At 41.2% G+C, this 71,103-nt stretch overlaps 5 protein-coding genes across 6 annotated transcripts; 3 read left to right on the forward strand and 2 right to left on the reverse strand.

The window, feature by feature from the left end:
- Positions 1-22,950: 22,950 nt before the first annotated feature.
- Positions 22,951-24,880, reverse strand: tmem53 (transmembrane protein 53). Its single transcript, XM_085378221.1, has 3 exons — positions 24,654-24,880; positions 24,323-24,426; positions 22,951-24,176 (listed from the first exon to the last, which is right to left on the reverse strand). Exons 1-3 carry the CDS (start codon positions 24,706-24,708, stop codon positions 23,475-23,477), a joined length of 861 nt encoding a protein of 286 aa, XP_085234347.1. The 5' UTR covers positions 24,709-24,880; the 3' UTR covers positions 22,951-23,474.
- A 1,263-nt stretch (positions 24,881-26,143) lies between these two features.
- toe1 (target of EGR1, exonuclease) lies at positions 26,144-29,981 on the reverse strand. The gene is made up of 8 exons (XM_085378119.1): positions 29,667-29,981; positions 29,509-29,549; positions 29,311-29,407; positions 28,930-29,088; positions 28,473-28,586; positions 27,979-28,127; positions 27,401-27,563; positions 26,144-27,205 (listed from the first exon to the last, which is right to left on the reverse strand). The coding sequence occupies exons 1-8, from the start codon at positions 29,778-29,780 to the stop codon at positions 26,450-26,452; spliced, it is 1,593 nt and encodes a 530-aa protein (XP_085234245.1). The 5' UTR covers positions 29,781-29,981; the 3' UTR covers positions 26,144-26,449.
- Positions 29,982-30,286: 305 nt separating this feature from the next.
- On the forward strand, positions 30,287-33,073 carry LOC146613961 (uncharacterized). The gene is made up of 4 exons (XM_085378294.1): positions 30,287-30,674; positions 30,915-31,074; positions 31,515-31,690; positions 31,875-33,073. The coding sequence occupies exons 1-4, from the start codon at positions 30,525-30,527 to the stop codon at positions 32,256-32,258; spliced, it is 870 nt and encodes a 289-aa protein (XP_085234420.1). The 5' UTR covers positions 30,287-30,524; the 3' UTR covers positions 32,259-33,073.
- A 3,258-nt stretch (positions 33,074-36,331) lies between these two features.
- selenop2 (selenoprotein P2) lies at positions 36,332-40,938 on the forward strand. Of its 2 annotated transcripts, none has more exons than XM_085378754.1 (5): positions 36,332-36,412; positions 37,025-37,283; positions 37,985-38,197; positions 38,516-38,624; positions 39,800-40,937. In XM_085378754.1, exons 2-5 carry the CDS (start codon positions 37,057-37,059, stop codon positions 40,079-40,081), a joined length of 831 nt encoding a protein of 276 aa, XP_085234880.1. In that variant the 5' UTR covers positions 36,332-36,412; positions 37,025-37,056; the 3' UTR covers positions 40,082-40,937. The 2 variants fall into 2 exon arrangements, with proteins under 2 accessions (XP_085234880.1, XP_085234881.1); XM_085378755.1 differs by having other exon boundaries at positions 36,337-36,412; positions 37,029-37,283; positions 39,800-40,938.
- Positions 40,463-48,571, forward strand: elovl8a (ELOVL fatty acid elongase 8a). The gene is made up of 8 exons (XM_085378757.1): positions 40,463-40,475; positions 44,282-44,338; positions 44,436-44,623; positions 45,394-45,474; positions 46,166-46,222; positions 46,312-46,426; positions 46,544-46,671; positions 48,404-48,571. The coding sequence occupies exons 1-8, from the start codon at positions 40,463-40,465 to the stop codon at positions 48,569-48,571; spliced, it is 807 nt and encodes a 268-aa protein (XP_085234883.1).
- Positions 48,572-71,103: the final 22,532 nt, after the last annotated feature.

Below are 71,103 nucleotides of genomic sequence, written 5' to 3' on the forward strand. Positions count from 1 at the left end.
GATTGATGAGGGAAATGGTATTAGTCTGGAAACATTTGCAGCTCATCCTGAGAAGGAGCCATTTTTACAATTGGTTTAGGGGGTTATGAATGTGCACATGTTCTGTTTGAAATAGGCAATATTCATTTTTTATCTGTAATTGTTTCTGTAGGAGGCTTTTAGTGAGAGATGAGTAAAGATTCTATTATAATCCACTATCTGCTTTCTTTCTTTCTCGTGCTCTTTTTCTTTAAAAAAAAAGAACAAGAAAAGCCCAGTTCTTTTTTGCTAATTAACAAGATAAAATAACAAATATATGCATATACAACAAAAAAAAATCCAAATATAATTAAATCAACCACTGAACATAGGGATAATGATGTTTTACATAATAACTGTTGTCTTCGGTAATGCTCATCAGCATCTGGCTTCTTTTATGTTACTCACTGTGCGTAAAAGGCCTTGAAAAGGTTTCCGCTTTGATGTCTGCACGTATCGGTTTCATCTCCATCATCATTCTGTTAGTGGCCCGGAGTGCAACAAATGTCAACCTAAATATATAAACCTTATCTGTTCATTCGTGACACAAACACATGTATTGTGTACCACACACATACATATGTCCAGTTTAAGGTAGGTACAATGTCACGTGAGTGATGATCACCAGGCATGAAGGGATGAGGTATAAGGAACTGTCTTGTGTGATGGATCAAAGGGTTACATGACAACCAGGCAAGGACTTTCTGCTTCACGGGAACATTTTTCAAATGGACATCACGACAAATCAGACATGATGTGTGTGCATGTGAGAGAAACAGATCAGCCCCTAAAATAGACAGAGTCCAGTATCTGGAATGATGTGTTTTCTTCATCTCAGGTCAGTCTGTCTGTCTGTGTCTTCATCACATCTTTCCTTTTGTCTCTAAGTACAAATACACACATGTGTATCCCAGCACATTTGACATGCAAAACTGTCTTTTTGGTATCATTTGAAGGTCCATGTACTTTGCTGGTCAGCTGGACATGTTTTTAACCAGTCACTAATACTGCAAGCCATAAGTAGCCATGTGACAGTTTTATTTAACGGGGAAATTGCAAGTAGTTTGATCTCATGTAAGCCCTACAGTATGTATCATTTTCAAAAAGCTCTGATAAACAATCACAGTGAACATTTTTGTTTTCTAGCTTAACCTCTTAAGCACACACGCACCCAAAGATGGGCGGAAAAAGCGAGGAGATCGTGGAGATCAGAAACCGCTTGGGGCTTAGCAGGTTAAAGGGCGCCGAGTCCTTTTGGACAAATAAAACGATTAAAACCTATCTCTTCAAACCAACCTGATTCAGATGTAGGGGAACATTTTATCACCATTTCTGAAAAAAAAAAATCTGTCCACACTTAAAAATGTATATGAACATTCACACAGTGTGTGTTGGTGTAAATGGCAGTAGAGAATTGGTTGCTTTGTTTTAGAAATTACTTTGAAAGAAGAACAACAATAAAAAGTAAGGCTAGATTTTGACAACCAGATTTTGACAATGTAATTTCATTTCCAGGCCATCAAATACTGTCACTAAGGTGTTCTGTGGCTTTGGCACCATAACTACAATACTGGGTCGGTGGCACAAGATTGTCAACCATGAGGCCACCGTTGATGTCTTGTGTGGGAGCTTTGTTTTAGACATCCCAAAAATTTGATTCACATCATCTGGAGGTTGCATTTCCAGTGGGAGAAATTCATCACTCATCCAACTGACTTCTTTAATCTCAGCTCACTGCAGGTTTCTTCAGTTGGATAACGATCCAAACAGATACCATTTCATAACAATGAGCCAAAAGATCAGTTTCATGATCACTGATATGCAAATTGCCATGACCCATAGTTTGTATGGAAGATACCAACTGGGGAGTGGGGAGTGCAATCACTGTATTGTAAGACATTAAAACTGTTAGACCCTTTCCTCAATTCAGAGATAGCTGTTTCATTTTTGCCTAAATGGACTCCTTGACTCTTCGCACAATCTACCTTTACTCCCAGTCCAAGAGGTGTAGATCCTCATCACTGAAAGAGTGGCCTCTAGGTATAAATAGATGGCAGTCCTGGACAGTTACTTCCTCTATTTTCTCCCATCCACTTAGCCAGAGGTCGTTTGGTTTCCCCAGTTTAAAATTCACAGTAATCCCCTTGACAGTCAACTCTGTACACTATTTTGCTCTGTTTGTGTCAGGACCAGTTTCTAGTGTAGTGGTCACATGCCACATACAGGATTACCAGTGTTTTTTGTTTAGGCAGCGGTTGTCCTTCTTCTCTCCTGGATCATCTGGAGCATTACTTAGGAGTCTTCCCTGCTTTGACAAATGTCCAGCTGGGATAATTACATTTACAGGGCCCCTAAGATGACTGACCGTGCATCGCTTTACTTGCTGTTTTGTTCGTGCTTAGGCACTACAATTAGTTGGTTAAGTTTAGGAAAAGGGTTTGGTTAAAATGTTAACAATGCACATTGAGAAGTGACAGTAAAGAGTGCCATTTGCTTTCAGGTCACATCTAGGCTTTTACAAGGGCCTTTGACCTATTTTGCAAGTCCAACGGACAATCTTAAGACTGAAGAAATTTAAGGCCAAACTACATTTAAGGCGGTTGATTTAAAGGGTAACATTTTATAGTAGAAATTATGCTTATTTAATGTGTTTAATGTGTAAAGTGACAGAAGGTGAAAGCTTCTCATGGTGACAGAAATCCAAGATATCATGAGTCACTTATGAAAGACCAAACCATGAAGCCAACGTGTGTGTCCACACCACCATCTCCGGTTTCTGCCAATACAGGCTAAAATGCGTTCATGTTAAAGGTTTTCCAAAACAGTGTCGGCATCACTTCCACGAGTGTCAGTTTATTATGTCCTTCAATAGGACACCATAATAGGACACAAAATTCTAGCTAAGGTTATGTGTGGAAAAAATGAGTACATATGAAACTGGTCACAGAAGGTGATGTTGTCAGGGTCCTAGGTCCCCTGACCCAGCGTTTTTAGTTCTTTGTGATTTTTGTATTATTGTACTTGTGTGTGATTTATTCTATGGTTTCTAGTTTTGATCCCTTGCCCTTCATGTCTCTCTGTGTCCCCTCTGTTCTGTGTAAGTCTGTGTCTGCATGTTTGAGTTTCCCTCTGTGTCTTTTGGTTCATCGAGTCCTCTGCCTTACTGGTGATGTCTCTGTGTTTCTTAGTTGCTGTCTCCACCGTGTCAAGTTCGCGTCTCTGTGTGATACTTCCTGTTTTACTTTGAAGGTCTGTGTCTTATGTGAATGTGTTCAGTTTACTCTTCCTTGTCTCGTCAGTTCTGATTTCCTCCAGCTGTGCTCTCCTTCTGTGTCTCATGCCCCTCATTACTTCCCAGTGTATTTAAACCCTGTGTTTCTCTGAGTCAGTGTCGCGTCGTCCCTCATGCTGCGTGGATCTCCCTGTATCTTACTGTGAGTTTTAGTTTGTTGTTTCCCAGTTTAGTTTAGTTTAGTTTGTATGTCTTTTCCTGCCAGCAAATAAAGCTGTGATTTTGAGTTCATCCCCTGAGTCTGAGTCCTGCACTTTGAGTCCTCATCTCCTGCCTGCCACACAGCGTTTCATGACAGATGTCCCCAAAATCTCCTTGTGATTGCTTTAGTTGCTAGAAGATTGCCTAGCAGACTGTTCTCTAGACCTGTGCAACTGAGGCCTTAGTATGGTCATAACCTGAAACGATGGCTTCACCGAACCAGTCATCCCTGCAAAATTCAATAAATTACAAGATGCTTGGTTTTTCTCTCTCAGCACTTCACATACAAGTTCTTGAACGATCAGGCCCCATCACATCTTAAAAACCTCATAGGACCATAGAAACCAAATAGAGCATTTTAATGTCAGACTGCTGGCTTACTTGTGGTTCTGAGCATATTAAAAAGTAGAATGGGAGGCAGAGTCTTCAACTTTGTGGTCCCTCTTCTGTGGAACCAACTCCCAGTTTGTAATTCGCAGACAGACACCCTCTACTTTTAAGATTAGACTTAAAACTTTCCTTTTTAATACAGCTCATGGTTAGGGCTGAATCCAGTGACTCTGAATCCTCTCTTAGTTAGTCTGTTTTCTCTATTGTAGGGGCTCTACCTTATATTGAAAAGCACCTAGAGGTGATTGAATTGAATTCAATTGCTTTCAGTTGAATTGAATTGAACATGATCTTTGCTTTGACTAGACCAGTGATTCACAGCCTAGTGCAGGAACAGCAAATGAGGCAGAAAAAGTTTGGCAAAGCACAACAAAACACTCATTAGTCTGTTTCACTCATAAAACCATAATACTCTAACTTGAATTTGAAAAAAGCTCATTTACACATTAAACACTCTACACTTGTTAAGCTTGGACTCTGTTATCATTACAAAGTCCACCACTTAAGCCTACAACATAAATACAACTACAGCGGGCTGTACAGTAGACACTTGAGTGCATATGCCTTCCATCAAAAATTTATTTGAGTAGCTTTGATAATTATACAAGGGCGTAAAATATTTAACAGCGAGTGGTGGGAGAGCTGTTTAGGAGAGCTAGGATGAACATCAACTTCATCCAGAACAATAATAATTACAAACTGCTGACTGCTCTCTCTTAGCCGCTGTGCATCTCACTGTGTCTCACTTATTCAGCTCTGGTTCTCTCGCTCTTTGGTTCTCTGTGGACATGACTCTTTCGGCACCTTTCTATTTGCATCTCCCTCCCGCTCTGCAGCAAAGAGGCGGTGGGTGGGGAAGGGAAGGAGATGATTTAAGGTAATGAGAGGAGTAAAACATCATTAGTGCAAATTAACTTTTGTCAGCTGAGGTGATCTTGGTGGGGGCACTTCTGCCACCGGCGGCAGCTCGGATAATGGCAATTTATGCATTAATGTGTGTTATAGTGTGTGCGCGTATGTGTAGGTGTGTGTGGTGACGGCCACCAAGGACGCTTTCAGTCTTAAAGGGCAAGTCCAATCTTTTCAAAGGCCCTTCTCAGACACCCTAAATGTTTTCACGAGAGTTTCTAATTCTCTAAGTATTTTCCACTCTGTTAGTTCCCATTTTATAATATCAGTATTCCTAAGGGGGCTTTTTTAAGTTTAAATATGTTACCTCCCTTCGTGCTCTCAGCACTAAAATGCCTTGTGAATTATTTATGTTACCTTACAGCACCAGTTACAAGCCAGCTCTTGCATTGCCACATTTTGTGAATATGAATCGTAAGCCGACATGGACTCATGCCTGCAACTTAACTTAAGCCAGCTTTAAGCCAACTATAAAACCAGCTGTAACCTCTGTGGCTAAAATGTGAAGCCAAAAACTGCAGTTCTTCAGTGGCTGCAAAGCAAGCTAATCACCATGGACTCGCATGTTAAAACGTCCAACCTAAGCCAAGCAAATAACATGTTTGCCTCTCTATGACACAGATGGTATACTTTTATACTTCACTTATTTAGATTCTGCTTAAAGTTTAAAGTTTGAGGTGTGGTCACCAGAGACCACTGCAGTGGAATTTTTTGTCATTTAATTTCTTGCTGTGTGGTACAACTTGTCCAAGAAGTTTCAGTGTTGGTAAGTGAAATTTTAGGAGTCTGTTATTTAGCATTTGCATCTTTGTATTATATCCGTTCAGCTTTTAGATGCGGTTTGCCAACTATGTCAGCTGATAGCTTATTACTCCACCCTCTAAATATGATCCTTTCTGCTGCTTCTTTTACGCACTCAGTCTGCACAGTACAGTTGCCTGGAGAGAAAATACCTAAAATCATTATGCACTTCTGATATTCAGAATCAGTTGTTGGCATTTGTATTCCCTCTTTTACTGGAAACGTAACAGGTTCATGTAGTTCTGTAATGTTGCTGCTCTCTCTTGCTCTTGGTCTCCCTTACTCCCTCTATCTCTCTGTCTTCCTGGCTTTGGCAGCACAGGGGAGGCACGGTCATGTTTAATGCATGTAGTTTGTGTTGCACTCAGTGCTGGAGAATGGGCTCCAGTCCATTAATTAGTAACAAACGGCTGTTGGAAACAAGACAGGCCCAGCACAGGTCAACCAGCTCCAAGGTCTGGAAGGATGTGGACACTGATGTCCGCCCTGGGCCATCCACTGTCTGCAGCTGTGCTTCATAGCAACTCCTTAACTCAATAACTTACTGGTGCTGTATTCATTTGCGCATGTTTACACGCAGCGAACGGTTGAAGAGACGATAATCTGCTGTGTGTAAACCGAAAACAATTAAGTAAAATACCAACTAGGCTACACATACACAACATACACATGAAAATGTAGATTAGGTGAAATGGAGGGATGTGATGAAAATGACTTCCATCTACATACAAAGAGCAGGACTGGGGCATACCCATTGCTAATAAAATCAAGTGATCAAACCTCTGCTTAAATATGGTTTATATGCTAATGTAGTCATTTTCGAATTTTTAAAATTTCTTTTCTGTTTCAATTTGAAATGGCCGTTAGGATCTGGGCTGTTACAATTAAAAGCTTTTTCTTTTGGCAAAATCCTTATTCACCCACTTGAATAGAGAAGGGAAAGATTCCTTTATTCAGTATTGTCTACAATAACCGAAACGCAGGGTCAAGATGAGATCATGTGACTGACGTGGACTTTGAAAAACATTTCTTTGTCTTGAGAAACTCTTGGGTTGTTTTTGCAGTATGCTTTGGATCAGTTTTGCAACATTTAGCTAAATTTGAGCAGAATGTAGACTTCAGTATTCATTTGGCTGCTTCTATCTATCAGCAGTCATATCAACAAAACACACTATTCACCTGATTGCGGTGACAGTCACACATGCCTACCATAACACTGCTGCCTCCATATTTCACTATAACACATATTACACATACCGTATTTTTCGGGCCATTAGGCCCACCGGATTATAAGGCGCACTGTCGATGAACCGGTCCATTTTCATACATGAGGCGCAGGCGCATTAACTGAAAAAAAAAACAAAAAACAGTCAGATAAGTCAAACTTTGCTCAACTCATTCTTCTTGCTTCCTCCACTTCTGTACCACTGATTCATTAATGTTGAATTCTCTTGCAGCTGCTCTATTCCCATGTTGTTGCAGTATATTAATGACTAACCTTGTATGGATTATCTCAGTTGTTCTCCTGACTGACATTTGGTCCGTTTACAGCATCCTGCCATGCGATTGCATTTGTCCCTCACCCTTGGGAACCCTCGCGTTAACTTTTATTGTGTGGAAAAAAGTTAGCGTTCATCCTCCAGCTCCACTGTGTTTATGTTATGCTAACATAGCTGTGTCGCTAACGATCACGTAGCACATCATTATATGCCAGCTAGCCCAACTTCAGTAACCTTACAAACGTCACTGCTGTTTAGTTTCCTGACTTCATTTATGTCAGAAGTGATAGCAGAGCTGTACGTTTTAATTTTTTCAGAAATCTCTAAGTCAGAACATGGTATATCATGTTTAGTTGGAAACTAGCGAGCTAACTTCCTGCTAACTTCTCTGTTAAATTTAATAAATTCTGTTTTCATGGATGCCTGGATGTTAAACTTAATTGTTACACCTGGTAAAGCAGCAACGCTGATCATTTTATTAAAAATGAAAGAATTTAGACAGTTTTTAACTCTCAGTGACGCCACAGTGTTCGTTTGACTTTGGGACCTGAAGCGGACAGTTTTGGCCCCAGGTTACTCTGCGAGGCTCCTGACTACAGCAGCCGTAATGCTCCGACAATCCATCAAGAGTAGTTTACCAAAGTCATACTAAGATGTTTTTTGACAGATTTTTGAGCGCTGTGTACCACATAAAATCAATTTGAGGTCAGTAAGCACAACCAGAATTCATACATAAGGCACACCGGAAGCACTGTCAATTTTTGAGTAAATTAAAGGATTTTAAGTGCGCCTTATGGTATATAGTGGCACATTAGATGTTTTCTGGCCTTGGGGTCTACTATTTATTTTGGCCTGTGTAGGCTGACCATCTTTGGCTAAATTAACCTCTGATTGGTTCTTTGATTGAGTCAATGCCTCCGTCTTTTTTAAAAGACCGTTTCTTTTCTTTTAAATTTTTTAATGGCTCAGGTTAAATCACTGAGCTGCCATAAATATCTAAATTACCATATATAACAAAACTTAACGTTCATACATGCAAGCACAGGTCTTAAGTTTTTACCCCAAATTTAACAAACATATCTCTACTCTGGGCTACAGAAAGTGTTTCCTTTATTCTCTACAAAGAACGTGGGTTCATTTACCAGTGAGAATAAATTATTTGTAATTATCACCACAGGAGCATCGTGCCGAGAGAGAAAGAGAGGGAGATAAAATCTTGCGTGTTAATCAAGCCATGATGAATTGTCCATGTTCGTACAAACACAGCCTCTTCATGAGTCCCCTGTGCATTCTTCACACACACACGTAACCAGTACAACAGAGTGGGCGGAGAGGACAGAATTAATTCTATGAAGTGAACTGGCAAAGAGACAGTGTATGTAGATAAGTGGCAGGAGTGTAGACTGCGTGTATACGCTTCTATATGTGTGTTCAAATGCAAAGAAAGTAAGGGATTAACTGAGCTCTGAGTGTGTGTCTGTGTGCGAGTGGGGAGAATGCCAAGCAGAACTGTGGCTGTGGACGATATATTCGGCAATATGTTACGTTCGGTCTGTGACTGTGTGTGTGTCTGAGAACATAAGGAGATGTACTATTGTCATCCTGGTCGCGGTGGCAATGACATATCTTAATCTACTTAGTTAGCGGCCAGGGGTCTTTAGCTAACGGATTATCAGCCAGATTTGAGTAATAGACTCCTCATTTAGCTTTAATGCGTTTTGCATAGAGAGCAACCTTCCCTCATCACTCTTTAAGATGAATCGGCTTCCTGGCTACAAGATTAAGGAAAAAAAAAACTTCTAAAGATATTAGTCTGCCAGCAACTGCATAAATCATAACATTTTGCTAATGCAGACAAAGTTAAAACTCTTACATAGCTTTTGTAGTGTACAAGCAATACAATATGGGAATTTAGGTATTTCCCAACCATAGAGTTCTGCCCTTATATACAGTCTCAAGTTAAATATAGCAGCAATGCTGGTTTTAAACTGTAATCTCTCTCTTAAGCTCTCACTGACCTTCCAGGTGAAAATCTCTCCAGAATCTAGCCTTCACTCCACAACTGTAATTATAAACTCTGAAATGAATAATTTGATATTTTTAGCTATATATATTTTTCCACTTTGATGCTCAGAAGATGCATATTAATTTGATATCTGTACAATTAATATACCGTAGGTCAAGGTTTAGCAGTAAGACTTCACCAAGGAGAAATAGCTAGCCTTACACTATCCTCTGTTTTTCCTTCATAGGAATCTACTGTAACGGAATTTTTTTAATTCTTTTTTTTAAATTGACAGCATTTTGTGCATTGAAAATATAAAATCTTAAGATTAAATGGCACAACTGGCAAAATAGTACTAAGCTAACAGGGGGTTTAATTCTGGCACCTTGTGTTGTGTTTGTCTTTTGAGGGGGATCGCCTGTGTTTCAGGGGAAAAACATGACTATGGCAATATTACACATATTAGAATCAAAGAAAAGAAAAAAAATACAATATTCTTGTAAATGTTGTGATCACATGTTTAACTTTTGAGCTTGTTTAGCTGATGTTTCTGATAAATCTATTAATGATACACAGCAGGAATTCAGGCTTGAGAGCCTGTAGGACGACTCTGGTTCCTGAATTATTCTAAGCAGGGATGCTACAACATAAAATGCACTAATGTAACTCTTGATATGAAAAAGCACTATCAAAACTAGAATAAGAATAAAGAGAAACAGGAACACTACGATTCACTATAGTGAATTGGTCAAATTCATTTCAGTTGATTATCTTAAATAAATAGTCTAATTTTGGAGGATTTTTTTTTCTTCTTTTGATTATGTTTAGTCTTTGTGGGGTTAAACAGTATTTAATACTCCCAACACAAACACACACACACACACAGCTGGACATCCGATAAATGATGAAGATTCCCCATATGACGGCGGTATATATATACATCTATGTCGACTGCCCACAGGAGAGAGGTTTCCTTTTTCTCATGATTTATCATCAGATACTCTTTTAGACTTCAGTAGGAGAGTTTTGAGTTCATACTTTTGCTTTCTTATGTTTTTCAGTTGGGCAAAATTTACAGACTGTAATGTAAGCATTACTGCTTATGTCCCATATGGAAAAAAATATAAATATAAATCTTATAAAGTTTGTATCTGTCTTGTGTGAAACTTGTATGAAAAGCATACAAGAGTGAGAACAGATATAAGATCCCTTGAAAAATTACATAAATGAAACTTGTATGTTTTGGATTCAGATGAGTAAATCGTAAAAGCCTTATATGATATGAAGTAGGCCAAATCTTATGCAAGTCTTTTATCATTTTTTTCTATTTCTTTTCCACATGGGGTATCAAAAATAAACTGCTGGTTATTTATGCAAAACATCATCCTTTAGCAGCCTGAGGTCAAAATGTGTACACGTATTTTACACTCTAGTTTCATAGTATCGTATATATTTTTCTTTTTAGATACATCAGCATCCTCAACCGCAGTAAAGTATGTATGTATTTGTTTACTGCAAACAAGCAAAATATTTATGTAAAAAAAAAAAAAAAAAACTACTGCAAAATCCCAGTCTTTCTTTCTCATGTATATGAACACACACACACACACACACACACACACACACACACAGACTTTCACCCACCACACAGACAAACACAGACAAAGCAGCCCTAGGCCTACCACTGTCATCATACATGGGACTTGGCCTGTCTGTGTGAGACGCACAGTTTGTTTGGTAGTTTTAATTTGACAGGGCTCTGAATAGAGCCTCTGAAACACACACTAACGCTTGCACACACAGACCTACACACACACACCTTTAATTTGACAGCGCTCTAACAAGAGCCTGCTGCTTGTCAAATGTTCTCCAGTGGCAGCAGGGATGCGCAAAGCCGAGGGGTTTCTGTTCAAGGACATCTGTGAAGAAGCACACACACTCCTTCAGTAGCACACACTCGCTTTGAATAGGCTGAGAGAGGCAGCCCGCTGTACGGCGTGATGGGAGAGAGGCTGCACACACGCTGAGGGGTTTCTACACTGCTGTTCCTCTCACTCTCCATCTTCCTCTCCCTCTATGTCTCCCTGTCCTTTTTTTCCCTCTTTATCTAACATTCCATCGTTCTTTTTTTTTTTTTTACTCTTTAGGTCTTAAGTAGAGGGCTGAGGAGCTGAGATAGACCAGGGGAGATTTTGATGACGGCTCCCCGTATGGTCCAACAACCGCTTCCCTTCTTTAACCACACACACGCACTTACACACAGACACACACAATATTCTCTTCATTCTTCAATCCAAACACCATGAGACCTTTTAAAGTTACTCAAAGGCAGATGGGACTTTGGTCCTGATCCTCTGGATTTCATCCTATTGAAGGTGTTTGTTCGCACACATGACGCACTCCTTCTTGCGTGTGCATGTGTGGGAGCTCCCATGCTGTCTCGGACTTGGCGTCCACAGGATGCTTTGCTCATTAGAGGGAAGAGAGGGTGACTTGAGTGACTTCTATTCGGCTCCCCCGCTCAACTTGATCACAAGGCTGGTCCCGCGGAGCGAGAGAGAAAAGCAAGGTTTCAGCACCACATGCGTTACACGGCGAAGACAGCACAACCCAGCGGAGAACGGTGTGAGGAAGATGCAATAATCACTGATCAAATTAATACAAAATCTGGCACAAGCTCCTATTAGTGGAAACATTTAACTTTCTCTTTGTGCTACTTCACTAAAAGGGAACACCACCCCCACCCCAGAGAATAAAAATCACTGTTATCAACTGGAAAGATAGTATGTCAGACGTAAAATCAAAATGTCAAACATTATATAAAATCAGTCCAAATCACCAGAGAGGAAGCCAAAGATTTGCCATTAGATGATATCTCAAACAACGTGTATCTGTGGGTGTACGTGTTCCTGTCAGATAAAATACTGCACATCCCCATCCAATGATCTAGAAAGCGGGTTCACAGGGTTGCATCCAAAATGTCAACATGTACATAAATACAAACATTTCCTTTCGATTCAGAGTGACATTAAACGGATGGGAAATTGTTGCCGAGAATAAACCGAATCACCGAGACAAAGTTCAATGTTTGGCTTTGCATGATAACCAGCAATCCAAAGTGCAGAAGGGAAGCATTCGATTGCATTTTCTGATAAAACCGGCACTAATGTGACTCCATACCGGAGATGCTCGCAGGTTTTTTTCCAATGATGAAAAGCCGCTAGGATTATTTGAATCCTGTAAATCACAGCTAAAAGTCAACGTGTAAAGCCAAGGTCTATGAAACTATCAGCCCAGAATAGAGAACACAGACGATATGTTACCGCATTGCCAAGTGCTACCACTTAATACCATTAATCTTGGTGCTCTCCCCCTCATCTCTCACTTCATTTCTGCGTTGGAGTGCTCGACGTCCTCTAAAAGTATGGATCTTGACCGCAGCCATTTTCCTCGGAAGAAGGAAAGGCTAAAGAGAAAGCGCTGACCCCTCTTCACTGCAATTTTCCCCTCATCAACTTGTGAGACTTCATTAACTTCCTTGGGGTAATTTCGTCTTTCAGTGCGTTTCTGAAAGGGTAGCATGACGTTTTCCTCTCACCCTCTAGCTATTCTCTTTTCTTGCTTTTATCTTCCACCCTTACCACAAGCGATTTCTCTTGAGAGTCAATTGTAATCTCTGAAAAAATTTAGAAAAGAAAGGGGGTAGTAGTGTTTCAGGGATCTGATGTTGCCGTTCACCTGCAGAGGTCATTCCAGCACCAACAGTATCCACTTTTATTCAACTCAAAGCAGTCCCAACATGAACTGAAGTAGCTTCTGAAGATAATGTTCCCCTCAGGAACCAAGAATAATATATCCACTGTACTCTAGTTGGCTTAGTGCAAAATTCAGGCTTTACTGAGAAGCTGCAGCATGGAAATTGTGAGACAATGCTGCCCTCTTCAGGAATATTTGTGTCACTCCATGGAACAAAAGGCCTGCAGGTTTGCCTTATGAATATTGCGAGTTTCCAATTGTCATTAATGCATCATTTACATACTGTTGATATTTTTTTTTGTTAGTTTTTATTTTTATACTAAAACAAATGCTAATCTTAACCTCAGCTAATCAGTATATGCCATGTTTCCTTTTATTAAATTGTTCTACTAATACCAAGCAGTGGTGGTTTATGTTGGTAAATGTCATTTTAAAATTGGTATGAAGATTCTTAACTGCCAATGTGGTGGCTGACAGCAGCTGTGGTTATTCATGTTAGGAAGGTTTAGACTGCTATGATAGCACAGAAGAGTTGGAAATAAAGGCAAATACTCCCTTGGTTTTTTTTTTTTCTTAAACCAAAGGGGGTATAAGCATGCCATGAAAATTATTTTTTCTTATATTTTTATGCCATCCAGTAAGAAGGTTATGTCACAGATGGCTCAAAAAGTTATGAGTGGGTTTGTGGGTTCAATTGTGGATTCTTTACCATTAAAAAACTGGGACATTTTTTAACGTGTCAAGTCATATCCTCACAATTACATAACAGAAAAAAATGGTCCACATTATCCTGACATTCTCAAGAAAGTATCTCAAACTAATCTTATAGTATATTGTTGCTAAATGGCTAAAAAAAAAAAAAGTTTAAAAAAAAGAGTAATAATAAGACAGCATCCTCCTTGCAACTTGTCATCAGAGTAGAGGTTAAGCATGCAAGACCCTCAACCTCAAGCAAGCACTTTCAATTTCCTGGTGAGAGGCCACCTGTTTCCAAACAACTGTGGTTTGACTCCAACTGACTTCAATCACTCTCAGACAGACTCATTTGCAAATACATGCTGTCTAATTTTTGAAGGCAGGCAGATTGCCAATAGGTTGCAATCAGTTTGAGTCAGTCTGCACCACTGAGCGCAACTCATCTGCGCTATGTCTCTTTGTAATATCGGACTCGACTGGTTGTCTTCTATACTTTTATATAAAAGCATTGCTGCTGAGCCCCAGTTTCATTTTGCAGTTAAATTGCTGGCCTGCAGCAACTACATCACTATTTTGGAAGGATTATCTTTTCACATCTATAAGATTTTGGCTGAACGCTGAATGTAAATAGTTCATGTTAATTTTTATCAATGTAGATGTCATTCAATTTGCAGTTTTTGCAGATTTATTATATTTAAATGCTATATTATCACAAACAGATTATAAGTAATGTCCAACTTAACCCAGGTCAGTTGCAAACTGATAGTCGACTAATTGTGTCTTATTGCAGTCTTGATGCATCAAAGTTGTTTAAAGGTGGCGACTGACTGTGAGTGGTTGTGGACCAGGTCTCTGTCTTTAAGACAACCAATTTAAAGGCAACGAGATTGCCAGTTTAATGCACATGGTTGCATTCTTTTTGGAATCGGTACTATCAGAATAGCTCTACCATTCTCAAATCTTCTTGTCAATGTTTCTGAGGTCATAGAAATACAGTCTACGACTGGTGTTGATGTAACTTTGAGAAAGAGAAAGTGAAAATTAAATATCACAGCATTTTGACTCAGAGTTATCGAGGCAGCCATTGCAGGACATCAGAGAGAGACTAACAGCGGATCAGAGCGGCCTGTCTCACAACGTGCACTCCAGTAAGCGATGTTCATCTGTCTGTGCCGATATGTAAACTTTCCTCTTTCTCCCTTTCCTCCAAGCAGTTCTTCATGATACATGAAGTGCCAGAGCCTGGCCTGGCGCAGAGACAAATGCCAGCCACTTGCTCTTTCAAATGTCAAATCTGACATGTCGTAGACATTCAATAACCATCCCTGCCGGACCATTTCAGAGCCGTGCTCTTCAAACAGGCCCTGATGTCTCGTGACAGCAGTGCAGGTGAAATGGTTGGATTGCATCTGATGTCCTCCCTTCAGTAAGCCCTGCTGATAAAGTTTATTAAAGTAGGTTATCTGTTCTTCACCAAGTACAAGAGGTGAAGGAATCTGCAACTGACATAAGACAGCCATCTGAACCACTCAAAGAACAGTTTCTCCAAATTAAAATCCCCTATAATAATCAGTTTTGATAACACTGCGATTAGGATAACATTTTACATGAATAATTCAATCAGAGGATGTGATTTATAGGTGACAGGAAGGACTCATCGAGGGCCTGGGTGCAGACAAAAAAGCCGACCACCTTCCTGTAGAGGACTAAAACACAGAGTGTAAAATGACCACTGACCATGCAGCTGTGGTGTGTGTAGCCATTTCATGTTTCCAGTTAGGGGCCTTGCAGATTCTTTGGATCTCTTTGTTTTATATTCAGCCACTTTTCTTGCCCAGTGCCTTCTCTTTATTCAATGCTTTCCTAAAAAGTGGCCATGCCACAGAGAAGTATTCAGGCTGGTGGTGAATTTCTGTACATTTAAATTGGATTTATATTCCTCAATTTGGGCTGGTGCTCTAGAGGGCCAACATTGAACGTCGTTAACCCATCAGCAGAACCATTATCTGCTCCTTTGTGCAAAGAGGAACTGGATGAGCACTGTCAGAGCTACAAAATGACCTCCAGCAGGACACTGGTGTTAATGTCTCTGACCAAACAATTAGTAACAGTCATGAGGGGGGCCTCAGGGCCCAACATCCTCTAGTAGGCCCTGTGCTCACTGCCCAGATTCAAATTATTGATTCAAATTCAAATTATTATTATAGAAGAGAGAGAGAGAGAGAGAGAGAGTGTGTGTGTGTGTGTGTGTGTGTGTGTGTGTGTGTGTGTGTGTGTGTGTGTGTGTGTGTGTGTGTGTGTGTGTGTGTGTCAAACAGGAAGTCTGAATACAGCTGGTGAGCTGGTGACAGACGTTGCAACATGAAAACAGAGGAATTAGAGACTGAATGTCTTAGAAAGTAACAAAATGATATTAATTACATGTTTTAGTGTGTCAATACAGGTGGACTCTTCTCAACCTAAAAACATGAGTGCAGTGGCAAAAGGATAGATTAACAGAATTGGGAGGAGAAACAGGCCAGGCTTTGGCTTGAAATTTTACAGCTTGACCTCTCGTTCTGTCCTTATCCTGAGAAGAAGCTTAAAGGACAGTCGATCTCCTGATGAAGACAGAAGACAGACAGAACATCGTGGACTTGAAGAGTTGGCAACTGACCTAAAATTTCAATTTCAAATTTTATTTGTCACATACACAGTCATACACAGTACGATATGCAGTGAAATGCTTAGACAACTGCTCGTGACCTAAAGAAAAAAGAAAGGGCTATGAATAAGATAGGAAATAAATATGAAAATTAAAAAGGGTAAATTTAACTAGGAAGGAATAAAATAAAATATAAAAATTAAAGTTAAAAATGAAATAACTGTACAACACAAATTAGAATGAAGGGTAAATTTAACTGGGAAAGAATAAGATAAAATATATAAATTAAAGTTGAAAATAAAATAACTGTACAACAAAATACACAATACACAGTATAGAAATATATAAGAATGTATGAAGAAATATAAATATATATATATACACAATAACAGCAGCTGTACAAGTATTAACTGGAAATGAAGAATACAGTTACCAGTGTTGTGCAATCCACATTATGTCTTGTGCAGTGCAAATATGCTTAAAGTGATTTAAGTGATGAAGTGAAAACAATGTCTAGAATGTCCAGTGTGTGTGTAAGAACTGTATGTGTGGGTCAGTACTGTGTGGTGGTGTGATTGAGAGACCGTATCGCCTGCGGGAAGAAGCTCCTCCTCAGTCTCTCTGTGTTGGTCTTCAGGGAGCGGAATCGCTTTCCTGACCTCAACAGAGAGAACAGTCTGTTGTTGGGATGGCTGAGGTCCTTCACCATCTTCCTGGCCTTGGTCCAGCACCGCCTGCTGTAGATTGAGTGCAGGTCAGGGAGCTCGGAGCGGATGGTGCGCTCAGCTGACCGCACAACCCTCTGTAGAGCTCGTCTGTCCTGCATGGTGATGTTCCCGAACCAGGTTAAGATGTTTCCCGCCAGGATGCTCTCTATGGTGCACGAGTAAAAGTTCCTGAGCACCTTGGAAGGCAGTTGGAAGTCTCTCAAGCGTCTGAGGTGGTAGAGACGCTGTCGGGCCTTTTTCACCATGGTGTTGATGTGACAGGACCATGACAGGTCCTGCGTGATGTGAACTCCGAGGTATTTGAAGCTGTCCACTCTCTCCACTGGGCACTCATTGATGACGGGGGTCTGGTAGTTCCTCTCCTGCTTAGTGCTGAAGTCCACTATCAGCTCCTTTGTCTTACTGACGTTTAGAAGGAGGTTGTTCCTCTGGCACCAGTTCTCCAGATTCCTAATCTCCTTCAGGTAGGCCGTCTCGTTGTTATCAGAGATCAGGCCCACCACGACGGTGTCGTCAGCAAACTTGATGATGGTGGTGGAGCTGGTAGTGGCCACACAGTCATATGTGTACAAAAAGTACAGCAGGGGGCTCAGAACAAACCCCTGGGGGGCTCTAGTGCTGAGAGTGGTGGAGGCTGAGACATGTCCGCACATCCTTACCGCCTGTGGTCTGCCAGTTAGGAAGTTGGAGATCCACTGACACATAGATGAGCTGAGTCCCAGATGCTCCAGCTTGGTGGTGAGTGTGGAGGGAATTATGGTATTAAATGCAGAGCTGTAGTCTATGAAGAGCATTTTAACATAATTCCCCCTTCTAGTGTCCAAGTGAGTAAGTGATGTGTGGAGGAGATGAGAGATGGCATCGTCTGTGGAACGATTTGGACGGTAAGCGAACTGTAGTGGGTCCAGTGTGTCTGGTAGTGAAGAAATGATGAAGTCTCTGACCAGGCGTTCAAAGCACTTCATCACTACTGAGGTGAGGGCTACAGGGCGATAGTCATTGAGAGAAGCAGGGTGGGGTTTCTTCGGGACAGGAACAATGATGGACTCTTTGAAGCATGTGGGGATCACCGACTGAGATAAAGAGATGTTGAATATCTCAGTGAACACAGGAGCTAGCTGGTATGAGCAGTCTCTGAGGATACGACCTGGGATGCCGTCTGGTCCTGCTGCTTTCCTGGTGTTCACTTTCTGAAAATGAGCTTTGAATTACAAGCTGGAAACTTGACGAGTGACATGACTGTTTGAAGGCACTGGACGTGATATTTGCCATGCTGGGAGTTAACCTACAAGAAAAGACTGAAAGATCAACAGAGAAGAAACAGAGAAGAAGAAACAGCTGAGTGGGACTGTGTTTGCTGGAGATTTGAAGGCCACACAGGACACTGTGAGAAGAGGGACAGGGACCAGTGAGAGGTCAAGCCCGGACGAGTTCGAGTGAGAGAGTACAGGATATAATTGGATTGAAAATGGAAGCTGAAATCATGGAGGTTTAGAAATGTCCACCACATCACAACAAAAAAAAAGAAAAGAAAAAAGAAAAGACAGAGAAAAATAAATACATGAATTAACAATTACGTGAATGAATAGAAAACACACATACACAAATTGTTACATGTGAAATTATTTTTGGAAATAATCAGAAGTGAGACAGTTTGAATCCACAGCTCAGTGCAAAGAGGCATGAATTAAACCTGATTAGAAAATACACATGCAATGAAGAAGCAGCTTACACTCGACATTAATATGACCACATAACATAAATGCAATGAAGAACACGCTTACACTTAGGAATGAGAATACTTCTCGGTGCAAAGCAGACCTGGATCAATTTTCCACATGCAGCAGTCGGAAGAAAGTTATAGGTTAACATCACTGGAAACGTTCAGGCAAGTTTCTGGTTGAAGTGTTTACAGCGCAATGTGTCACTAAACCTCACCAGTGAGCTCTAACTCCTGGCTGAACACAGAGGAATGCTGTTATTTAATGTGGGAAATCAAAATTTGGGTTAGCAAATTTGGGAAAGAGAAAACTGACTGTTTAGTCTGAAACACTGCGAAAAGAAACATATACACAATCACACACAAACAGAAAGTGCATTAACCTCATGAAGCTCATGAAGATTAGACAGCATCTTTAGCACGTGAGAAATAAAAATAATTTAATAAGGTGGTAATGTTTAAACATGCATTTCTTTTGACACGGCAACTTCTTGAGAGATGACTTAGTATGCAAAGTAGTTGAATGACTCGGGACAGGAAAAGAAAAAGAGGAACTTGAGTTTCCTGTCTGACTGTAGGCGTGAAGCTTGCACTGGAAGAGACACTGTGACTGTGTGGCGTTTAACAAGATTTTCTGTGTATTGAGCAGGTGAACATGTGGCAGGTGATTTTGTTTTGTGCTTTGATGAGCTAATAATCAGCTCTCTTTTTTCTCATTTTTGTTCTAAGCAGGCCTGCAAGATTGAATTAACAGCGCTGTAAAAATTTCCGGGAGAACAAATATAAGGTGACCTTTTCCAGATTACAACTGGCTGAGGAGAAGGCTACCCGTGGGAACCTGATCAGGTTGTAAGTCCTTGTCTAAAAGGATTGCGGTCAATCCAGTCCAAGAGCATAAAGAACTCTTTTCCTAAAAAACAAAATAAAACAAATGAATGAGCTCATGTTGCTGAGGGTGGAGAATCTGATTATTTGCGCGGGAGTCTCCACTATCAGTAATATCTCGTGTGAATGCGTGTGAGTGAATGTGTGTGACTGGACCAAGGTTAGGATGAATAAATGTGGACAAACAATTTACCATGCCAGCAAGAGAAAGGGGATGCTTTGCTTTGTTTTGCTTTTGCCATGAGGAGTGGAAGACTTAATTCTGGGGATGCTGGTGTTTGCTTTGAGAAAATTTCTGGGGTTAGATTATGGTATTACATTATATTGTTGGGAGAATGCCAAATGCTAAAGGGGAAACATTTTTTGAATATAACTCATGTTACCATTAACTGAAGAAACACATGACTGATAACTGTCCTGTTTTAGGTTTTCTTTCTTATAACACAGATTGGATCATAAGTGGGGAAAACTGAGTATGAAATGTGAAGATCAGGTTAACACACAGGTTTTGTTTCTAGGAAGTTCCAAGGATGCTGGCTCTGGATGGAGCCAGGAGTTCGAAAAGATTTGACATGATGATTAAATTGATTTCATCCCTTAAACACATGTTTGCAGGCCTGGAGCAGATATACCTGAGAGGAGGATCGCTGATGTGTTTAGTCAAATAATATGACTAACCTTTTTTCTTTTAATTTCCTAAGCTCTGGTGAAGCATTTTCAGTTTGTGACACATAAGAGGTGTCAAAAGGGGGGAATTTCAGGTTTAATTTGAAATAATGGGTTTTTATGATTCAGGTGCGGTAAAACTTATGCATAAGTGATTGCTTATATGCTTAAGCTTAACTGATTGAAAATCTCTGACTTGGGTTGGATGTATTTTAGTAGATTAAGCATTTTGTAATCATTGTATACATACATTGCATGATTGTGCTCATTAACAGAGTTGATGTTCAGTCCATTTAAGGTCATAAGCTTCAATGAGCGCGATGTCTCAGTCGATATATTGTGTAAGTGACTTGGAGCATAGAAGGATAAACTGCGTACACGCTTACAAACACACGATTTAAACATAGGCCAGGCCAAAGGCCTGGAATTCATTAAGCTTTTAACTGTACAGCTTTTAACTTGCAGGTATGGCGTGGAGTGTAGTGAATGAATGCATAACAGGCTTACATACACAAACATCACATAGGTTTATTTTCTAGGGTAAAGGTGGAACACATCTTGCTTTGTCTTTGCTTAGCAACTAGTGATGTAGAAGGTGTTAAAGATAAGCATGCCATGAATAAGTCAACAGCAAACGTGTGGGGGTGAGACGGCTGAAACAAAAATGTTGCAGAAACTTGTCTAACTGTCTTAACTGTAACTTTTGCACGTTATGTATCTGCTGGAAGCAAAAAGAGGCGTAAATCCTGATAGACAAAATTTTGGAGTGTGCTTTCTAGCGGAGATTTATGCTGATATGAGGATGGTGTATATTTTACCCTAGGTGTGTTTAATAAAATTAAAAGTGTTGCTCACACACATAAAGAGCATTGAGATTAAGTAAATTAAGATTAAGTAAAGTTAATATAAAGGATAGAGCCCAGAACATGATATTGTGAACCAACTTTGAATAATTAAAGGACCTTAGATGAACACAGTAGATTAGTGAGGTGTAGCAGAGAGAGGCGTTTTGTTTTCTATCCTTTACAGGAGAAGATTTCAGGACCACAGCGACACAGGGGTGGCGAGAATCCTGGAAGCCCGAGACCGAACGGAACCAACCAGAGAAAGGGGAACCCCAAAAAGAAGAACAGAGCACAAAGACACCTAGTTGTTTACATTGCAAAGAAGATCAAAAGCTTGTTAGACACAGGTTATAATGGGAGCATAAAAGTAATGAGAGGGACTCTAGGAATTGTTGCAGGATTTTTATATTATGTAAATTGCCCAAACACAGTGTTCAGGCCGGATAGGTGCTACCCGTTAAAGGGGGCGAAGAAACCAGGCCTAAGTTTAAAGAAGAAACGAGGTAAATTTTTAAAGAGGAAGCAGGTTAACTTTATAGAGGCTGTTTCCAAACCAGTGACGAAAGTAAAGTAGGACCTTTTACCAGAAAAAGCTAATTGTATCTTTTGGAGTTTACAGTGTGCACTGAGGGAAGTCAGGAGTGGTTTTAAACTGGCATTGAAAGAAATTTAAACTGGGATTCTAGTTGAAAAGGGGGACAGCTCACAGCCCGGCGTAAATGCAAGGTGCTGTCTCACACCCTGATTTATTTGTTTGATTTATTAATTGTGGATAGAAGTAATTATGACAAAATAATAAGGAAACATTGAACACATACAACCCGTTGAGGGGACAGATAGGGTTGGGCAATTGAAAGGTTTCATTTTGTTTAGCATAATCACTTATGTTATACCCTAGAGATCCTGCAACTGGCGTTTGGGCTGTGCAGGGGTCTCTCTCTTCCGGAAGATGATTGAATAAAAAGAAATATAAAATGTTTTGACCACTATTAGTCGGGTTTTCTCTGTTCTATCATGGGGACAAATAAATCGGGGCTAATTACCTAATGATGTTCTTGGGGATTGTGGCTGATCCACCACTTTTTCCATCATCATCTCACTCCATGAGAAAAGATCTTGCATGGAGCTCCAGGATGAGGTTAACTGATGGTCATTTTATATTTCTTCCAATTGCACAAGCAATTCTCACCTTCTTGCTGATGATCTCGAGCCCATTCTGGCCTTGTTAGGGTCTACAACTTTATCTCCAACATCCTTTGACATCCTTGGTCCTAAAAATGGATTCTGTGGACAGGTGTGCTTTAGACACAGAGAGGTGAGACTAAGAGTTCGTGTAATTGATTGATTTTAATGTGTGCATCATATGGACACAACCAATTTGGGGTAGCAAGAATTCTGGCTTGGTTGTAGGGGATCAAATACATTGCTTTGCATCATTGGGAGAAATAGCTTTTATGTAATGTGTCTTTCTGGACTTTTGGTGGATGTTTTGTCTCTCACTGTTAAAATGAAACAAAAACAAGTGAACAGAGACTTTTCATTTCTTCGTGGGCAAAGTAAAATAGTCTGCAGGGGGATCAAATTATTTTCCCCACTGTAGAGGTTTCATTGCCGGCTTTTGTTCAATGGAACATGCTGCACTATGGCCACCATGTTGCTCAAGAGGAATCAGGCTTCATAATGGTTTGTAACATGTAACAACATCGTTATGTCATGAGACCTATTATTTGGCAAAAATAAACGAGGCATCTTACCAAAATAAATTTACAACATGTTCTGAGCATTCAGGTTTATTGAAGGCACGTCAGTTAAAAAGAACACATTAGTTGCAGAGGACATATACATTCATTGTTAATCAGCTTTGTCCTTCAATTAAATTCATGTTAAAACTCACATATTAGGGCTGGGTATTTACTTTTTTTTCTTGCACAGGAAAATAAAAGGAATTTACTCTACGTGGCAACAATTTTCAAAGTTCCATTAATGAAGAAAACATTCAATCACGTTTAAAATCTGCCTTCCTTGAAGCACCCTTGCATTCTCATTCAATATAAAACCATTAGAATATAACCACGTATATATTAAATTTAATAAATCGGAGATACAGATCAACCAGATTTTTCATTTTCAAAACTGCTTACCACTACCGCTAATCTACAATAAATCACATTTCACATCAATATTAAATATATTTAAATTATCCTAAAGGATAGAGTTCAAATTCTCCAGTGTATAGCTACTGATTGGATTGTATTCATCATCAGGTTCATGTGGTATATAACTGCTTCACATACTTCATCAGCATGTGAGTTAGTGTTTGATAAACTGGCAGGATTTCACACCCTAGTGTCACACTGACTGACTCAGCAGTCTGGTTTTCTTCCCTTTGTCATCTGCATACGACAGCTTTGCAGAAATTTCAATGACTTTGAATGTGTTGTCTCTTTTTTGTTTCGGTCCCTTCCAACTCCTTCATGCAGGCAACCAGGAAGTCATGGCACTTAAGAGTATACTCTTCAGGAAAATACCGGAAATGGCCAACATGGGAGCTGGAGACAAAATCAAAACTGTCCACAGGGACACCTTTCTGCTTCAAAGTCTCCAAAAAGCCCTCAATATCTTTGTGCCTAATCACCTGGTCATCCCTGGAGTACAGGAAGAAATGAGGCCAGGCGGGCGGCCTGTCCTGCACGGCATCGTAGTGGTTCTTGTGAATGTACTTGGTCAACGGGTACAGCACGATTCTCAGAAGGAAAACAGTCACAGCAAAGAGAACTAGGAGGATGTACCTTAAAACAGGACTTATTTTTGGACCCAAGGTGGCCGTCAGTGCACGCAGGGCCCCACGGACGTTCCCGCTACCTGGAGCACTGTCCACGATGGCCCCGACAACAGACAGCGAACTGAACTGTTTGTCACTGTGTAGCAGTTCTACAATGTAGCGGTAAAGCATGAAGCCACCATTGCTGAACGTGTGAAAGAAAATAGGACTGTTCTCCACCTCGTAGTCATAGAGGATCTCCAGCAGTTTGAGAGCCGTGTTTCTCAGCTCCTTGTATCCAAACGACTCAGAGATAAAGACAGTCTTCAAAGGAGCCGTGTAGCGGATGGTGACGCAGCCCTGCAAGCATGGAAAACAAAGACAATGAGCATGAATGAGAGAAGTGGATGTATAAAAAACTGGCCAGTCCTGTGCAACATTTATAATGGCACAATCCTCATGAAGGGATGAGAGCAGGTGATTTGCTCGTGTCATATAGTTTGAACCTGTTCATTATAGATGGAGCTGTATTTCGAGAGGTGCTTGTCTTTGCATCCAGCCCAGCCCAACAGTATCACAACTGGCTCCTTTGTCCCCTGCCAGTGTCTCTCTGAAAACAAGGCACACGATTAAAACACACACAAAACAAAGAAATAAAGAAAATAAATCAGGCAAACAGTTACAGAAAGCTAGGCTAAATTAGCTCCAACTGTCCAAACAGTTGGAGCTAATTTGGGGGGGGGAAACACATTTTTAACGCGGCTTTGTAATTCACAGCTAGCGTGTAGGCTAAGCTAACAGAGGCATGAGCATACAGTACAATGAAATGTTGCTCACCCGACGTCCCTGCATCTGGAAACACGATGTTGTAGTCTATTTCATCGGCTGCCATTTCTGATTGCTAGAGTATCAGCTGCGGTTCTCTGACGTTAACGTTATCTCGCTCATTTGGCCGTTACAGAAAAATAACTGTAACTGTGCCACAGAGCGCTGAGGTGAAGCCTGTGTGAACCAAAGGAGACACGCACACTAAAGGTCCGCTGACTGTCACCAGCTTCTCCACTACACACACTCCTTCCTCCCGAACAGAGTGTTTCTTCTTCGTTGCTTTTTTTTCAGCAGCGTCAAGATGACCTTACTGCCCGTTACCGCCCTCTTCTGCATGCCAGGCGCAATTGCGTCTACAATTTTGCTTCTGCTCGTTCAGCTCGTCTTTCATGTCATTTCTCAGTGTGTGTCCCATAAACGAAAAACTACTTGAAAAAGAAAGAAAAAAGTAACAATTGTGCATAAAATACTGTTTTGTTTTGTTTTTCAGATAACTTGTCATTGTAATAGGTTTTCAAATCCCCTTATAATTTCTGAGGAAAAAAAATCTAAGAAGTAACACAATCATTTGAAATATTAATTTTAAATTAAGCTAAGTTCAGTTCCTAACTACTGATTGTTCAATATTTCATTATCATTCATTCATTTATCAAACTTAACTCTCTATGTGTGTTTAACTGAATGGCGAAGTCCATATATGTTATCATTAAGTAGAACCTAAATGCATAATTTATCAGTTCACTTATCACATTTCAAATTGTTCATAGATAATCACCCACAGGATGTTATAACTTCAATTATTTAAAGTAGTAAAAATCTGATTAGATGATTTGGGGCCTGTCTTATTGTAGCTCAGCTAATAGCACTTAAGAAACCCAACAGATTTTCTTCTTCTGACAACTCCTTTAGGATTGCTACAGTACGTTTGCTTCCGTATCACCCTATCCTTCTCATACCAACCTTCTGCATGTCCTCCTTCCCTGCATGCATAGATCCTCTCTGTGAGCTTCCAATGTTCCTCCTGCCTGGCAGCTCCATATTCAAAATCCTTTGTTCACTGTATCCACTATTCCTCCCCTGTACCTCCAAACTTCCCTTTTAATTATAAATCACACACCCATGGATTGTTTTTATCTTAATTACTGACGATTGCCAACTCACATTTTAAGAGCAGAAAAACACATTTAATCTTTTAATCAACTGTAAGCATAATATGGGATATTTTTTCAAACGCAAAGCTGCATTGATTTTAAGAAACTGGGTGCTCATTCACCATTGTTGTTATAATTCCTCGATACTCAAGGGATCTTAAATGTAATATTTGACAAATGGATTAATGATTGCATTAGAAGGTGGTGCTCTATGAGAGTTTGGTCAGTGGTATCAATTCCTCCATCCTCCAGGAACATTTCCCCATTAGGATAAAATGATGATTACACCAGAACTGTCCTCTCATTCACAGTCAGGAGTCAACCTGCCGTCCACTCACAGCTTAGTGCTGCTGTGTTTAGGGCTAAATGCTAACTGCATATGCCTAAATGCTGACAATGACTTAGCATGCCAACACTGAAATAACACAAATTAAGCTGAGGCTGAAGGAAAAACTAATATATTGACACTGGTTTCATTTGATCTGGACAAAGGTTTTGACCAAGTATGGAGACCACGTGATTTGGGTGAACCATGGCATTTACAGAAGGTCAATTACAAGCAAATATATTTCAAACAATAAACATCCCCAATGGTCACTGGATTCAAGTCCAAGTCTGTGGGATTTATTCCTTACAAACCAAGAGAGACAAAATTTAACACCTTCTGCCCCACACCATCTCCATCTTCTGCATGTGGGCCTTGGACGACTTGGAGAAGGTACTCTTTACCACATTGAGAGGCGCTACCTTGCCGCTCAGATAAACCTTGTTAAGACAGGTAGGAAGCCACGACTGCTCCTCCTCCTCCTGCTCCTTGTCTGCTTCTCCAGCTTCTTCCTTCCTGATGACGGTACAGGAGTAGGCGAAGATGTATCCTGTCATAAAGGCGTCAAATCCTGCCCGATGTGTCCCTGCGTCAGCATTCTTCTTCTGGGTTTCAATCCCAGCTGAGCGGTCATTCGTCTTTTCTCTCCCTGCTCCTGTCCCACTCACTTCGCCACTTTTTCCATCATTTGTGTTGTTTTTTGTGTTCCGGCTGTCATCAATTGAGGCTGTTGTTATGTTCTCATCACACACACTGTTCCCCTTGCTGTCAGTCGCCAAGCTCTTTCCTTCACTCTGTGGGGTGTTTCCATCACTGTCCATTGCTGGCAAACCATCTGGGCACATCTCAGCAACTGTCCCTCGCTGGTTTCCTGGCGGATCTTCTGGATCCACTTCCATGTTGGGGATTTTATTTTCCGGAGAACCATCAAAGATGGAGGAGCCCTCTCCTTCACTTCTCTTCTTCTCTCTCTGTCTCTTCCTTTTCTTCCTCTTGTCATCCTTATTTTTCTCGTCCTGGAAAATGATGCGGTCTGTGTCATGGGATAACGGACACTTTGTGCCATTCGGACACCAACCAAATGCCTGGCAGACAAACAAACAAACACAAAGTTAGGTAAATTAGTAAAAACACACACAATTTCATGATATCTATTTGGCTCCTGCATTATAACAGACATACAAAAATAAAAAATAAAAAATAAAACACACACACAGGAGAGAAAAGAGCACTTTAGTTTTCCACAACTGTACAACTGAAGATCCAAGGTTGAAACTTACAGAGAAGCGCTGACAGATGTCAGTCTGTTCCTCAACAGAAGCGACAGCTGGAGACTCCCTGTAGTCCACATAGGTGGACATGTGACCAGCATACTGACAGAACTCTATGTGAACATGAGGTCCATTTGTTCCGGAGTCCACACTGCGACCATTATCCAGCTTACTGGGAAAAAGAGAACATGATATGAAAGAAGAGGGACAGATAGCTGATTTTGTTTGGCTTTAAAGGACAAACAGGGTTAATGTTTCAAAGACAACGTACACTGACATAATTATGGACACCAGACTTTTCTGCTCTACTCCAAATCTTAGCACCTTCATCATCGACTTAGCCAACAGGTTACAAAAAAAATGAGTTATCAATTATTTTAAGAGGTGTTAAAGGGCTTTGTTCTTTGGTTTTACATACTGGTAACTGCTGCATTACATCACAGAGGACACACGTGGAACTGTCCTGTTTACCTTTTAGAGAACTTAATTAGCGTCAAGTTGTGCAAATTATATCAGTGGCAAATTAATGTCCACTATAAAATTCAATCAAAACACAAAAAATAAATAAATAAATAAAAATTACTCACCATTTCTTGTAGGCGTACTCAAGATAGGAGGCAGAGAGTCGAAGCTCAAATTCTGTGACATATTTGGTGTCGTATATCCCAGCGGGAAACATCTCTGACAGGTCAGCAGTGAAGGTGGCCAGGCGCTCGGGCAGGTGAGCATAGAAACTCTAACAGAAAAAAAACACAAACATTCGTCAATCTTCTCAAACATCTCTTTGACCAGGAAGTCATTAGAAATGTTGAATCAGTTTTGTAAAACATATCCAGGCCCAAGACAGGCAGCATTAACCTTGGAGTTTTTCCTTTTATTGTAAATGTACACTACACAGACGTGCTCTGGCTGTGAACCCAGGACCATCTTGATGTGAAACAACAGTGCTAAACATCAGTCTTATAGAGTAAAAATAAGAGTTCTATTATTATAAATACTTTATAAATGTTAAAGGTATTTAGAAAATGTCATAAACAGATTTCACATCTTAGGAAAGTGAAAACAAGACAACAACTTGCACCTGGTACAGAAAAGCCATGTCAATGAGACCATTGTGTAGCACCAGGGGCTTCCGAGCACGCAGCAGCTCAGTGAACAGTGCTCGGATGTGAACGCCGCGGTCATCTGCACCTCCCTTACGAAGAACAAAGAACAGAGAGGAAAATGAACTGACATCAGAGGCAAACCTACTACTCCTCCCTGGCGTGATAAGTTAGACACCTTTTATTTTATTTATTTATTTTTTAAGAAAAAGGTCAGCAGATGTAATATTATTTGAAAAAGTAAGTACACCTTTTGACTGAGCAAGCTCTACATCCTTGTAGAGCTTTTGCATAAGTGCGTGTTAGTCACTGTACATGTGATGAGCTGGACAGAACATAGTCGTGGTAAATAACAGAGAAAAGCAGCAGAGTGAACACAGCGGGTACAGAACACTCAGAATAGACGACACAACTCAAAGCAGCAGGAAACTTTACCTTATTGTTGCCCTTGCAGTACGGGATTCCGTGGCCGTACTGCTTGTTGAAGTCAAATCCGTGCTGCACCAGGAAATGCACTGACTGGGGCTCTATGATGTACTCCTCTGAACATAGAAGGGTGAGGTTATACACCTGCACCAGGTACGAGTCTGCAGGCTGGGGGAAGAGAAGGAAGGATGAATCACCTGTGGCATTTGTGAAATCTGCAGTGGCAGTTTCTGTAATTTGATACAGATCTAATAGCGTTATTTAAATGTGTATAACAGTCTAACTGGCACTGCTGTACAAACATGTTACACTTATGAGTACGGTGTAATAACTGGTTTAATGTGTAGTACATGACAACATTTAAGCCACTCTAAAAGGATCATTTTGCACCTTTTGATCAAGTTTCTTGTAGCAGGCGATTCCCAACGAGAGGATGGAGCGGGACCGAGCTGCATGACATATAGCTTTGTATCTGTCCTCAATGGATCTGAAATATTACAAGAGCCAGAAAAAATACAAGCATCTACTTCCCAAGGCTTCTTGCACAACCTACTAATACTATTTCAGCTCAGAAAGACCTTTACTCACTCAGCCAGCAAGGACTTCCTGTTCCCAAGACCGCTCAGCTCCTAAAAAAACAGGAATGTGAATTTTCTGCAAACTCCCACATTACCATCTGTGCATCTAAAGTGGCGAGAAACCTGGAAGAAACCAAATTCTTTCAACACGTAAGAACTTGTAATTACCGTGTCCAGTGCAACGAAGGACGCCGTTTTAATAGCCACGACCATAGCAGGCCAAAGCTCTTTAAAGTTTTCATTCTGGACATCAATGACAGGAACTACCAGCGAAGATGCCATGCTTGTCTTAAACTGCAAAGTTGCTGACGACTACCTGAAACATGAGCTAGTTTATCTCAGGAAGAGTTTTAATTAACAGCTGCTGGATTTCCGAGACATTACTCGTCGCTTACTTGTTACAGTGTCTTTAAAATCGCAGTGTTTACTTTAACTACTGTTGTTTTTGGGAGTATTTAAATGTATCAACCGCTAACAACTTCCAAAAACATTTCAACGTGCTTCTTTGGGTCCTGTGACAAAATATCTCACAGCAGTTCGACTGTTTCCTGACTCCAAATAAAGAGCACTTGCCACTAAATACTTGCAAAACAAAAATTAAAATTAGTTAGCGTAAAACGTTATCAAGCGTGTGTGCTTTATGTTTTCATTTGACCGCTTCTGTTTCGCTTTTTGCGCGGTACGTGGTATTTTCAATCAGGCATTCCCGACAGACGCATACAAACAGTGCGTCACTATACTTGACCACCGTGGGGAAGTACGCCATTTTGGCTCAAACAAAGTCAGCTATATTTTATCCCCGTTAAGATGATATAAGTTGTTTTCGTGGGGTTTTTTTCTGTTAAAAATCTACAGGGCATGGCTTTGCTTTCCACAAGTTAACGTTTGATGCAAGTGTAACATTTTCTCGTTTTTAGAGCGTGCACGCAGTTAGTAATGATTAAAAGTCACAGCTGAGCTGTACTGTAAGCCAAGCTAACTTAACATTTAGCTGTGCTGTTGCTGTTTGTTGTGACTGTGTGTGCAATGGGTGGCTGCTCCGCTCCAAACTGCTCCAATTCAACCAGCATAGGCAAGCAGCTGTTTCGGTTCCCCAAAGACCCTGTGCGGAAGAAGAAATGGGTGGTGAACTGTCGACGGGACTTTGAACCAACTCCTCACTCCAGACTCTGTCAAGTAAGTTTACAACATAGTAATAGAAAAAAAGTAGAACCAAATCTAAACAGACTAGAATCATGGATTAATTGAATAAATAGAATTAGGATTTATATATTTATTCACCGGATAATTATCTTCTGAGTTCAGCTAATTGTCAATCTTTAACCTTTTGTCATAATATCTATAATTCATGTCTTTTGGTTTTTCATTATTTTGATTCAGTGTATGTCTTCTTTGCACTTGCTTCATTTCTTTAAGGACCATTTTGAGCAGAGCCAGTTTGAGGAAATAGCCAGGTCTCCAGCTGGGGGGAAGAAGCTGAAACCTAATGCTATCCCCACTCTGTTCAATGTTGGAGAACCTCCCTACCCCGCATTCACGGTTCCCTACATCCTGCACCCTTTGAAACCTGAGCCAGGTACTGGAAATCTAAGGTGTAAAGTTGCTCTGGATCCTTTTTACTCTGATTAGAATTGAATTCAATGGATGGATTTTTGGTGAACTACAAAATGCTTGCTGTGTATGAAAGGTCACGACACTTACTGTATAGTTGTCTGTTATCTCTTACTTTTCACATCATGAACTGCTGTAGAAAGCATTTCTATTGGAAAATACAGTAAAAACAGCCCAACAACACATTGCACATAAGCAGTGTTGTCTGGTTGCTCGTAAATGTAGATGAGCATTTTGCAGAAAAAATAGAAATGTTTGTCTCAACAGAAAAACCCAGAAGTTCTATGTACAGTTATTGCTCCATGTCTGCAGAAATATTTAAGAAGATATCTTCTTGTTTGGATGTTTTTCTACTCTAGTTCTCAGAAATTTAATTGCACTTTTTTCCCTTGTGTTTTGGTGTAGTGGAGAAGGAGCTGAATTTCGGGGATCATGGCTATGCCAGACGCACCCCTTTGCCTGGCTTAGAGGAGGAAGATGCGGACAGAACATCTGAAGATCAGCAGCCCTGCACACATTGCCAGCTGCTTAGGAAACAGCTGGAGCAGGAGATGCAACACACTGCAAGGCTACAGAAAGAGGTAGGACAGCTGATGACTTCCCCTGCAAATCAAAGCCTGGTCTGTTGGGCTTCTTTTTTTTTTTTTGGAGAGCATTGTAAGGTTTTATTGCGTTATGCAAATTATTATGAAAGTTGTTACAAAATAATGAGTGTTATGTGCAATAAAATGGCCCAAACTAACCATACACTCCTGTTTCTGTCAGGCTGAAGAGATGAAGAAGCGTCTTTATCGACTTGACCGGCTTGAAAAGGGTCTTCAGAATTTTCTGTATGAGGATCAGATCCGAGCCCTGTCACTCACCAAACGCTCCCGACGTGCTGTCTGGTCTCCGGAGACAATCCTGAAAGCCCGGAATATCCGCTGTGCAGTTGGCACCAAGGGGTACGAGTACCTGAGAGAGATTGGTTACCCGTTACCCTCCTATAGGACTCTGTGTAACCGTTTGGAGACTAAGATCATGGTGACGACTGATATGAGCTGCGAGGAGCTGGCAGAGCTAGGCCTGGGGCTCATGGCCACCTGCGACAGTCCCCCTGAAGTTGGAGATAATGATGAGGAAGAACTGATAGGTGTTTTGTCTTCTTAGCAGTTTGTGTGAATTGCTAAAGACTAAAGCTGAATTATTGTGCTTTGTATCTCCTCCTTGAATGACTTGACGTGAATTTGCTTTTGTTATGTCAACTGGTTGCACTCTCAAATGCTTATATGCGTGTGATCAGCTGATAAGAGATGCTCAGGCTAGCCTACAGTTTTACTTGTAGTATTTTCTCCCCACCCTGCTGTTATCCCATCTAGAATCAGATACAGATTTTTTCTTTTCAGGTCCCTGATGCCAAAGAGGTATTGATAAAAATATAAGCTTTGGTGTTGGTGCGTGGCATTAAGAGAATCTATTTGAAACAGCTTAAATCTCAGCTTCCTTTAGCTTGACTAAAATGCAGAATAGGTGCTCGGCAAAATCCAACTACCATCATGAGACCAGAGGTGGTAGGGGAAACAGTGAAGCTTATTACAAGTGAAACAAGACTTTCCACCAGAAGACTGCATTTCCTGCTTTGGAGCTAGATGTTTACTAATGAGTTCAACATAGGGGAAGATTGGGTTAAAATCAAGTGAGCCCTTAACAATGATAAGCATACACATTGAGACGTGGGGCTAAGAGTATAGTGTGCATTAAAATCTGATATGTCATGAGTTGTTAAACAATTCTCGATATAAAAGCAACTGAGAGCAACGAGCACCAAAAGCAAAGGACACTGATACGGCAGAACAGCAGGAAACAGGGATGGACCTCTGAAAATGCTGACCCACTGTGAGCTTGAACATGTGCAGAGCATGTGTACCATGTAGCTTGTTACTGATTGTAGTTGAGAATTGTTTAGAGGAGTCATTTGCGCAAACCCTGACAAGTTTGATGCTTGTGTTTTTAAAGTCAAGTGTCTCTGAGCTTGGCTGATATTTCCTGGCTCTGTTTACATGTATAATAAAATTAGCATTTGGAATATTTAACTTTATTTAAGTTTCATATAGACACATCTCATTACAGAGTGTTCCCTCGACATTGTGATTTTTTTTTTTCTTATTTATTTTCAATCTTTTTGTTTTGGTTTGTTTTTTGTTTTTTTGGGTGGGATGTAAAGCACATGATTTATGTCTTTAACCATAACATGGGTTTAGTATCAAACTATATTGTTCAATCATACCTCTCCAGTTTAAGCATTAATAAAACTGAATTTCTGTACCTTATTTTGGTCACATGTACACAACTGAGACCCTCGCTGTTTTTCAAGAAGGTTCCAAAAACGATGTATGGAAAAGGAAATAAGAGTAAATCCTGCACTGGTGAATAACCTAATTTTGCACTACAGTGTAAATTTCACTCTGAGAATTTCCCCTTTGCTCTGTTTTGAAGTGTTCAAATTTTCTGGATAGTTTAAGTCAACCTCAAAATTTATACAGAAGCTTGAATATATACATACTTCAACTAATATTTTATTAAATGTCCCTTAGCAAGTTGTACCTCAACCAGACAGCTTTGGTAGCTGTTTCCATTGGTACGGACATGACTTTTAATCCACAAATTGTCGATACTGTTGAGTGTTTTGGGAAGGCCATTCTGGCAGCTTAATGTTGGCCTGCTTTGTGTGTTTGAGATCATGTCATGTTGGAACAACCAATTATGTCCATGTTTCAACCGTCTAGCTGTTAATTTGTGATGTTGAGACTCCAATACATTTGGGTCCATTTGGAGGCAGTCCTCTCTCATTATTCGGTCCACTTTGTGCAAAGTACCAGTACCACTGGCAGTAAAACAAACCCAGAGGATGATGCTACCATCACCATACTTCACCACTGGTACAATGTTCTTAAGTTGAAAGTCTCTCCTTTACTCCTCCAAACATACCTCTTGTCACTGAGGCCAACAGGCTCAGCCTTTGTCTTGTCTTACCATAAAACCTTTCTGCAGAAAGCCTCCATTTCTCATTCATGAGTGAGGCTCAAGTTGCTGATTTTGAAGCAGAGGCTTCTTTCTTGGTTGGCATCCACTCCCATGGCAATGTAAAAATCTCTCCTCTGTGCACAGTGACCCCGGTGTTCCAGCAGTTCCCAGTTCATAGCAAATGCGAACATTAGTGGTTCTTAACCAGTTTCCTCTCATTTGAGGGGGACAGTTTAGGTCTACTATCAGACCTTAACAAAGCAGTCGACCAACTTCTACTTTTGATAGTTGTTTGCGAGGTTATTATAGTTCACTTAAACTAGATGTGGAAACACACTTAACAATTTTATTAACTGAAACAGAAATAAAAACTTGCAAAAAAAGATTAAAGTAACATGATTTTGTGAATTTGGAAAACTAGCTAAAATATAAATAAAAAAACAGGAAGATACTTAGTTTTGGTACGTTACTGGTAAAACTCGACTATTGAGGTATTGGATGGAGGTCTGTGGGTTTTTTTGTGATACTCATTTTCCTAAATCTTGCCTCTGATATATACCCTTTATACAATAATAACAAAAAAGACTACAAAAACTAATAAAAACTCAATTAAATTAAAAGCGAAAAGTTAAAATAAAAATAAAACCTAATTTATAAAATACATAACTATAATACCTGAGTTCCTGAGACCTTCTGGCCAATACAGTAAACATTACCTTTGTACACCGGCAAAGAGAAACTCCCAGTTGTGCTCAATTATGATCCCCAACAAGAAGTCGAAAGACATTGTAGAACCTTGAGCAATACTTATTAAAAGATTTAAATGAATGCATGTATCTATTTGAGCCTGTATGTATAATTTTGATCCTGTGTGGATCAGAGAAAATCCAATAAATTTAAACTTGTGCACCGGAATCTTTTTTTTTCTAAAAGTCATTAAGGTAATGCTGTAACTGTAAGATCATCCGTATAACAGTTCAAAGAAGTCGTTAAAAGCCCCAAATGACTATGACATTCATGCTCATGAGTGGATGGAAACTTCTGACTGCAGCTATACACGTTCTCCATGTCAGGCAGCTCACAGTAACAGTTAACATTGGATGCTAGAATAAAAATGAAAGCATATTAATTTACTAGTGATAAAACTTAAACCCAAGTCTCATTAAATCCCACTGTTGTAACTTAATCTCAGGTCATGTGTGTTACTTTTCCCCACATAAAAAAAACAGCTACCCAGGTTGGACTTTGAGCAAATCGGTAACATAAAAGCCAATATATTTATTTACATTGCAACTGGCTTGTTAACCTTCAATGGCAAGAAAACTTTAAGTCAGTGTAAACAGATGATCTTGTATTTTTCTACATTTTTGAAGATTAACCATCAACTTTGCAAAGTTCACACAAAGCATGGTCTTCGTGCTCATCCCTATTTATTGATCAAACAGCTCTTTTTAGTAAATTTTTTCAAGTTGAGTCTTTCATGTTGATTATCACTGATTTTTGGCCTTTGAGCTCTTTCTTAAATGGTGCCCTGTGTTTGTTTGTCATGGTGGCATTCACCTTTGCACATTCTAAAGCTTGGCTCGCATAGGTAGGTAACTATGATTGAGCAGCTGAAAAACTGCATGTTTACTGTGTTCACCAGCTTTTTATAGTGTAATGTGGAGTTAACATCTGATATTTAACACCACACACAAAGTACAACAGAGGTGGGTGGTAATGTTTTCGGTTTTAAAGAGTAAGAGTGGGCTCAGTAAAAACCTTTGGATACCCTTGTAGCACCAAGGGTAGATTTCATTCTCAAGGAAAGTCTGCACTAAATCTCACTCATCGTAACTAAATCTAAATTATCCAAATATTATTTTTACATTTTTTCTCAAAACCACATGATCTTCACATAGTGCTACAGCCTAGATGAGTCCGTGCTATAGCCTAGAAGTCGAATTACCAAAAATGTGCAGGGAATCGAGGAACCATGAATATCATGTTTCATATCGGTCCACTCAATAGTTATAACCACCTAATCAATAACTGCTTGTTCAGTCAACAAGGTAACCAGAATTTTGTGGTAGTCCATTAAATTAATAAAGAGTGTGATTTTACTCAAATTTACTTGCATTCAAATAAAGTCCTTTGTTTAGTTTCTCTCTCTCACACATACACTCTCTCTCTCTCCCCCCTCTCCTTCTGTCTCTGTCTCTGTTTGATTTGGGGGAAGTGCTAGTCAGCCTCAAAGGCTTTAAAAACAACAGGGGTTTACTGTCTGCATGTGTGGGTCGCAGAACAGAGAAAGAGAAAAGGTAAGATCATCTTTTTGGGCTTAAAGTGTTTGTTTTTAAGGCTTTAAGTCTTTTGTTCTGAAGGTCAAACATATTAACTATTGTAGGGGTGTATTTTGTGGAATTCCAACTAATGCAGTTTAACCACAGAGATCTGTTCCTGTCTTGTACACTTTAATACTTGTTATACATCTAAACATTTAAATTAGGAGAGGAAAAGAAATGGCGACCCGAAAAGGCTTTAATTATCTAACAAAAGTGATCCAGATCACGTTGAAACAGAGAGACAGTACACTCTGAGTCTGTCTCTGTCTGTCTTTGCTTTGATGCTTGCATGTTCTCCATGTGCCCCAAAATACCTCTGTGCCCGCTGTTTACCCCGGCTCTTTTTGCAGATTATCTTCGCATGTAAAGACAGACACAATGATGTTTTGCTCTTTTAATTATTTTTGGATCAGACTGAGCGCTACTGATTGAACCCCAGACTGCCTAGTCTGCATGTGCTATCTCCTTTTCCCTGACTTTGTGCCACAAAGCCTTGGAAAAGATTTTTTCTCTTCACTTCTTCACATCAGGTGCAAAAAAATTGTTGTTTTTGTTTTTTCAATTATTGCACAATGTCTTTCTTGTCAGGTAGATACAGTCCAGGCTGCCAGGGAGAGACAATGGGCTCTCTCTTGATGTTGTGGCTGTTCGCAGCATTGCCAGGCCTGCTGTGGGCCTCACACAGCACTCTGATTGTGGAGGGGGACAATGATGCCTCCAGGATCTGCAAACCTGCCCCCCAGTGGGACATTAAGGGATATGCACCCATGCGAGACCTGTTGGGAAACGTGGCTGTGGTGGCGCTGCTGAAGGCTGCCTGACAGTTCTGCCTCAGGCAGGCATCCAAGTAAGAAAGTTGTAATAGTTAAAACTCCTATTTTTAAGTTTTATTTTGAAGAGTAAACCCATTAACCAGTTGTATGTATTTTTTTACTGGCTTCTTAATAATACAATTTTCTCTATAGTCTTGTTATTTTCTGAAACACTATTTCCCGATAGTCCTCAAATTTGTATTTTAGTTTAAAAAAAGTCATTTTAAATAGACTTCTAGATAGCATGTTGTTAAAGGAAAAACAGAAAAGGAATCCACACCATCTTTATACAGACCTTAAATCTCTCATGTGTTTACTGAAATTGCTCGGATACAACATTACAGTATACCAATATTAACAATATAAGAAGAATTATGTATTATTAGACCATATAATCCGAGCTGATTTTTTTGTCTTATTTTGAAGAGTAAAATTAAGAAAAATGTAAAACAAACATGATCTTTGTACAAAAGGTGTTCTTGTGGAGAGACAGTTGCTCAGAATTCCTCTTATAAGCCTCTGAACATGATTCTGCTGCACAATTAGTGTAGTAAAGATTTATCATCCTTTTATTTTTTTTCTCTTAAAACTTGAAGACAGACAAGCCCTCCGTGTTCCTTGAGTCGAGGCTTTGACGTCCTGTGATTCTAGAAAAACCTTTTCCAACTGTCCAGATTAACAGCGATGTGAGATTATACCCAGCTCTCTATCTTCTCTTCCATCTGTTCATCCGTAGAATTGGAGGCCTGCGTGATAGGCTGAATCGCAGCAACATGACTGAGGTGTCTTTCATAATAGTAAATGAGCGTGACGCTCATTCCAGAGCAATGTATTGGGAGCTGAAGAGAAGTGCTCCCACCGGGGTCCCCGTGTTTCAGCAGCAACCTCTTCAAAATGACGTGTGGGAGGCTCTGGACGGAGACAAAGATGACTTCCTGGTTTATGACAGGTGAGATGAACCTGCCCTCATGACATTTACCTCATATTTTTGATTTTATTTAGGGCAAAACACTTTAAATGTTTGAACTTTGCTTTAAATCATGCATGTGAACGGTTACATAGATAGCAGGACTTAAAACAGGGTAATGTAGATAATGGTATGATGTGTACATGAAGGAGTAGAGGAGAGAACATGTATAAAACCCCATGCAGACGGAAAAAGTTGTTCTTCCTTTAGTTCCACACACATTTCATATTTATATGCATCATGTGGACGTTATGAATTTGAGTTTCAATTCTCCCTCTCTTTCTGCTTCATTTTCTCCAGGTGTGGTCTCCTCACCTTTCATATAGTGATGCCTTACAGTTTTCTGCATCACCCATTCGTAGAGGCTGCAATCAGAGCAACTTATCAGAAAAATATCTGTAACTGCACTGTGAGTGATCAGTGGAAAAATGTGTGCGAAATGAATGAAGTCCAATGTTATAGTTCACAGAACTAATCAACAGACCCGGGCGTACCCCGTCATTTATCCTATGACATCTGGGATGAATGGATGCATGGAAGGATGGATGGATGAAGGAATGGAAGGATAGATGGATGAAGGAATGGAAGGATGGATGGATGGAAAGATGGGTAGATGGTTGGATGAATGGATGGATGAATGAATTCATGGAACGATAGATAGATGTATGAATGAAAGTATGGATGGATGGATGGATGAATGCATGGATGGATGGATGGATGGATGGATGGATGGATGGTTTAATGAATGAATGGATGGATGGATGGTTTAATGAATGAATGGATGGATGGATGGATGGATGGATGGATGGATGGATGAACTGAAGGATGAATGGATGGATGGTTGGACGGATGGATGGATCGTTGGATGAATGGAGGAATGAATGAATGAATGAATGAATGAATGGAAGGATAGATAGATGGATCAATGGATGGATAGATGGATGACTGGATGGGTGGATGACTAGATGGATGGATGAATGGATGGAAGGATGGATGAATGGATGGAAAGATGTGTGGATGGTTGGATGAAAGGATGGAAGGATGGATGGATGACTAGATTGGTGGATGAATGGATGCCTGAATGGATGGATGAATGAATGAATGGATGGAGGGATGGATAAACTACACAATATTTTTATGTTCTGTAATGTTTCCTTTTCATAGTGAGGAACTGGCAAGGAATTGTTGGTCAGCTTCACATTAACTTGACTGGGATTTATTGGTAGATTGGCCTCTTGTAGTTAGTTGAGTTGTCTTGAGTTGGCCCTAAATATTGGGAATAAAACTGGTTTGATTGAAAAAAAAAAACAGGAAAAAGTAGAAATTGGGTTTTAAGAACAGCAGAGCATTTCACAGAAATGAGGCTGACTAAAAACAAGGTAGAAATTATTAATCAGAAACATTAGCTAATGTTAATGATAGCTAATAGCAAGTTGATAACATTTTACTACATCAGTGTTGTGCCATTACTTCAATATGCTGCCGCCAAGTGGCCGAAATAAATGTGACAATTGTGAGTGTGATGCAGCTTTAACTCAAGAATAATGAATATGGTGTGTGTGACTGTGTATTCCTCTTTTCCAGCATAATTCTACTTCATCTGTCGGTGGTAACAACATCAGAAAGAATGGCACAGCTCAGCTTGTTGACGAAGGTTCAGAAGTGGCAGACACAGCTTCTGGAGGGACTCACCACCACCACCACCACCACGACCATCATCATGATGACCCCCCCTCTCATCAACACCACCACGATCAACATTCCAGTCACCAGAATCAGTCGCTACATCAGCAGGATCAGGGTGATTCTACTTCTCATCACCACCACCACCATTCCCCCCATCAGCAGCACCAACATGATCATTAATCTGGCAGCAGCACTGATAACTAACATTTGTAATTTGCTTTAGTGTAGTTTGATTAGAATCTGAATGTTTTTTGTGCATTTTTATTTTATTGTATTGTCTAATTAAGCAGTGATTATACTGTGGTTTGTCTCCTGGCATTTCCACACTCCACATCTCTGTGTGGATAAAGTAACCATTCTCCACCATCTCCTCACATTAATGAAGTCCGCAGTGTAAAAGCTGCTTGCAGAAAACTGTGGATGGATGTGTGTGGTGAGATGGGATGGATCAAGAGTTACTGTCACCCACACAGAGCCAGGGGAGGGTGTGCAATGCTGCTGAGCAAACCTCTGTCAGATTACTGTTTAAAGGGGATATTACTACCATTAATAGCATGATTCATGATGAATATTTGTAGTGATTTGTGTGTGCTAATTGTTCTTTGCTGCAACTTTTCATTTAAGGAATACAGGAGGTTATTTAAAACTGAGTATACTAATCATATGTAATTATTAGACACTGTGTTGCATGTAGAAGACATTCATAGTATTCGCTTCTGTTTGACCCACCTTATCCACTACAGGCTTAGCCCACACTGTTATTCACTGCATGTTTGCTGTGTGACTCATGTTTCTTCTTATGAATTCAGAGTGTGGAAAGAAACTATAAATTGTTTTGTTTAAAAAAGCAGATATAGAGACCAAGTGATTTTTATTAAAAATTAACATTAAAATTGACTCTTCTGTCTTACGTCTATGGTATGTGTCCTTTTTAACTTTAGTAATTACAAAAACCTGGCAGTAGCAAGGCAGTGTTAAATGGATTCAATTAATTTAGTTTAACTTCTTCTTTTCCCTTAAACCAATGGTCTGTTGCTAGTTATGTAGACACCGAGTGATTTATTATTTTATCTATTAAGTGAAAATTCAAGCTGTATATTGAATTTATTTGACATTTTGTATCATATGATTTTGAATTTTCTTCAGTCACACTTGCAGTAGCATTTTCAGATAGGATTTAGCTGGCAGTTACACACCGTAGTACACACACTGATTGACTCAGTCCTGCTTAGGACTTGACTGAGATGCCGCATGCTCTGACAGGACAGAGCTGAAGAGAGAAATCACAGCTATAGACCATCACAATGAAGGTAAAGTGAATGTTATTTTGAATGTGAATGTTATTTTCAGCTGTGTTTACTGTAGATTCTCCTCACATTGTTGGAGGCTGCTGTGGTTAAAAGCTGTTATCTTAATGATAACTGCTGCATAAATGAAGATGCATAGGCTCATGCTGTTATTTTGAAATACTGTATATTTCTGGTCTTGAAAGTATCTTCTTGTAACTTTCCCTTCAGTACTACTCTACACGTTAAACCTTAGCACATAGGAGTTCTGTTCAGCTCTGTTAGGGATTGTTTTCCGTAAATCCTTATGAGGACACAGGTAAGGCTTAACTGCTTAGCCTAGCTTTGGCCACACAGCCTGCTGCTTCTAAATAGTGCTTTAACTTACATGAAGTAGCAGAGTGCATTTAATATTAACAGACTGTTAAAGAACAAATTTATCTCCTCACCGCTGCATATTATTGGTTATTGATGAACAGTGTTGGTCAAGTTACTTGAAAAAAGTAATCAGTAACTAATTACTGATTACTTCCCCAAAAAAGTAATCCTGTTACTTTACTGATTACTTATTTTCAAAAGTACTTACTTAGTTACTTAGTTACTTTTTAAAAGCAGGATTTACAACCTGAATAGGTAATAAAGCAATAGATCTTTCAGTCCAATTCTACTTTTTCTGCATAATCCATCATACAAAATGTAATCAAATGGAAAAGTCTCTTTTTTTTAACTTGTTTTATCAGTTCTAATCTTTTAACTTTATGCATCAAGCAAAAATTTAATTATATGCAACATTCTCTGACTTGAAGACATTAGTTTAACATTTAAACCTATTTTCTGCACATTCCAGCACATAAAATAAAATATTTTTTGTGTTTACACTCAGTCTTTCAAATAGATGCAAGTAAAACACAGCAGAAAATAAATAAAGTCAAAGACTAGCGGTCCTTTTGCTCTATTTTCACCTGTAAAGCAGGAGTAGGGTAGGCGGAGGTTTACCCTGGTGCAGGTGTGCTACAGCGGTCAGTGGAAGAATCCGCGAGTTTCTCTGTGAATTTCCCATTACGTCGTTGCGCACTCGGTGCTTGTTTAGGGGTTTTTTTCACTGTAAAAATAAGTTTTCTTCCCACGCACAACGGACACTAATCGTTTTGTCACTTTTTATGGAATCAAACTCAAAGTAAGGTCAGTACTTCCACACTTTAAACGCTGCATGCTCATACTCTCTCCCGTACTCCATATATCATCCATTGTTGATCTTCACACAGCTGTTGTCACAAACGTTGCACTCACTTATGTCACTGTCATGAGACATTCTCGCAAAAAATCACGGTTTTAGTAACGCAGTAACGCAGCGTTCCTACGGGAAAGTAACGGTAATCTAATTAAGGTTCAAGGTTCAAGGTTCTTTATTATTTGTCACATGCATAGTTATACAAGTATAACACACAGTGAAATGTAGCCTGACACGCTCCTCGACATGTGCAAAAATTGGGGGGGGGGGGGGGGGGGGGGGTGTAGAGGAAGAACATTATATATATATATATATATATATATATATATATATATATATATATATATATATATATATATATATATATATATATATATACACACATATAGTATATACACTGGGTGAATGTGCAGTAGTAGCAGCAGCAGGTGAATTCTGTACATTAATATGAATAGATATCTGACTATTTTACAGGATAGACAATATAAACATATTTAAAATTAAAGGAATTGAAATGTACATGGTGCCTTGCAATAGTAATCCCTTACTCCCCACTCCCATGAGAGTGCCATGCAAAGTCATCAGCTAAGGCTAGCAAGCTTGGCTAACAAGCTGCATCCATCAGCAGTATAGGTGCAACACAAAGACATGAAAACTGGAGCACCAACTTGCTGTAGCCACATTATTTAGCTTAGAATTCCAGTAAAAATACTATTAAAGGCACCAACACTACATACATGCTCAAATTCAATACCAGTATAGTTGCCAGGCTGGATACCTGTTATTTTAATGAGTGACATTTTAACATGGTAGTCTAATGGGACTGATACTCTTTGGAAGTCATTAGAAGAACTGCACTTTCGGACTCTTCGGCATTGGCTTCATTGATGGTGGATGAAGCATGTGTTAGCCTGGAAAAAGAAGGGTTGTTAATTTATTTCCATTCTTTGATCCCATGGCAAAGTCCAGTAGGAGGTTTATACAGATTTCCCCCTTCTTGTATTTTTTTTCCCTTTTTTATATATATAATAGTGAAACTAATGAATCAACTCTTCTGAGACATAGCAGTTCAGAGTAGTAGTGATCCAGTTTATCTGTAAAAAGACTGTATATTTCTTAAGTTCTACCCAAGCCTGAGGCAAACATGCGCAACACCACAAGAGGAGTCTGATGGTGAAGTAAAGAGAAACACACCTGCTGTGCACGCAACTTTCATCTTCAGACACTAGATGGCAGCACTGTAATACACACCAGGACACGTGTCACCCTGTCGTCCACATCAGTCAGCCAGTCATCAAGAGGATTATTAGTCAAGAGGATCCATTATCAAAAGAGATACGTTTGGATTAGTGCACATAATCCTTAAATTGTAATCCAGATTATCTCCTGGTAGTTTAATCAATTTTGCAGCGAGGTGTTGTTTGTTGCAAAGTACTTTTTGAGAAGAGTACTATTTATGAGCGTGCAAAGTGCTGGGAACAGTTAGTTGTACTGATATAAAAAAGTTTATATGAGTACATTTTGTGGTTTGTACCAAAAAACCAGCAAATGACTTTATGTGTAGTCATCATCTTATGATGAGGGTTTTGAAACCAGACCTCGTCCAGTCCAATACAACAAAATGAAACTTTAATGCAGTGACAAATCATGTTTGGCCTTTGCAGAATGAACACAATATTAGAAAAATCAATAATGTAGAACATTATAAATGCCATATAAGCAGGTGTGATCATTATACCAAAAAAGGTGTTTGATGTTTTCTGTTTTTTTGTGAGAGACTTATATTATTTCATTTTAAAACGTTAGTGTTTGCTTCAGCTTTGCAAAGTTTCTCTCGTTTTTTTCTGTTTCAGGATTTTCAAGCGCTCACTGTGTGGCAGAAAGTCCAGTTATTTTACCATGGGATTTTGGAAAAAGGAGGCATGTAAATTAATTTACCCATTTTTTTTCTCAGAGATTAGCAGTTTATTTTTTTCTAAAGGTCTTTCTGCTTTTCTCTCACCTTCTTGTCATTTAGACAAAAGGACAGACAACTGGCTTCTGGTCTATTCTCCTGTGCCAATTAGCTGTGTCTTCCTGTGTTACTTGATCATTATATGGGTGGGGTCAAAGCTAATGGCAAGGAGGCAGCCAGTCAACCTCAGACCTGTCTTGATAGTTTACAACTTTGCCATGGTCTGCCTGTCTGCCTACATGTTCTATGAGGTAAATACCATACTGCTTGAAGGAACTATCGGAAAAGACAACGGGGAGCGGGAATTCAGAGCAGCTAAAAGGAAGTCAGTATAGGATAATACAACTTCCAATGACACTAAAACCACCTGCTTAATGTTGTTTAGATGTTACTCATGGGACCAAAAGAGCTCTGATGTTTTGGGGGATGGACACAGAACCACTGGGGGTGTCCTTCAATCCCTGCTGTATCTCTTCTGGGTCCAGTTATACATAAATGCCAACAGAACCTTCCACTCTTCTGAGATAATCACTGTAACTCACTTCACTTCCCAGTGGTTTCAGTTTGTAGCAGTTTGTAGCTGGTGGATTCTAGTACTTGCATGTCAACTCTCTTAAAACAGTTATTGGCATATAAAACACACAGAGCAAATAGATCATAAAAAAAAATAAACCGTCCAAATGGCTGTCAAAGTTTGTGAATCTGTAAAATCCTAATGTGAGCTATAAAATAGTTTAATATAGGTAATTTTGGACAGAAACACCGCCTAAAGCAATCCACATCTGTCGGAGTGTAAACAGACATGTTACCATCGGCTCTGTTTGGGAGTCTGTGCTGCGCATCAGTGGCTACATTTTCACCGTGTACAGCATGATTTAAAGATCAAATAGTCCCGCATGGTTCATGTGTCCTATTCCTTCACGGAATATTTGGTAAAGGATTTTTACCTATTTAATGAAACGTCATTTTGCTAAATGAAAGAAAAAACAAGCAGTGATGAGAGCATCTTTTCTCTTTACAGTTTACAACCTCTTCCTGGTTGGCAGGATACAGTCTGCTGTGCCAGCCAGTGGACTACAGTGACAGCCCATTGGCCATGAGGGTAAATGTTTTTCACTAAATTAATTTTGACATGTACACTACTGTGAAAAAACTGTCGAGCCATTTCTTTGGATTTTGTTTCTGAGCAGCCAGACTGTTTTGCAGAGCAATAGCTCTCCAGGCTTTCTGAAGTTTATCTTTGAACATTGGCTGCTTTTTCACTTATTTTCAGTCCAGTCCTTGTACCTGACCATTTTCAAAAGAAAGTTTTTTTGTTTTTTTAACCCACTTAACGCCAACTGATGAGACAGTGTTTTGTCTACACATAATAGACAATTTAGCAAAGAGCCAATTTTAAATTGGATCCTTTGTTACTGACATCATGTCATAATAGAAGAGGTGGCAGGCCTAAAAAGCTGTCTACATCAGATAAACAGCATTTGACAGTCCTGTCTTTGAGAAGTAGGAAACATTATAAGAAAGTATCCTAAGAGAGTTGAGGCTGTGTTTAAGAATAAAGGTGTTCATAAAGTTGGACTTTGCAGCTCATTGGAATTGTACAGAATTGTTTCCATTTATGTTTGCATATTTCAGTAAATCTCTGCATTTCCAATTTTCATAGAGAACTGTAAAGAATGCTCATGGCTCAATATTTTTTACAGAACTGTGTATATATATATATATATATATTTAAAATTGTTTGAACTGCAGTGCACGAAGGTTAATAATGTACTTTTTATAATTTTGGACAGATGGCCAGAGTGTGCTGGTGGTTCTACTTCTCCAAAGTTATAGAGCTCTGTGACACTGTGAGTTTCAAGCAAGCTTATACGAGCATGTGTTTTCATGGCTGCAAGATGCTTCTGCCTAACTGTCTTTGTGTGATTCTGTGATTCAGATATTTTTTATCCTAAGGAAGAAGAACAGTCAATTGACCTTCCTCCATGTCTACCACCACGCCACAATGATCTTCAACTGGTGGGCTGGGGTTAAATATGTGGCTGGTGGACAGTGTGAGTACAACCCACTAGTCCAGTTTTACAAAATGTTGTGAACAAGAGTCTTTGAGCAGCAAACAGAAATATTCAAGAAGATAATATATGGTTCTCATTCAGAATGTCTGTCTACAGCTTTCCTGATAGGTCTGATTAACTCCCTCGTCCATATAGTGATGTACATGTATTACGGCCTGGCAGCTGTGGGACCAAGCATGACCAAATACTTGTGGTGGAAACGTTACCTCACCACCCTACAGCTGGTCTGTATGCATCTCATTCACATTCATTTTACAGTGATCATCCTCTAACTTAAAAATGATCTCCTCTTAATTTTTAGCTCCCTTTTATGTTTTTGGATAGTTCATTATGGTTCATTAAGCCGTCAGTCTGTATTTCTATCTGTAGCATAAAGGCAGTCACCTTCCTGATTCTGCTATGTGTACTTTAGAAGCTTGTACAATAACAACAACTACTAAGCCATCAAAGGTGATAATCCTGAAAAAGCCAGAACTGGCTTTATGGGGAAAAAATATAAAAAGTGGTGGATGTTTGTCAGTTAGAAATATTTTCTTTGTTCTCTCACACTTAAATAAGACCAAAAAGTCCTTATTCTGATAGGCTTAGTCATCACCAACGACGACTTAGATCTCAGAGGCTTAATAATTTGGTTTTGATGAGCTTAACGTGTAGGCTTCCTGATTGGTTTGTCATTGTTCTGACTGACTGCTGGCAAAACGAGACAGATTAGCAGCACTGATGCTCCTCAGCTAACTACTGGACCATCTGTTTTCTACTTATAGTCTAATGAAAAGACAATGCATCCTGTATTTTTTTCTTTCCCTTATGGCTTCAGCTTATATAGGTCAGTATGGTGCCTGACTGCCATTCTGTGACATGAATTGCACTGACCTTCAAAACGACCCCCAAGCCATCATTAACACTTGTCTTTACAATTTAGTTAACTGAAGCTGAGGTAGTTCACTCGTGACTAGCTTTATGAATCCAATGGACACCTTCACATGGTGACTTATTTTCTTTTTTTAATGAGTACTTTTGCCCGTGTTACTCTCTGCTGACAACCCTACTCTGTTTTTATAAAAGAGAAAGAAAAAAACAGTCATATTGCATAGTATCTAAATGATATGTATATGGTTACACAAGAAATATCAACATATGTTACTGAGAAACGACCAAAAAATCACCACATACTGCAAGATAACTAATCTTTACTATTTTTGTTTCCATGTGAGCATCACTGGGTGTAAGATTAATAATGACATTATCAATATTACATATAATTTCATTCCTTTTTACGAGTAACTAAAGAATAACTTTGGAGTCATTTCCATAGACTGTATGTAAAAGATGGGCTTAAGTAAGCATTCTTTTTAATGGCCAGCAGAGGGCAAACTTCTCTGGTTTCTGTAAAGGTCAGTGGGAAAATAACTCTTGCTTGTCTTTTCTGGGACAGTTTATGGTCTTAACCACTGATTTCCAGTCACACTGAAGACAACTCAATTTTAACTCAGGTTTTTTTTTATATAAAATATAATATTATATATAAAATTGTAACTTATGGTCCAGTGAGAGAGTAAGCTTGCCCATGTGTCTGGCATGTCACTACCCTATAAGCAAGTAGTGCCCCTCTGTTTCACTCCTTTCTTGTCGTTTGAAAACAGCAAGGTAAAAGAGCCCCTTCAAGACAACCATTCACTAATTCATTATTCATTATTCACTAATAACTTGGTAACATCAACATGGCTTTGTCCATTTTCTATATACAAGACTGTGGATATTTCTCCAACCACTCTACACCAAATATACAGAGGAACTTGCTGAAAGTGTTCAAGCCTTATAGCTCATATAGCAAGTATGAAAATTGCCTAACTGTTATCCCCTACTGCTTTCATCTCTTACGTGACCATCCTCTTGTAATTTTCTTGTACTCAGTGCCCTGGAAGTCTACCATCATGCTATTGTTTCTCTTTACAGCTCCAGTTTTTCATAGTGACTATCCATACCAGCTACAATCTGTTTGCTGACTGTGACTTCCCTGACTATATGAACATCACTGTTTTGGCATATTCTCTCAGCCTCATCATTCTCTTCAGTAACTTCTACTACAGAAGCTACCTCGTCAAAAAGAACAAGAAAACTTAACTCAAACTCAAAACTGTTATGAGAGAGGGAAAAAAGTAAATAAAAAGAAACAAAAATCCATCTCTGTTTGTTTGCTATCCTGATCATTTAATTTTAGCGACTGTTTGGATGGTAATTCTTATTATGTATGAAAAACGGGATATAAACTTACAATATAATGTAACACCAGACAGGTGAAGCATATTTACCCCCATAAAGAGATGTTTGCTTCACAACAGTGCTGGTTACATTCATGTGCAGTGAATAGTCCTATTTTTTCATCTAGCAAGATCCCAAACACACTTAATACACGTTAACTGTGTTTCCTCCCCCAGCTGCTATTAGAAAAATACTTTTAATCTCCATTCGAGGTTTTACACCCACTGGATGGCAGTCCATACAGTTGTTGTCCATACAGAATGGCACTCCATGCTCTCTATATATTTATTCTACTTGTGTTTGCCTCCAAAGTTCCCAGCACATAATCCTCTCTTACCAATGGGGAGACACCACACCCACCACCTACTTATCCACCCCATCTGTCATGATGTAAAAATATAACTGGGCAGACAAGCGAGACAGTTCCATTCTCCAACCTTTGCAGACAGTAATGAAAGGACCATTAAAGGAAGAAATAGATTAGCCAAATATGCAATACCTTATAATAAATTCTCAGACTAGCATATCAGTTTTGACTCTCCTATGTTTAAACTCAATAGAGATGACAATGAACATGAAAAAGTTGCTAAATCAACATTACAAAGGCAACATCTTAGCTTGTTATTAGTGATATAGAATCTCACATTTTTTGTGTTTTTCAAAGGAATATAACAGAAAAGAAGCAGAAGGGAAACAATTGCTTGCTACAAAGGAGAGTTTTAAAATGCAAAGCTGATCCCCGATCAATATTAAAAATTAGAAATTATTATAGCCACAAAATTGCATTAGGCAGCAATTGATCACAGGCTTTTTAAAAATGATCTAGCCGCAGCTCTAAACACTTTAATGAAAGAACAAATGATGCTTTTAGTTGCACCATCGTTTCTCCACATGCCTCTGTTATCAGCTTTACATTTTCACAATTAAACGCCTATTTATGTCCAAGTATGGTGCAGTTTCAGTACATATATTACCATCTGATGATGGTATCATTCCTACAAAAACTACCAAAAACTAAGGTGGTGATGCAGACTGTTGATCATACTCTTAACTGTACACCAGCAGCATGAATTCAAACTTTTCACTTGGCCCACTGAAACGTTGCTGCAGCATTATGGTAAGTGCTGCAGATAACCCCTTGATCCTTCAAAGAACAACAGGCTTTTCCATCTGATTAAACATGCACGCACACATTTCTAGAAGGATGGGGAGAGGTGGCTCCTTGGCAAGGTCCTGCACCTGTTACATTCATTGTGAATGCATGATTAGATTGCCAAAAGTATTAGTGTAAAGTGCATTAATGTGGAGCATTTTGCTGAAGTTCTTATGGTGTATTTCTACGGTTCCTCTGAGAGGCCAAACGGACTGCAACTTAAGAAAACACCAGCAATAAGAAAAACGCTGCCAAAGCACACAAAACACAACGGAAATAGGAAAAATGACAACGGAAATAGGAAAAAACAGATTCCCAAGAGCACAAGGGAAGTGTTTCTGGGGAGACAATAACCCAACGGATCAGTTGCAGGAACCAAAATATGCTAAGAATTGCGCTGGGAGACACTTAAAAGAAGTGGAGGATCTATCGGTTTTGTGAGGAAAGAAAAGATGGGAGGTAAGTGTGTTAGCCTAACTATTAGCCTAAAAATCCGTCATCAGTATTATATGAATCATGATAAAACACACCTAGGTCGTGTCCAAATTCATGGGCTGCATCCTCCTGAGGACCCAGCCTTCGCGGTCTACGTGGGTTCCTCAGAAGGTCGGGTAGACCGGAAGTAAACGGCTGTGAAATTGGACAGTCTAGCCTTCAGATTTGCGTCAGCGCTGTCTCGGTGGGGTTTAATAAACTCGGCTGTCTGCTCCTTGCTATCTAAAATATAACAGGACACTGGCGTAAATTCTCGACCCTCTCACACTTCTGTTTAATCAGTTTTCTGTTTGACGTTTATTCAGCTGTGTGAAAATCCCGGAGGAACCCACCCAATGGATTAATTAAGTTCTATTTAATCTAATAATCTAATTATTTTAATCTCAGCCAAACTGATTTACTCACGAACAAATAAAACACTGAAAAAGCCAAACAATAACATTTTTAGGTTATCTAAGTGACTTATATATTACGTTTAACCTGAGTAGTGAAAGACCGCGGTGATCTGAAAATGATGTGCCGGGAGTTGTGCCGTTCTCGGCGGCTCCAGTGACCCTCGAGCTCCTGGGTAGCTATCGAGCTGGTGGATTCCTATTTCCGTTGTTGTGTTGTGTTTAGTGTGCTTTTGCAGCATTTTGCTTATTACTGGTGTTTTCTTAAGTTGCAGTCCGTTTGGCCTCTCAGGGCCACTGTATATTTCACTGGAACTGTCAAAAACCTGTGCTTATGTTCAAAGCAGAGCCCAATAAGTCAAGTTCAAATGTCAATAAGTTTACATGAAATTAAAACACTACATAATCATTTCAGAAATCCTAAATAATCACAGTGGCGATCATTGTGTGCTTCAAAGGTAGGAGCTTTTAAAATGCAGAAGTCTTATGGGGCATTGTTTGTGTGATGCACGTGCAATGCATTTGTTCCTACACTGATTGACCGAAGCTGAAAAGAAGACTACAGACAGAAAGCACACATTCAAATTGGGTGGTATTAAAGACACTGGAAAAAAACAAAAACAAAACATAATTCTCACAATGGCACCAGTACCACCAGTGGTGAAAGTAAGTATGCTGCAAAGGGTAAATAACATTGCTGTTCATCCCTACAAGATGCAAACTCAAGCAGGTCGAGAGGATGTTTCACTTGTAAGTTAAGTCTGGCAAGAACCAGTCTCTTGACCTTCATGACCTTTGACATCAAGGTAACTGGTGGGGTGGTTTTCTTTGGTACCGGCACTAAACATGATGTCTTCCATAGCACCAGCACCTGTGCTGCCCAGCTGTCTGGCATCCTGCAGCATCTCTTCACCCTGAGTCTGCTGCAGGATGCCAGATAGCTGGGCAACTTCAGCACCCGGGGACTGATGTGACCAGGACCTCCAGACTTTGCCCTGATGTAGTTGCTCCATCTTCTTTGCTAGCTTAAGCGGTGACAAGACAAGTGGCGACTTCCATCACTCGTCTTGCAGTGGTATGCTTTTAATTTAGCCAAGAACATGAAAGTTAAAATAAGTCAGTGGAAAGTTTAGAACTAAGAGCTAATGGCAAATGGCTGTTAATAAATCACCTGCATTTAAACAATAAATTATGGAAAATTGGTTTTGCTATTGTTTGATCGGGAAGAAAATGTGTTTCAAGACATCTGAAGATATAACAGACTAACCTCACCTACTTAAGAGTGTATCACCAAAACTATTCTAATGACAAATGTTTTAAGTTTGTATAACCTTTCAACAGTTGTATGATTTCTAATATCTGACAAGCACAGTACTGAACTGAGTGTGGTTCTCCATTGGCAGTTGGCAGACTATAGTGGACTGCAGAGAGCATCTGTTGCCAGATAGAAACAGCGTCCAAAGTATATGGTACAACCGTTCTGTGGGCTACGTTTGCTTGTGTTGTCATTGGTCCTTCAGACAACCACAGAAAGAACACACAAAGAACTGAAGTGAAGCCAAGTGTGAAAAACAATGAAAAGTATCCACTGCAGCAACAGTCTGTGCTTTTCATGCTCTTCTGCTGTCACTGCCTTTCTGTTCCGGCCCACTTGTCAAGCAATCAGCATTCAGCCTATGCAGAGGGTCATCCATGTTGAGCTACATGCTGATGTATTTATTGGACGACTGCATAGAAGCACGTTTGTGTAGGCTGAAAAGCCCTCTCTGTAGGCCCTCTGAAGGCAAATACCTATGTAAAGTGACACAACCACGGTATCATAAAACACGCAGGTTTTGTTTTCTGAACAATCAAACCAATGCTTTAAGAAAAACTAATGAATCTACTGAAAATATAGACTGTGAAACAGAAACTTGATGCTGGAGGTCTGCAATAAGGTTTCATGTGGAAAAAGGTCTCCACAGGAATTTAAAAAAACTGGAAAAGGATAGGCAAAAGCTGCAGTACCACTAATCAGAGTCACAGCAGTTTTAAAATCACAACACTGGCAGTTCTCTACATGCACAATCTTGCAGATGGACGAGTGCTGCAGACTTGGCACAGGGGTTATCATTGGAAATCAGAGTTTGTCTGAGAGCTCAGATTGTCTGAAGGACATTGCAATATATCAATGATTTGGACGATGTCCAAGAAAAAAAAACCTGTGGTTGCTCCACAAAACCTGAAGGTTAAACTTTGCAAAATAACATGAAGAGAAGCCTGGTGAATATCAGGAGCACATTCTTGGGTCTTATGACCCAAATGAGAAATCAGGGAAAGAGAAATCCCCATTTCTTCCAGTGGTTAATGTTTTTGTTTCATATATGACTTATGTCTCATACAATCACTTACTCATGGAAGTGGGCCCAGGTCAGAGGGAGCTCAGCATGTTCAGCATGAACCTGAACAAGTCCATAGTGAAAGGGAATAGTCAAGAGCACAGTACCAATGAAAATGGGAAACTGGTGTGTAATGAGGCTTGAGAGCAGAAACTTCTGGGCAAATGACATTCATAACTGTTGCCTGTGGATATACCGAATACTGGGTGATGAGACGACTCCCAGTAGCAGATGCCTGGAAGAAGGGGAATAGTGAGACATTACAATGAGCCATAGCCAAAGCTACAGAAGAAAAAAGTGAAACTATGACCTGGCCAAGTATATCGCTGATTTGAATCCCATACAACACCTTCAGTGTAATTTAAAGAGAGCAGATATAAAAGGTTTTTGAAGAATTTGCACAATTTCTCTTCCATTCTGACAAAGATCGATTCTATCATTAAATTTGCACATATTAAGTATTGGGAGAAAAAGCATATTTGGATCTCACTATGAATAGGCTGCTTTTGCTGCATTGAAATGTTACTGTGGAGCCTGTGTATTGTATTTGGCAGACTTTACTGTAGATTCTTTATTCTTATTTCAGACAGTAGCAAATGCTCTGTTCTGTGACTTAGAAAGGACGGAGTAGCCTGCGAGCTAGTTCAGGCAGACAATTTGAGATGCATTACATCATGCACACTAACATGTCTCACTCTCCCAATTTGGCATTTTCTTTAAGCTGCAAAATCTCTTCCTCTGACATGCCAGTACTTCTGCTACCCAGCATTGCTGTCTGCTATTCCAGCCCCTCCACCACCACAACGTCCACTAGCAGGGTCCAAAGGGACGTTTACTCGCCGCTCCCTAATTTTACACGCATCATATTTGCGGTATGAAGTTGCAGGCTGGAGATCAAACTCTGTTTGCACACAGGTATGCTAACTTCTTGGTGTTATATGTTTGATTTAATTTTCATTGCACATTTTGTCTACTACGGTGTGACAGACTATAAGCATGTTATTGATGTGCATATGCACGTGAATATGAGTGTCAACAGCACTGTATGACCAGTACTAAAATAACAACACACTTGTGTAACATTATAAGCCATATTTTGCTGCTAGCAAGCACTTAATCTGCTCTCCATCTCACCATAAGTGTGTTACAAGCACACACACACACACACACACACACACACACACACACACTCAGCTGATTGCCAGCAGCCCATTTAAAGACTGATGTCCCCCGGCCTCGCTGCAGGCATAGCTCCAGGTTGATTACTGCTGAGTGCTGTACAGCTCAGGCATGACTGACTTTCTGGCATGCAGTCGCTTTGATCAACTTGCAGTTTTGCGAGCAGATGATGGGTTTCATCTTGAGTGTTTCAGGAGTTATGGCACTTCTGAGATTATGCCAAACTAAAATAAGAGGTGTCAACTGGTCGTTAACACTTTTCACTTATATATGGCCTGATTGCATAACTTTTGATCGGCATGGCTCTTAATTAAAATACTTTAACCGCCACCGTTCAGAAAGACGCGAATAGACAGGAGGACTGTGAAACCGCATTGCCGTGAATGCACTCAAATGTGTTTTTGCTGAATCTTGTTTGTGAATGACTTTGTCTCCTTGGTAACTGTGCCAGACAGTGTTTGGGCCGCGGTCAGCTAGAGGCAGACTGTAATTAATAATCAGGTTACAGTGAGAGGATATTGAAGCGCTCTCAGAGTGGCTGCTGCTAACTTCCTAGCTAGTGAGAGGGACTAAGACACACACAGTCACAGACACACAAATACACTGTTGTGCACGCACACACATGCTGACATAATTGTTGGTAGCAAGAGTGGTTTGGGAAGAGGAGGCTGGTAAGTGTGCTTGAAGGTGGGCCACTGGGTAGTTTCATACAACGAGGGTTAACAAGAGGCTGTAGCAATCTCAGCTTGATGGGAACACACTCAGCTACAAGCAAGATAGCCTTAATCAGCCAACCAACCAGCTAATAGCCCTGTGTTAAGAGTGTGCATGTAATGAGCAACCGTGAAAATCTTAAAAAGTAGATTTTTGAGAAAAGAAGCTGTTTTTCCTCCAAATTTTGAACCTCTAGAATAAACCCTGTCTTTTAAAAGGCGCTGGATGGACAGCTTGTGTGTGTGTACACATCTTTTTTAACAACAAGAGAAACCCCACTTGTGGCGTTACGACTACAGTCGTGTTTGTTTCATTATGTGTTTCCTGCCATGAAGACGTCTGTATTGTGGGGAGAAAGCATGCTAATTGCACTGTGCAGGTGGCCGCCTGGATGGAAAGACTACAGCGTACACATGACTGGCTCCAGCTCAAGGACTACAGCCTATATAAGGAGCCAAGATGGCTCCTTATATACCTGCTGAGGATCATTTGCTTCCCTTTCAACCAAACAGCCACATAAGTGCTTGTATTAGCTGAATTTTGATCTGTATTTAGAATGAGTAAGTAGAGATGAGTTGCCGCTTCCTTCTGTAACCACTTTCTCCTGTTTTTTTTATATGTTTAGGGAGGTAAACTCTTGTGTTGTGTGTCCATTACTTTTGGGCAGGTTATCTAAGCCTAACTGCCAAAAAGAACCCTCCTTTGTATACTGGGCCTTATTGAAACTGCTCATTTCATCCACAGTTGAACATGAGCTGCTTTAATGTCCATCCATATTTTTGTCTTTCACATTGGCTGCCCCTCAAAAACAAAAGGTTTGAACAGCAAGTGGATGGGGCATCTTGACTTTTATATACATGTATTATAGTTCTGGTCTATAAAATCAATGCATATACAAGTCCTTTAACATTTAAGATGAGGCAATACACACATATACACACAACTAGGCGGCTGGGTCAAAACATCTCCAAAATGCAGCTCTTGTGGGGTGCACCAGGTCTGCAGTGATCAGGATTTATCAAAAGCAGTGCAAGGAAGGAACAGTGGTGAACCAGAGACAAGGTCATGGATGGCCGAGGATCACTGATGCACATGGGGAGTGAAGACTGCTCTGAGTGGTCCGAGCCAACAGATGAGATATTGAAGCTTAAGTTGTGGAATAAATGAATGCTGGTTCTGATAAAAAAAAGTCTCAAAACACACAGTGCATCACACTTTGTTGTGTATGGGGCTGAATAGCTGCAGACCAGCTAGGGTGCCCATGCTGAACCTCTGTCCACTGCAGAAAGCGCCAACAACGGGCAAGTGAGCATCAGAACTAAACCACAGGGAAAAGGAAGATGGTGGCCTGGTCAGAATCATGTTTTCTTTTGGATTGCATGGATGGCCAGGTGTGTGCATCCTGATGCACTATAGGAAGAATGCAAACTGAATGCAAAACTTTGATTCCTGCCATTCATGTGGATGTTGCATCGACATGTACCACCTACCAAAGCATTTGAGTATCATATAGATCCTTTCATGGAAATGGTATTCCCTGATGTCTGTGGTCTCTTCCAGCCCTGCCACAAAGCAAAAATGTTTCAGGAAGGGTTTGAGGAGTGCAACAGTGAGTTAGAGGTGTTGACTTGGCCTCCAGATTCACACAAATCTCAGTTCAATCAAGCATCCGTGGGATTTCCAGACAAACAAGTCTGATTCACGGAGGCCCCGCCTCACAACTTACAGGATTTAAAGGATCTGTTGCTAACATCTTGGTGCAGATACACAGCACAGCTTCAGGAATCTAGTGGAGTCCATGCCTGGATGGGTCAGGGCTGTTATGGCAGCAAAAAGGGGACCAACACAATATTAGCTGGTGTTTATAATATTATGCCTGAGTGTGTGTGTGTCTACTCGTTACATGCTGTTTCCCATTTTCAAAACTGGAGAGAACAAACAGAAGGCATAATGGTGAAATGAATGACAGGTGATGTGAACTCACATTAATCATGGATAAGGGATTCAGCTCTGCAGTTTGATTGCAAATTCAAACTGATTTGAGCACCTTCACTGTTTACTCTGTTTCATTCATAGTTGATTATTTTAAGATGGGCAACACAATAGCCAAGGTTAGGGTGTGTACCACCTTAAGCACAAATTACATTTACATTTACGCCTGAGGTTTGATATTAGGTATTTGAAGCATTTCATATTTTATTTTTTTCTGTGTACTTTTTCAGTAAATGTTGGAGGTCAAACAAGTTAAATTTAGTACATATGACACTGAAAACTATGAAGTGCAAGACATTTTAGAAGAAAGCCTTGAATCAATCACCAGTCCAATTACTCTTCCAAACTTGTGATATGATTCTTTAATCACATCTATCCACATTCAAAAAAGGGGAGGTGGAAACAGGTGTCACACACAGTTGCAACACACAAACCATACTTACACAAACCATACTGACTATAAAACAAACTGTGGTTTGTCACCAACCAAAGAAGAGTTCACATCTCTGAGGCCTCTCGCATTAAACTTGAGTTAGATGATTCATTAAGCCATAATTCATTAATTCTGCAAGACACAAAAGCCAATGAGCTACATCATTGCTGCATTTGTCACAGCAATGGTGTGTAAAGGGTTTCAGTAATTATGGCAATAACTGAATCAAACCGTTAGGATGAAAATATTGTTTTTACTCAAAATTTGTCACGGAGGAGCAGGGAGGACTCGGCGCAGACTGAAATCTCAGAAAAACAGGTTTATTTACACACTCCAGGTGCACTATATACAGGTGAAGGAGAAGGGGGCCAGGGTTCCCAGGGGTGCAGAGCGGGGTCGGGAAAAGCGTCCAGAGTCTCCAAACCAAACACGAGAAATCTGCATACAGAGAACAAGGGTTAGCACGGAACTTTCACGGACAGAGCTCAAAACTGGCTGAGGCTAAAGTAGCACTGACGAGCGTTATTCAATAGTCCAGCGGCGAGGTGCTCTCAGTCACTGCCTTAAGTAGCGGGAGCAAACAAGGTGAGGAGCCACAGGTGATTGCCTACAGGTGGTGGAGGCCGGGAGCTCACAATGAGCTCCGCCCAGGCAGCGAGCAGAGAGAGAGGAGAGAGAGAAAAGACAAAACATAACATGTAGCCACACAGGGCCAGCCGAGCAGGCACGGGGACCATGACAGTACCCCCCCCCTCAACGGGAGCCTCCCGGCGACCCACCAGGCTTACCCGGATACCGACGATGGAAGTCCCGGATCAACTCCTTGGCCAGGACAGCCGACCGGGGCACCCAGGATCGTTCCTCCGGCCCGTAGCCCTCCCAATCCACCAGGTACTGGAAACCCCGTCCCCGGCGCCGAGAGTCCATAATACGAGTGATGGCGTACACCTCCTGACCATCCACAAGCTGGGCGGGCGGAGGGGCCCTAAGAGGGGGGCACAGCGGGCTGGAGAGCACGGGCTTGACCTGAGAGACGTGGAAGACGTTGTGTATGCGCATATTGCGCGGCAGCTTCAGGCGAACAGACACCGGGTTGACAACAGAGTCAATTTCAAAAGGCCCAAGGAAGGTGGGCGCCAGTTTCTTAGACTCAGCGCGAATAGGCACAAAGCGAGTGGACAGCCATACCTTCTGACCCGCGGCGTATGCAGGGGCAGGGGTCCGACGGCGATCAGCGAGGGCCTTGTTTCGCTCCTTAGTTCGGAGCAGGGCCGCTCTGGTAGTACGCCAGGCCCGACGGCACCTTCGGAGGTGGTGTTGCAGAGAGGGGACCGCATGCTCGCCTTCAAGAGCAGGAAACAGCGGCGGTTGGTACCCCAGAGAAGCCTCGAACGGCGACATTCCCGTGGCGGACGACGTGAGGCTGTTATGAGCGTACTCAATCCACGGTAACTGGTCGCTCCAGGTGCCTTGATTGTGGGAGACAACACAGGGAAGGGCAGCTTCCAGCTCCTGGTTGGCACGCTCCGTCTGTCCGTTGGTCTGAGGGTGAAAACCAGATGAAAGACTAACCTTTGCGCCCAGGGTCGTGCAGAACTCTTTCCAAACCCGCGAGGTGAACTGAGGGCCTCTGTCGGACACGATGTCGTCAGGGATGCCGTGCAGCCTAAACACATGTGCCGTGAGCAGTTGAGCAGTCTCCAGTGCGGTCGGGAGCTTTGTGAGGGCAACAAAATGTGCAGCCTTAGAAAAACGGTCCACAATGGTTAGTATTACTGTGTTACCTGAAGAGGACGGCAGCCCCGTGACGAAGTCCAGGGCGATGTGGGACCAGGGCCGGCCAGGAGTGGGGAGAGGCTGGAGCAACCCGGACGGCGGTTGGTTGGGACGCTTGTTTTGAGCGCACGTGGGACAGGCGGTCACATAGTCTCTAGTGTCTTTTATCAGGGAGGGCCACCAGAAGTAACGTTGCAAGAAGGAGATCGTGCGATGAAGTCCAGGGTGGCAGGAAAAGCGGGCGGTGTGACCCCACTGGAGAACACGTGACCTGACGGACGTGGGAACATAAAGCCGCCCTGGTGACTTGCGCCTCGAGGATTTGGGATTCAATCGCCCAAGTGACTGCTCCGAACACGCAGGAGGAGGGGAGGATGGGCTCAGGGTCAGGGTCTTTCTCTGTAACGGTGAACAGCCGGGAAAGGGCGTCAGGTTTTACATTTCGTGACCCGGGCCTGTAGGTGAGAGAAAAGTCAAACCGTGAGAAAAACAGAGCCCACCTGGCCTGCCGGGAGTTGAGACGCTTCGCTGACCGGATGTACTCCAGGTTTTTGTGGTCTGTCCATACAATAAAGGGATGCTCAGCGCCCTCTAGCCAGTGCCTCCATTCCTCTAGTGAGAGTTTCACAGCCAGCAGCTCTCGGTCCCCGATGTCGTAATTCCGCTCCGCTGGTGTGAGGCGGCGAGAGAAGAAGGCACACGGGTGGAGTTTACCTTTAAAGCGCTGAGACAGGACTGCCCCAACCCCCGTCTCCGACGCATCCACCTCCACCACGAACTGTTGGTTGAGGTCAGGCTGTTGAAGGATAGGAGCGGTGGCAAACCTTTCCTTTAGGCAGGCGAACGCCTCCTGGGCTGGCGGGTCCCACTGAAACGACACCTTCGGGGAAGTAAGTCTTGTGAGAGGCAATGCGATCTTACTATAATCTTTAATGAAGCGCCTGTAGAAATTGGCAAAGCCCAAAAAACGCTGGAGCTGCAGGCGATTTGGGGGCTTGGGCCAGTCTAGGACTGTTTGGACCTTTGCCGGGTCAGGCTTCAGATTACCTTGAGCGATGATGTACCCCAAGAACGCCACTGAGTCTACGTGGAAGTCACATTTCTCCGCCTTCACAAAGAGTCTGTTCTCCAACAGGCGCTGGAGAATCTGTCTCACATGGACTTCGTGCTCCTTCACAGTCTTTGAAAAAACAAGAATGTCATCAAGGTAGACAAAAGCACAGCGGTTAATAAAATCCCTGAGGACATCATTGACTAGCGCTTGGAAAACAGCAGGGGCGTTCGTCAGACCGAAGGGCATTACCAAATACTCAAAATGACCAAGATGTGTATTGAATGCCGTCTTCCACTCGTCTCCCTTTCGAATCCTCACTAGGTGGTAAGCATTTCTCAGATCGAGTTTGGTGAACACTGTAGCCCCTTGAAGTAGTTCAAAGGCAGAGGAGAGAAGGGGCAGCGGGTATTTGTTTTTGATCGTGATTCTGTTGAGGCCACGATAGTCTATACACGGCCGGAGGGTTTTGTCTTTCTTGCTGACAAAAAAAAAACCCCGCACCCACAGGAGAAGAAGAGGACCGCATAATGCCCGCGGCCAGCGAGTCGGTGATGTATTTCTCCATTGTCTCTCTCTCAGGTTGGGTGAGACTATACAAGCGGCCAGAGGGAAGCGGCGCCCCCGGGAGGAGGTCAATGGCACAGTCGTAGGGCCTGTGGGGGGGGAGCATTTTTGCTTTGTCCTTGCTGAATACTGCTGCCAGGTCGTGATAGACAAAGGGAACAGCGGACAAATCGCACTCCTCTGTGGGCTCAACTGTGGTTAGCCGAGTGACCGGGGGGGTGGCAGTTTTAAGACAGTTCATGTGGCATTCCACACTCCACCCCGTAACACGCTCTTTCTTCCAGTCTATCTGGGGGTTATGTTGCACCAACCAGGGGTAACCTAACACAAGTGGTGCAAACGGTGTCTTGAACACGAAGAAGCTAATCCTTTCAGTATGGTTACCGGAGAGTGTGAGAGACAAGGGTTCAGTAATATGAGTGATGTCTGGCAAACGTTGGCCTGATAAGGCAGACACACGGAGCGGATTAGGCAAAGCTGTGGTAGCAACGTTCAGCTTTGTGGCTAGTGAGATATCAATGAAGCTCTGCTCAGCACCAGAGTCTATTAATGCAGAAAGAGGGTGAATCGCTGTCTGTATCATGAGCTTTGCGGGCAATGTTAAACGTGGATGGGAGTGTTTACCAGACAGGTTGCCCACCAGTACCCTCTCCATTACTGGTGGGCGCGCTCTTTTGCCAGAGCCGGGCAGGTGGAGATAAAGTGACCCTTACGGCCGCAATACAGGCACTCACCAGCGGAGAACCGACGCTGACGTTCCGCGGGTGAAAGGCGGGAGCGTCCTATCTGCATCGGCTGCTCTCCTTCCTCGCCCCCGCTGTACTCACGGGCTCCTCGTGACTCGGGGGAAGGGTCTCTTGTTGCCCGCGGCTCCCGCGGTGCGTGCCTCCGCACGCTCCGGCGCGCACGCAGCCGATCATCCACCTGAATACACAGCGACATAACAGCCTCCAGAGAGTGAGGGAGTTCACGCATCATTAATTCGTCCTTTAGGTCGTCGTTGATGTTGTTTAGTAACGTGGTCCTTAATGCCTCCTGCCCCCACTTTGTTTGCGCTGCCAGGGTCCAAAAATCAACAGAATAATCAGCCATGCTGCGCTTACCTTGTTTAAGGTTGAGTAAGCGGTGACCGGCGGCTTCTGTGCTGGAGCCCTTATCAAACACAGCCTTAAACTTGGAAAGGAAGTCAGCATACGTAATTACAGGGTTTGCTTGAAGTTGAGCCTGCGCCCAGGTCAAAGCACGGTCACGTAACAGCTGAACGAAATAGGCGATCTTGACCTCATCGCTAGAAAAGACATGTGGCAATTGGCGAAAATGCATAGCGCACTGCATCAAAAACCCCGCGCACTTCCCCAGCTCCCCCGTGAATGCCTCAGGTGTGGGCAACAGCTTATCCAAAGACACAGAGGAGAGAGGTGGTGCAGCAGCGCTTGCAGCAAAGCCTGATGTTACCTGAGGAGATGAGGCAGAGGCTGGGCGCTCCGGGGGGCTCGCCTCGGGGGGGCTCGCCTCTAGTGGTGTTCGTTGGGCGACGGCCAGAGCCAAGGCGGCCACCTCTCCACTGAGCCGGACTAACATCTGCTCGTGCCGGTGTAGTAGCTCCTCCAAGGTAATCGGGGCCGGGGCCGAGGAAGCAGAGTCCGCTGAGTCCATGGTTGGCTGGACTATTCTGTCACGGAGGAGCAGGGAGGACTCGGCGCAGACTGAAATCTCAGAAAAACAGGTTTATTTACACACTCCAGGTGCACTATATACAGGTGAAGGAGAAGGGGGCCAGGGTTCCCAGGGGTGCAGAGCGGGGTCGGGAAAAGCGTCCAGAGTCTCCAAACCAAACACGAGAAATCTGCATACAGAGAACAAGGGTTAGCACGGAACTTTCACGGACAGAGCTCAAAACTGGCTGAGGCTAAAGTAGCACTGACGAGCGTTATTCAATAGTCCAGCGGCGAGGTGCTCTCAGTCACTGCCTTAAGTAGCGGGAGCAAACAAGGTGAGGAGCCACAGGTGATTGCCTACAGGTGGTGGAGGCCGGGAGCTCACAATGAGCTCCGCCCAGGCAGCGAGCAGAGAGAGAGGAGAGAGAGAAAAGACAAAACATAACATGTAGCCACACAGGGCCAGCCGAGCAGGCACGGGGACCACGACAAAATTAGATTTTAAAATGAAATTTTTGGTTTGTACTGAAAAATGGCCCGCGTGCAACCACACTTCCATTGTAAAACTAGATTCTTGGATCCATATCAACCCTCATCACGTGGTATTGTGTGAGATTTGCAAGAATCTAATTGGGAAATTTGAACATTTGAAAGGTATTTGCTGGATAAAACTATTATGAAGCAAATGAGGGGGGAGTTACTGTTGTAAACTTCCAAATTAATATTTTTAATACTCGTTTCTGTGCATGCTTGACATTGTATTTCAAAGGCATTCCTTCTACTATGGAGACAAAATGTCAAATTAGGCTCTTTGTCCATTGGCAAAGCCTGGCTTACTTCTTCACCTCTCTGCATTATTTAAAGCACAAAGGTATTTCCCTTACCCCCTTTCTTCTCCTCCCTTCTCCTCTTTCCCTTTACTTTTTCCTTCCTCTCCTGTACTTTCATCTATTCTCCTAATCCCTTATCTCCAGACTCTCCACCACTTTCATGTCTTCTTGCTCCTCTTCCTGCCTCATCTTTGTTGGCATCCACATATCCTCCCTTCCCCATCTCTTTGCTCATCTCACCTGGTCTCGCCTCATCTTTTCCCTCGGCTCTCCGCTTCTTGCCTGACTTGCCTCACTTCTTGTCCTCCTCCTTCTCCCTCATCTCCTCCTTTTCTCCTCCTCTTCCTCTCCTGCTCTCACCCCTCCTCCCTCCACGTCGGTTCGCCCTCTGATGATTGCCGAGCACATTTCATTTGACATAAAGACAAAGGGCTGAGTACACATGTGGTTTCTCTTGTGTAATATGAAATATTAATGCAGGCATAATTTGGCTCCCTGGGTGAGGGGTGGAGGTGGGGGTGGTGGGCTCTCCATAATCACCAGTGACTGCTGTTTCCTTCCCCAAAGGATGGTAAGGCTGTCAGGAAGGATTGAGAAACAGCAAAGATAACAACAACAGAATGCTAAGTGTTGGCGGCTACTGTGGCCTATTTCTGTCCTGGTGTTTAATGGTTATATTGGCTTACTGAGGCAGCTCTCCCTCTCAGGCTTTTCAGAGTTAAAGGTGCCATGTGCAGCATTTTCAACCATCAGTGGTCATGCTCAAATTAGTGGTGATAGACTGGTATAATTACCATAAACAATTGGTAGTCTCTCTTGCGCACCAGTGATATTGCTAGTCCTGCTTCTCACAAACACGTTTGCTTCAGAGAAGCTGTTTCTGCTTGTTCCTCACTCCCTTCTGTTTGCTTCACTTGTTTTCCTGAGGATAAAAAAACTTTATTGACTTACTAAATCTACCCTGTGTCCTTGTGAGATGCTGTTCTGTTATATAAAGCAGTAGAAGGTGGAAAACATATAAGTATATTTAGTGCTACACTAGAATATAAACTACTACACAAATGCATTTCAAATGGAAATATTGTACCTTTTTACCCCTCTATATTACATATAGTTATATATTAGGATTGCAATGATACACAAAATTCACGGTTCGGTTCGGTTCGATACTTTGGTGTCACGGTTCGATATTTTTTCGATACAAAAAAAATGTTCATGCCCTTTTAATTTGTCATTTATTAAAATTATAAATATATATTTTAACTCAAAAGTACAGTTTTTAAATTTAACCCTAACCCTTGTGCGTGTTTTTTATTTTGACAGCGAATGCGCACCTGCAGACCACTTATGTGCAGCCCTGGTTATTTAGCTCATCATATCGCAGCCACAGAAATTATTTTGTCCATGAAACCATAAAGCTGCACTTTCTTTTTGCCTTATAGTCTGATTTGTCATAACTTCTCCGTTTTGTGGTAAGCTTTTCTTTGGCTGTCACTTCTTCACCCTGACCTGTCTTATTTGGCTCAGCAGAACTAAAATATATATCTGTCTGTGAAGGTTCTCAGTCATCCAGGTCATCGTAGTCAAATATAAATCCTGCTGCTTTTACACACGCACTCACATAAGCTCAGCGATTCTCTGCGCGATCAACCTCTCACATGTTTAAGCTGCGGGAGATTTCACTTGTCATGTTTGCATAGTAAGCTAACAATTAATAAGACGATGTCAGAGGAATTGGTGCGCAAATTATCATCACTCACAGATCAGTACTGTCGCTCTCTATACACAGTTCGCACATTGCAAAGTGAAAGCAAAAAAACAAGCGCAAATTCAAACGCGACTTCAATATGTCACATATTGACAGTGGCTCACCGATGCCAATGACATAATTACCCAGCTACATTTCTGAAAGAATGCAAAAGCATTGACATATATTTTTCCTTCCTACAATAGCCCGACGGGCAGGGCAGAGATCGATTTTGGTAGCCCGACTGGAAAAAATCACTAGCCCCAGGACGTCGGGCTAGCGATATTGCGAGCCCTGTATCTGATTGAGGAATCACTCATCTTTGGAAAAGAGAGTTCATTACAGAGAAATGTCTCTTTCCAAAATAAAAGCTATACTATCCGCTTCTTCTGGGCTATATTCTCAGCAGCATATTAAACATATAAGGAGAATCATGTGCTAACAGCTGTCTAAATGACTCGGCTAAAGTTAGTAGCATGCTTGCTTGTTTTTTTTTTCTGCTTCCACTTGTCTTTGCACTAGGATGATGTCGGCGTAAATGTGCAGTCATATTCGTTGTGTTCCCACTAGTGCTTTCAGGTTAATCTCGTTGAAATGACCTTAAAGCCACAACACGGCAAATCTCCGTTAACGAGCTACCGCCGATCGCCCCGTGCATGGGGCTAGACGGCCAACACGTTAACGAGCTAACTGCGCTAACACACTAGTTCCCACCCATGTAATTGAGCATTGCATGGCACATCCAACATACTGTTTTACTTTAGTCCATGACTCGCTTACCTTCAGGGTCATACGTCACATGAAAACCAAAATAATTCCAAACGCCAGATCTGAATGAGGGTGGGGGAGGTCCATGTTGCAAGGAGAGCTTAACTTCTGTCTCGCTAGCTTGCCCTGCGCTGTTGAGCGCTCAGTGAATCTGCATTCGACTACTCCGCCTAGGCTGCACTGTCGAGCCTAGGCAGAGTAGTCGAACGCAGATTCACTGAGCGCTCAACACAGACAGCATCGTCAGAAGGAAAGTTGATAAAATAAATTACAAATGTTGTATTGTTCGATACATATGCGTACCGAACCGAAAGCACTGTATCGAACGGTTCAATATCGATACGAATATCGTTGCACCCCTATTATATATATATGATTTTAGCATGCAGTGATCAAACCACTGAACAGTATGTGATTCACCCCAGTTTTAGTTTATATTGTAATGTAAAGATTTTGACTGGATGATAGAAAGAAGTAAAACAGTTCCTTTAACAGGAAGAATCCTCCAACAGAACCAAGCTCACTGAGGCCAGCCCTCTGCCTCGGCTGGAGCAGGTTATTAGGCTATGTTTTAAAGCTAGGTGAAATTCTTCTAATTTAGTGGAACCCCACTATTATGCTTTTGCATTTCCAAACAGAAGTTTTCACTGATCCATTCAGCTTTCATTTTTAAAGGGTTGCCTTTTTAAAACTGTACAGTCGACGAGATGATCCCCTTTGTGTGGGTTTAGGCTGAAGCCATTCATTTTGTTAATTTTTGATACTGAAGAGATAAATATCACTTATGTAAATTTGATTACAAAAACAAACACTGTAAAACAGACATAAATTCACAATTCAACTGTTTTGCATTTTCCCCTCAGTTTTTGTAAATTCCAACGTAAGCAAATGTGTTTGTGTTATTTTCTGTCTCTACACCCTTAGTGATACCGGGTTTGATGATAACACTGAGCAGGATTGTTTACATCCCAAAATAAGAAAGAAATGTCTGCAAGGTGCATGTGGATTAACACCCTTTTATTGACATATAAGACCATAATGACATTACATTTTTGGCTTATATACAGTGGGGCAAAAAAGTATTTAGTCAGCCACCGATTGTGCAAGTTCCCCCACTTAAAATGATGACAGAGGTCAGTAATTTGCACCAGAGGTACACTTCAACTGTGAGAGACAGAATGTGAAAAAAAAAATCCATGAATCCACATGGTAGGATTTGTAAAGAATTTATTCGTAAATCAGGGTGGAAAATAAGTATTTGGTCAATAACAAAAATACAACTCAGTACTTTGTAACATAACCTTTGTTGGCAATAACAGAGGTCAAACGTTTACTATAGGTCTTTACCAGGTTTGCACACACAGTAGCTGGTATTTTGGCCCATTCCTCCATGCAGATCTTCTCGAGAGCAGTGATGTTTTAGGGCTGTTGCTGAGCAACACGGACTTTCAACTCCCGCCACAGATTTTCTATGGGGTTGAGGTCTGGAGACTGGCTAGGCCACTCCAGGACTTTCAAATGCTTCTTACGGGAGCCACTCCTTTGTTGCCCGGGCGGTGTGTTTTGGATCATTGTCGTGTTGGAAGACCCAGCCTCGTTTCATCTTCAAAGTTCTCACTGATGGAAGGAGGTTTTGGCTCAAAATCTCACGATACATGGCCCCATTCATTCTGTCCTTAACACGGATCAGTCGTCCTGTCCCCTTGGCAGAAAAACAGCCCCATAGCATGATGTTTCCACCCCCATGCTTCACAGTAGGTATGGTGTTCTTGGGATGCAACTCAGTATTCTTCTTCCTCCAAACACGACGAGTTAAGTTTATACCAAAGAGTTCTACTTTGGTTTCATCTGACCACATGACAGTCTCCCAATCCTCTGCTGTATCATCCATGTGCTCTCTGGCAAACTTCAGACGGGCCTGGACATGCACTGGCTTCAGCAGCGGAACACGTCTGGCACTGCGGGATTTGATTCCCTGCCGTTGTAGTGTGTTACTGATGGTGACCTTTGTTACTTTGGTCCCAGCTCTCTGCAGGTCATTCACCAGGTCCCCCCGTGTGGTTCTGGGATCTTTGCTCACCGTTCTCATGATCATTTTGACCCCACGGGATGAGATCTTGCGTGGAGCCCCAGATCGAGGGAGATTATCAGTGGTCTTGTATGTCTTCCATTTTCTGATGATTGCTCCCACAGTTGATTTTTTCACACCAAGCTGCTTGCCTATTGTAGATTCACTCTTCCCAGTCTGGTGCAGGTCTACAATACTTTTCCTGGTGTCCTTCGAAAGCTCTTTGGTCTTGGCCATGGCGGAGTTTGGAGTCTGACTGTTTGAGGCTGTGGACAGGTGTCTTTTATACAGATGATGAGTTCAAACAGGTGCCATTCATACAGGTAACGAGTGGGGGAGAGAAAAGCTTCTTACAGAAGACGTTACAGGTCTGTGAGAGCCAGAGATTTTCCTTGTTTGAGGTGACCAAATACTTATTTTCCACCCTAATTTACGAATAAATTCTTTACAAATCCTACCATGTGAATTCATGGATTTTTTTTTCACATTCTGTCTCTCACAGTTGAAGTGTACCTCTGGTGCAAATTACTGACCTCTGTCATCATTTTAAGTGGGGGAACTTGCACAATCGGTGGCTGACTAAATACTTTTTTGCCCCACTGTAACATAAATTCGGTCATGTTTTTGCACGACACGACACGACATCTCAAAAAGTTTTGCATAAATTCTGATAAAACTTTGTAGGGCTGTAGAGTGCAGTACAGTGCCAGGTTATAACCATTTAAATAAATAACAATTTGAACACGTGTGAAATGTTCCTCGATAACCTGAACACGAGTTATAATCACTAAACATTTGGACGAATTGAACTAAAAGATGAAATCAATGCTCCACATGTACTACACCATGTACACATTTAAAAAAATATTCAAGATTATTTCATGTATAATAAAATGGGTTTCAGTCCAAGTACTGCCCAGAGAGTGAGCTGCATTGGTGGAGTTTTGCACTCTCACAGCGCTTCTTGTTTATTGTGTAAATACCATATTGACATGTTACCATGTGATATCATACAAACAGCATCCTATTTGCACATCTATCAACTCAATATTCCCTCTCCAATTGGGCTGTTTTGATTTTCACCAACTCCTGGGAGAGCTTGTAAGCTTCCACATGCTCTACTAGTTAGAGACTGCTGGTTGGTAACTGCAAAACACATCTCACATTTTTGTTTATGTGCATTTTATAACCAAATATTCCTCCTGCTGCAGCAGTGAGCAAACCTTATGCTATAGTCACACTGTGGTTTGAGAAAGCAGACATTATTTTGGCAGTGTGTACGTTGGGATGGGATTCTGGGTAAAGCGTTGCACTCCTTCTTTGAGTAAATGTGTACCTGATCAAACCACGTGGCTCAGTGTTATCTGATAATGTGTGAGCATACACCAGTGTTCCTCTACAGAAGCATTTTTCACAGAGTTTTCATTTCCCTGTACAACATAGCACAAAACTTTAGCATCAAAGCCAAGCACACGCACGCACTCACACACTTTCTCCTCTCATGCCTGCCGCATTTACTCTTCCTATTCATCTCACACTGGATGACATGCAGACAAGTTCATGAATTGTCTTTCAAAAGTTTAATTCTCTCTCTCTATATATATATATATATATATATATGCATATATATCTATATAACCATCTTTGTCTATTTTTCCTATTTTCACATCGAACAATTGCAGACCGCCACTTTACTCGCATTACACATAAACGCACACACTCTCGCACATAGGCTCCAGTTGCATCACTAGTGAATTACCATGCCGTTCCGCGTTATTAAACATGACACTCGGCCCAGATAATGGAGCCTTTCTTCATCTCAATTTGGAAGGCTAATCTTATTGCTTTGATTAGCAGGGGCTTCATTTGCATATCAAGGCCTCCCCTCCTTTAATTCCTCCATCGCAAATCCCCTCTTTAGAGCTGTAGATAAAAGGAATCTATCTATATGTATCTTTCTTTAGAATCTTTTCTTCCTTTCCTCCTCTCCCCCTTCTTGTTCTTCATTAACTACTTGTTCGTTTGTTCATATCCTTGTTTTTTTCTCTTCTTGCATTTAGTATTCATCATTTCCTTTAAGTCGCCTTTATATGTGCCCCTTTCTTGTGTATATCGAAAGACAAGAGGAGAGGGAAAAAGTAAAGCATGACTTCATCGATATGTGATTGGACATAATAACGTAATGGCCAGTAATCCTAGTTACTTATTATCTAGTTGGAATCGCACTTGGGGGAATTAGGGAGGAGAGTGGAAAAAAAAGTTTAGGCAAAAGTTGAAATTACAGCCAACTATTAAAATGTAACCAACACAATTGCAACACTGACAATAAACTCGAGAGACAAGTGCACTTTGCTCACTATTCACTGTGAATTGAGAATAAGTTTGACCTCGAGACAGACGGGCAGAAACCGGCTGAAATCTTTGTTTTGTCTGGCATGTTCTGCATAACATCAGATTTTAGTGGCAGGAAAAATTAGTACCTGACATTGCAGTTTCTCACTGCTCGCCACACTGAATCACTGCGATGACTCAAAAATATATTTAAGATTTATGTGTCTAGCACGGCGTCTGCAGATAATAAATGGCTATATCTAATGCTACACCATGTAATGTATTCAGTATAATAATGTGAACATCGTGATGGTTTATTTCTTTATTTGAATTTTTGTGTGTGAATTTAAATCCAAAGAAAATCCAGAGACTTTGATCTGATAGCAGTTATCCAAAATCAGAGAACTTAACAACTTCTCACAGATTTCTAGTCCTTTTCCACCAACGTGCTGCTGGTTCTCAATCTGGAACTATTTACACACATTTCCATCACCAGTGCGCCACCAAAAAAACTACTTTACCAAAGTTGGAACCATTCTTGCTAGTGGCTATTAGAGGGGCTAAAGTAGAGAAACTCATCGTGATTTTCTTTGTTTCTTAATAGTTGTCTAAAGAGCGACAGTTTCATGAAGACGTTTCACCTCTCATCCAAGAGGCTTCTTCAGTTCTAAAACTAAATGGTGGAGAGTCCCAGCAATTGGTAGAGTCCCCGGGACTCTTCACTGTTTGGTTTTAGAACTGAAGAAGCCTCTTCGGCGAGAGGTGAAACTTACTAAAGAAGTCCAGTTGCTTTCTTTCCAAGCTCCATAGACTACCATGACCTTGATGACTGAGAACCTACACAGACATATTTCTTAATAGT

Source organism: Diplotaxodon limnothrissa, linkage group LG18 (assembly GCF_057381915.1).
Source record: "Diplotaxodon limnothrissa isolate DT_005_m linkage group LG18, D_limnothrissa_male_GT1.1, whole genome shotgun sequence".
Lineage (NCBI taxonomy): Eukaryota > Metazoa > Chordata > Actinopteri > Cichliformes > Cichlidae > Diplotaxodon > Diplotaxodon limnothrissa.

What these genes read in the sequence shown, in the direction of transcription:
- tmem53 (XM_085378221.1), bottom strand. Translation starts at nt 24,708, where the DNA reads ATGGCAGCCGATGAAATAGACTACAACATCGTGTTTCCAGATGCAGGG. An exon ending in TCCAGATGCAGGGACGTCGG is followed by an intron (nt 24,427 to 24,653) that starts GTGAGCAACATT and finishes CCTTGTTTTCAG; the next exon opens with AGAGACACTGGCAGGGGACA. An exon ending in GCTCCATCTATAATGAACAG is followed by an intron (nt 24,177 to 24,322) that starts GTTCAAACTATA and finishes CCATGCTTGCAG; the next exon opens with GGCTGCGTCACCATCCGCTA.
- toe1 (XM_085378119.1), bottom strand. Translation starts at nt 29,780, where the DNA reads ATGGCATCTTCGCTGGTAGTTCCTGTCATTGATGTCCAGAATGAAAAC. An exon ending in ACATGGCTTTTCTGTACCAG is followed by an intron (nt 28,128 to 28,472) that starts GTGCAAGTTGTT and finishes TTTTTCTGTTAG; the next exon opens with AGTTTCTATGCTCACCTGCC. An exon ending in ACATCTGTCAGCGCTTCTCT is followed by an intron (nt 27,206 to 27,400) that starts GTAAGTTTCAAC and finishes TTTGTCTGCCAG; the next exon opens with GCATTTGGTTGGTGTCCGAA.
- LOC146613961 (XM_085378294.1), top strand. Translation starts at nt 30,525, where the DNA reads ATGGGTGGCTGCTCCGCTCCAAACTGCTCCAATTCAACCAGCATAGGC. An exon ending in CTCACTCCAGACTCTGTCAA is followed by an intron (nt 30,675 to 30,914) that starts GTAAGTTTACAA and finishes CATTTCTTTAAG; the next exon opens with GACCATTTTGAGCAGAGCCA. An exon ending in CTGCAAGGCTACAGAAAGAG is followed by an intron (nt 31,691 to 31,874) that starts GTAGGACAGCTG and finishes TGTTTCTGTCAG; the next exon opens with GCTGAAGAGATGAAGAAGCG.
- elovl8a (XM_085378757.1), top strand. An exon ending in ACAGCCCATTGGCCATGAGG is followed by an intron (nt 45,475 to 46,165) that starts GTAAATGTTTTT and finishes AATTTTGGACAG; the next exon opens with ATGGCCAGAGTGTGCTGGTG. An exon ending in TTATAGAGCTCTGTGACACT is followed by an intron (nt 46,223 to 46,311) that starts GTGAGTTTCAAG and finishes TCTGTGATTCAG; the next exon opens with ATATTTTTTATCCTAAGGAA.